Raw genomic sequence first — 57,576 nt, forward strand, 5'->3', positions numbered from 1 at the left:
GGCTCCATTTTTTTTTTTTCTTAGTGTGTACCAGGCAATGGCTTTTTTATTTTAAAATATATTTTTTATTGATAGTATTACAGATATCTCCCATTTCCCCCCCCATTGCCCCCCTCCTCCCAGCCCTAATCCTCCCCCGCCAGGTCTTCACTATCCTATTGCCCGTGTCCATTGTCTATGCATATCTATATATATAGAAGCCTAAGCGACTGGTCAACCCAATAACTGGTCGACTGGCCGCTATGATGATGCACTGACCACCAGGGGGCAGATGCCCAACACAGGAGCTACCCCCTGGTGGTCAGTGGGCTCCCACAGCCAACTTCCCACAGCTGGCCAACCTCCCATGGTCCCCCCCCCCCCCCCCCCCCCCCCCCGCCTGCCAGCCCTAATTGGCCCCGATTGCTGGCCAGGCCAAGGAAACCCCACCTGTGTACAAATTTGTGCACTGGGCTTCTAGTAAATATATAAGTTCTTCGCTTTATTGTTGGACGTTGGGTGTGATTTAACACCAGTGGTCTTGATCTGGCATCTAGAAGGGTTCAGGAATCTGGAGAGGGGGCTGTACATAGATTAAATAAGAGTCCAGAGAAGAAACATAATTTTGAAAGGCATATTGGGGGAGGCAGAGGAGCCTGGCTAAAGAAACCAGGTTCTCCTTGTCTCAGGACCCCTGCTTTTTATTAACACAAATTGTCCTAAGGCAAGGTGGAGATATACACTTCAAAGGGTAGGATTTCATACAGAAACATTGTCAGATTGGGGAATAGCCTACGGCTGTTCAGGTGTTTGGCCAGGAGGCGACAATAACATGTAGTTTAAGATGCCCTGAGCTGTCTTGCAGCAAACAATCATCCTTTTCAGGTTTAGGGAAATGCCCTCCGCCATTCCCAACAGGCGATAACATATGTGACTCAGCCCTTGTTGAGTCCCCAAGTTCCATCAACCTTTCGATGAAACTCTTGCAGTTATGACATGCTGGAACTGGCTTCTGGCAGTTTATCTCTTCTCGGTTCCCCAAGGGGTATGTCAGTCTGTTCCATGCCTCCCTGCTTCGGGTCTTATGGTTCATTAGATTCCACAAATAAGTGAGATCATGTGATATTATATTTCTCAGATTGGCTTATTTCACTTAGCATAATAGTCTCCAGGTCCATCCATGCTGTCCCAAAGGATAAGAGATCCCTCTTTTTTACTGCTGCACAGTATTCCATGGTGTAAATGTTCCACAGCTTTGTTATCCACTCATCTGCTGATGGGCACTTAGGCTGTTTCCAAATCTTAGCTATGGTAAACTGTGCTGCTATGAACATAGGGGTGCATACATTCTTTCTGATTGTGTTTTGGGGCTTTTAGCTCCATTTTAAAGTGGCTCCATTTATATTATTGTTCACACTGTCACACCATTCAGGTGAGGGAACTTTTCTATGAAAAGCAAAAAACAAAAAAACAAAAAACAAACAAACTCAAACCCCAATTCTCTTACTCGAACCCCTGGACAGGGTTCCACTTCAGGAGGCAGGCTGGGTGCCACCTGTGTGCTGCCTCCAAAACCTCAGGGCCACGGCATTGACGGCGTCAGTGCACTCAAGTGAGGAGAGTGAGAATGGGAACACAAATGTCGGGCAATTCTAGAAGACAGAGCACTGCCCAGAATACGGGGCGGGGGGGAGGGGGGCAGGGTTAGGGGATGCTGCAGGAGAGGTGGCTGGAGGGAAGGGCAGGGACCGCTAGCAGGGTCGCCTAAGACCATCGGAAAACACAGATATTTACATTACTATTCATAACAGTAGCAAAATTACAGTTATGAAGTAGCAACGAAAATAATTTTATGGTTGGGGGTCACCACAGCATGAGGAACTGTATTAAAGGGTCGCAGCATTAGAAAGGTTGAGAACCACTGAGCTAGAGGAAGAGGCTGCAGGTGGATCCCAAGGTGGGAGTGAGGGGAGCAGAGGGCTCCTCTGAGGTGACCCCACCCTGCCCCCCCGCACAGCCCAGCACTTCCCCTGCAGAAAGCAATGGGAATTCCCCTTAAGAGGGTGGGAACACGGTTTGTGAATTGAGGAAGATGTCTGAATGAAAGAGCCCAGTGCAGGCACCTCTATTCTGACACTGACCTCGGTGACCACTCCCTCACCGCAAAGTGAGGGCTCCATCCTCAGGCCCTGCCCCCACACAGAATTCCTCCCCGGAGGGCGGGAGAGCTGGAAGGAAAGCCAGTGCAGAGGAAACCCACCTCCAACGCTCAGATCAGAGAAGAAAGTGACATGGCCACAGGAGCTCTGCGTGGAGGCTGGGGGTCCCCGGACACAGGGAGGTGACGCAGCCCGGAAAGAGGAGCCCGGACAGTGACCTGACCTGGAGGAGCCGAGAGGGGCGGGAATGAGTGAAGAACTGAGAAGCCATCAGTGAGCCCACCGACCGGCAGACCCCTCCAATTAGCATCATCGGGGATGTGCGGGACAGAATTTCATCTAAAAACAGGAAAACATTGTGACAGCACGAAAGAGTTCTTGGAAAGAGAGATACAACTGCTGAAAAGTAAACAACAACAATGGAGGGTGAAAGTGGAAGAATACTCAAGAATGTACAGCAAAAAGGTGAAGGGCTGGAAAACCTGAGAAAAGATCGGATGGAGAGAGGACCTAAATCTGTCTACAGGAACTGTCGGAAAAGACCAGAGAAAATAACTTGTAAATTAAAAAAATTCAAAAACAACATTAAAACGAGTAAATGATAAAATTAAATTAATAGTAATTATTATTATATTTTTAAAAAAATATATTTTATTGATTTTTTACAGAGAGGAAGGGAGAGGGATAGACAGTTAGAAACATCGATGAGAGAGAAACATCGATCAGCTGCCTCCTGCACACCTCCTACTGGGAATGTGCCTGCAACCAAGGTACATGCCCTTGACCAGAATCGAACCTGGGACCTTTCAGTCCGCAGGCCGACGCTCTATCCACTGAGCCAAACCAGTTTTGGCAGTAATTATTTTTTTAATTTTATTAAGTTCATTGGGGTGACACTGGCTACCTCACCTCACAACAGGCTTCACCTCAGCAGGGCTCCTATTGTGCAGGAAAGGAAACTGAGGCACAGATGGAACAGGGCCACGTGACTTGCATCAAAGCTGAGTTTCCTTTGCCTCGTGCCTGGGTTCTCTCCACTGCACACCCAGCCCTTCCGTGTTAAATGAGGTTCTGAGCTCGCCTCACTCAACTTTCTGTCCCTTGAGTCTGATGACCGATCGGAAATGCCCTATGTCTTCAAGTACTGGACACCCCCCCCACCCACCCCGTTTGCATTCGCTCAGAGCTGAGGGGGCTGCAGAGCTGAGAGAAACAAGAAGAGAGAATCTGCTCTTTGTGAGGGGGTTCGGGTCCAGCCAGGGTCCTCCCTCAGCTCCTCCAACAGGGCAGAGGCCTTGGGGCGCCTGAGAGTTCTCCTGGAACCCTGTGGTTCTAACATGGAGGCCCCCAAATATCTCACTGTCTCCGGGAGCTGGGAAAGGTGGGTGGGTGCCGTGAGCAATGAGCCTTGGGCGTTGGAGAGAGACTGTCATCTGCATGAAGCAATGGCCGTCAGGTTGCATTCAGTAACGGTGCCTGCAGTATGCAAGCAAGTGTACTAGGGAACTGAGGGTAGAACTGCCTGTAGGCTCACACAGATGGAGGACAGAGTAGGAGCCAGGTCTGCAAGTGAGGAGAACATAACATAAAATACTATCTTCCCTTTCATCTTTGCTAAGGAACATAAAAGACCCAAGTCAAAACTGAACCCCCAGCAGTGCACTGAGCAAGCCGTCTCTGCAGCAGCATGGGCCTCCGGTGCCCAGGAAGTAACACATGAATAATGAAGCACCTGAAAGGCTAAGACATTTGTGTAGTTATGGAACCTGCTGAGGAAGGAACGCTGTAATGAAAGCCACAGGGAAAGTGTAAAACAGAGCATTCTGGGTAATCCTCTAATCATCATACTTTTTAACGAGAGAAAAGCCCTCTCAGGCATGTCCTTTTATTCCCCTAGAAACTCAGGGCTGAATTCCTGAAGACCCAAATTATTAAAACCAATGAACATTCTTGAGAGTATCTTTACTCATTCGGAAAGACAAATGAAGGATAAATATTCCAGAAAAATAATCAAGTCCTATAGTTTTCTGTAAGGGATGTTTTTCTGTCCTGAGCTCATAGCACTTTCTGATCTAGAAGCCAATATTACTACACTCTCCAAGGCAGACGTGACTTCCATCCCCGTGTTCTGTGGGCACTGCCAGTGGCCTCAGACCTCTCCCTGTTCCTCTAGGGTTGTCCTGCCTCCATCTGCTCTTGGCTGTCATTCCCATGCCCCCAGCTCAACCGCGTTACTCCATTCACAGCTCCAGTTAATGCTTAAGTATCTGCCATCTATTGCCACGGACAGGAGTGAGCTTCTGGTCATGTTCATTCTTGACATCCCACCTCCCCGTGAAAACAATTTTAACTGACAAGAAATATAATAGCAAATGTACATCCTCTTTTTTTTCCTGAGTCACCCCAACACCTCCCTCATCTTTTCCCCCAGTTAGTTATAGATTACTGCAAAACAAACCCCCAAATCAGTTTATAAACAATATTCACTTTATTATGCTCTGAATTCTACAGCCAGGAATGTAAGCAGAGCCCCACGAAGATGGCTTGTCTGCTCCTTGGGGTCTGAGATCCCAGCTCAGGGGACTCAGATACAGAGCGGTGTCGCCAGAAGGCTTCTTTACTCGCTCATTCTGTGCCTGTACTGGTGACCTGAAGGCTGGGCTCAGCCAGGCCTGGAGCCCCTGCATGTGGCTTCTCTGGAGAAGGGGCTTCCTCCTAGCATGGCCGCCTCAGGGAGGGTGTACTTCTTACCTGAGGGCCCAGGACTCCACCCGTGTCTAGTAAAGGAGATAGAAACTGCGTGGCCGTCTATGGCCCGATATCAGAAAGCTCACAGCGTCCCCTCCACCACATTTTTTGGTCAAAGCAGCCAAAAGCCTGTTGAATGCAAAGGAAGGGACAAAGACTGCTGGATGGGAGTGATACCACCGTGATCAGTTACTTATTAACAATAGGGAAGGAGCACAGAGGGAAGCCAGGCATTAAGGGCATATCATTTGGGCAGCTTCACCAGGAAGTTGCAACTTCTCACTCCGCAGGGAAACACTGGCCTATTCCCTGTAAAACACTGGGGGAAAGGATCAAACAGAGGGAGGACAGATGCATGCCCAGTAAAGTTAGGGTGACATGGGGCAGGTACTTACCTGTCAGTCATACCTGGGAAGAGAAATCATTGGCCAGGATGGCCGTGGCCACTGCAAGCCTGTGAACATTTGGGAATACATAGTCTCTACACCAAGGAGTTCTGTCTCTTGTTGCTCCTTGCTCTTGGTCCCGTGTGACTCTCTTGTTTCGCTCCTGCCCAGGTTTCCTCCACAGCCATGTGGCCCTGTGGACCCCACATGCGATGGACTAATGGACGGCAGCGGAGAACACAAGCTAAGCTGGCCTGGTGCTGGACGGGACCCAGCTCCCATGTGGAAAGAAAACTCTGGACACTGGCTCCGAAGCCCCCGTTGCACTTCCTTGATGGCAGAAACACGGGAATGGGACTTCGGAAACTCAGAAATGTAATTCCACAAAAATAAAGCTTTCTACCACATCTCATCCTTCCATGTGAGTCTCAGAAAACTCCTTTTTTCTGGATTTTGCAAGAAATCTACCCCCAATAGCAACCGGGGGAGATGAGGAATTCTTCCATTCTATGACCAGGAGCTACAAAAAATTTGTAGCAATTTTTTTTTTAGTCTAAGAACGATGGGCATTTAGACACTGGCAACAGGCTCACACCTGACAGCGCCACAGCCGGGGCGGGCGGAGCGAAGACTGAGGCAGGGAGGAGGCGCTGCGGGGGCACCACCAGGGCCTGGGGTTGCTGGTAGCTGCTGGGGTGAGGGTAAGGGTGAGAAGGGTTGGCCACAGTGACTCCAGAGTGCCAGATCTAGGTGGTCACAGCCAGGGGCTCACGGAGAGCAGGCACGCCGCACCCCTCCAGTGCGGGGCACCACCAGGAGGTCAGCATATGAAGAAGCCTTGGCGAGGTGCTCAGGTCCCCCCAGACAGGGCGGGTCAGCCTTCCATCCACAGGTGTGTGGACAGCAGCCTCACTGGCCACGTAGCAATGTTTCGACTGCACACACCTCAAAGGTGCTCTGCCTTTGACTCCCCCACGCCTGGGGACCGCAGTTCTTCTCCTCTCCTCACCACCTGTTCCACAGCATCATCTCCCACCTGGACGACCTTGACATCCTTACCGCTCTCCCCACACACGCTGATGCTCTGCTCAGCATAACTGTCTCTACCCTGCACCTGGGGAATTAAGAAAACCCAGGTTTACTTCTCACCAGCTGCCAATGCTTCAGAGGTTAAGGTAAGAGTCCATGGCTTGACCCTAAAGGCCCCATGTGGTCCATTCCCTGACGACCTACCTTGTCACCCAGCCCTGGGCTGCTTCACCTTTCCGAATGCCTCGAGGCCTTTGCACATGCTGGTTCCTCTGCCTTGAATGCTCTTCCTTGCAAGCCCCTCTCACCTGCACCCAGAAACCCTGTACTTGTAATGCAGCTCTCAGCCCAGCACCACTGTCATAGAGAAGACTTCTCCACTCCCAGAGTGAACCTGAGCCCTGGGATGCGTTCTTACAATGCCCTGTGCTCTGCCTTCCTCTCTCCTCCCTTAACTCACGCCCTTGCAACGTGACCTTGCTAACGGCCCCACAAGAGGCGGAGTGTGCACAGTGGACTCTTCCGTGGGATTTGCTTTGGCCAATGGGGTGTCACAAAACATAGCACAGGAGGCAGTGTGAAAGGCGCGTGTGCACTGGGCTTGCTCTCTTGCTGTGACTGGACCCCCAGGACCACCCAGCCTGCTGCAGGCCACCGGAGGTCGCATGGAGAAGAGCTAAGGCTCTTCGTGTCCTGGCGGGAGGTCGTCCTGACCAGCCAGCTGCCACCCGGCCCTCTGACTCATCACAGACCCCAGAGAGAGCTGAGCAGACAACAAGCCAGCTGGCAGGAGGCGGGAACCAGCTGTGCGGGATCAGAGGTTTGCGGTTGGGAGCCGCCACAGGCAGGGGGAGCGAGTGGAGATTCAGGTACTTCGGGACTTCATGCCATCCACAGCCTCACCGGACTGCAAGCTTCCTGAAGGCAGGTGCCCCCAGCTCGCCCTCCGGTCGCTGGTGCTTACAGCAGCCCCCAGCGCCATGCAGACCCTCATACTGACTTACTGTTGAGCAAATTAAGTGAATAAGTCACGAGTCTCCACCGTAGAGACATCCCTGTCTGGGTTGCTGACTGTTAAAAACAAGGCTCTGCATTGGTTTTTCTCACGCTGTCTCTCCGGGTTCTCCTGAGGTCACTTTCCGAGGCGTGTGGATATTCCTTCCTAAGCCAGCCCGCCCTCCCAGCAGCTCTGCTCTGGCTCCTGCCCCGCCTGTCCCGTGTCTGTCCGTGTTTTAAGCAGCATTGTGGTGCCAGGCTGTGGGAGAATAGAAATTCCCATGTGGCCCTCCCTCAGGGAACACACACGTCCTAGAAAGTCCAGAAGGCCTCCCCCGGGAAGGCCGGAGCTGAGTCTTGCAGCCCCTCCCCACACTCCCAGGCTGTGTCAGCCGTTGGTAGGACAAGTGAGCATCCTAACACTGGAGGCGGGCAAGTGATTTGCATGACTTGGTACCAGCCCGCACGGCAGCGGACAAGGGCACTCTCTGGGGTGATGGCAACATCACAGATCTCAACTGTGCTGGTGATGACGCAAGTGCACATCGTTTGTGAAAACGTAGAGCAGGTGCGAGTCATTGCACAGAACGTCTCAGCAAAGGGACCTGCAGAGCCACGTGCGGTCCTGCTCTTCCCGCTCCCTCTCTGCCAGCCGAGCTCCTCGGTCCTCCAGGGTGGGAGCGTGGAGGGATGAGGGAAGGCGGTGACACCTGCCGACTCTCGGTAGCTCACGTGGGTGCTGTAGAACTACCCCAGCCGGTCTGTTCTGTCCGCCATGCTCCCAGGGGCAGGAGTATCCCCCAGCCCATGGTGTCCCCAAACTCCAGAGGCCCCTGGAGCATCCCTCAGCATGGGCAGCACGGGCCCAGGGCCCAGGTTGTCTCAAAGGTGTCTGTCTCTCCAGATGCTGCAGCCTCCTTCTCGATGGCCCCGCCCTGGAGCTCTCTGTGAACTTGTACTTGGTCTGGGAACTCCTCAGGTTGCAGCTCCCGGCCCTGGAGGTGCACCAACGCGGCACCCCATTACAGATGTCCGTGTGGGGTCCGGCTTCTTGTGTCCCATTGTTGTGGGGCTACACCCAGCACCCAGGGTCCATTCCTGTGAAAATAGCAGCCATGTCTTCCTTTGGTAATGGGTTTTCCCCAAACCAGTCCAGGTGGTTCTAGAAAAGACGACTCCACAGAGAAATTCAGAGAGCAGCAGGAGCTGGTCCGAGGGGCGGGGGCTCGCCTTGCGGTTACCCAAGGGAGAACATTCTGGGACTGAACCGTGTCCCTCCAAAATGGATTTGTTGAAGCCTTAAGCCCCTGTGTGACTGCATTGGGGGATGGGAACTTCAAGAAGGCAATTAAGGTTGAGTGAGGCCTGGGGGTGGAGCCCTGTTAGGGTAGGGTTGGCACTCCATAACACTCCGCCATGGAGGACACAGGAGGAGGTGAGCGTCCGCAAGCCAGGGCTAGGACGCACTCCAAAGCCCACCATGCTGACACCCAGAACCGTGAGGAATGACTGTGTGTTTAAGCCGCTCAGCTGCGGGGTTTGTTAGGGCAGCCGAGCTGACTGAGACAGGACTGGACCGACCAGTGCAAAGGCCCTGAGGTGTGAGGCCCTGTGAGGTGAGCACCATGGGCAGGAGCTGTGATGAGAAAGGCCGTGGCCAGGTGACCCTCATAGGAGGTCATGACTTTGGCTTTTGTTCCCAAAGGAGGAGGCTGTGGGGAGGCTCCGATGAGAGCGGGACACTCTCACCTACATTTACAGGGACCAGCTGGTCTTGGAGCGGGGCAGGAAGGCCTGCAGGTGACTGCACAGCGCTGGAAGGGCTGGGGGTGGAATCGAGTTCTGTCCTAAGAGTGGAGACCTGTCCTCAGGGGATGGGGTGTGAGGTGTGAGGGAAGGAGAGACACAGGCTGACACAGCTCTCATCCTGAACAACTGGAGGGATGGGGGTGTCACACTCTGACCCGGGAAAACTGGGGGGGAGCAGCTTCCTTTTTTTAACACTCAGTTCTCATCACCTGGTTGCAGGCTCTCTTGACATACTAATGAAGGTGACGGGTCCCTGCCTCCAGGAGTTTCGTTCCTATGAGAGCCTTAATGATTAGAGTCTAATCCTTACGTCTAGCCAGCTATACACTAGAACGGATGTGCTTAGTTTCTAAGTCCTAGATCCCATTTATATACACAGGAATAAAAATACACTTGAAAAAAAAGTATACCACTTAGACCAAATTAGGTTGTGCTTTTCAAAACTACACATTTTTCTCACTAAGAGTTGAAAAAGCTTCACAAACTTTTAATTGACAGAAAGTCATTTATTCTCTAATAATTTGAATATATTTTATTGATTTCAGAGAGAAGAAGGGAGAGTCAGAAACATCAATGACGAGAGAGAATCATCAATCGGCTGCCTCCTGCACACCTCCCACTGGGGATAGAGCCCAAAACCCAGGCACGTGCCCTGACCAGGAATCAAACCATGACCTCCCGTGTTCATGGATCGATGCTCAACCACTGAGCCACGCTGGCCGGGCATCCTGTAATCATTTATATGAACTTACATGAAGGACGAATACCTCATACATGGGGAGGGTATGACTAAGAGAGCAAGTGTGAAAGATTAATAAACAAAGCACTGGGTGTCGCGAGGAATCAGAAAAAAAAAAAGTGGGAAAGGAAAAGAAAAGAAAAGGTGAGGTACAAATGAGGAGAACGTGACAACTCTGGCAGATGGTCAAGGGAGGCGCGAGCCTCCCTCTGCTCTGCTGCTCCTCGCGCCCGCCCCGGAGGAAGGGCAGTCTGCCGGAGGGGGAAGGTCCATCTTAGCGCCGTGGATTAGGAGTCAAAATGGAAAGACACATGGGACTCTTGGGGAGTGGGAGAGAAAATGTGACAATTGCTTGCTGTGGCACTGGGTTTTACCCAGTGACTTTACACTGACTTGAAGTTTGGTGCAGTTTAACACAACCCGTGACAAAGGATTGTGTGGACGAACGCACACTGATCAGTCCACACACCTTTGTGCGCGGTGCCTGAGCACCATTAAACACTCCCGAGGCAGGCACTGCGACAGCTACTGTGAGAGCAGCTACAAGACTTACAGACTCAGAAGAAAATTAATATCCAGGTCGTGATTTCCCCACAGGGAGTAGCGGATCTTAATAAAACCAATGCAAAGATGGCCACAACTGTTACAAATAATAACTAGGATTGATCTGTCACTGCTTGGCACCTCTAATTGATCACATCGTTCACTTGAGGGAAATAGCCCGATTCTACCTAATTCCATCATTCTTCTGGAGGAGTAACCAGCAACCTTGTCAGTACTTTGATTTGTAATATACAATCTTTTGTGAAGCAAATCACTTTCATGTCACTTTCCTGTATATAGTTAGAGCACAGTGTGTATGTTCATGCTACATCAATGCCTGCTATTTACCTCCACTGACCTTCAAGGAGGTGAGTCTGCTGATATATATTCATTGTGACACTTTTTGGGAAATTATCGAAAAGTTCTCGTAGCTCAAATACAACATTAGGGGATAAAGATGCTCCTTTAATGCTATTCTGCCTGGAAAGGCATTTTACATTTTATTGCCTTTTTAAAAGTTTGCATTAAATATATTACAATGCTAGCAAATGATATTTGAACTGCATTTATAATTCTATTCAACAAACAAAAGTCTTAAACACAGAAAACTTGAGTAGTACCCCATACTTGCTGTGCTAGCTTGTCCCCCATATATAGACATATATATATATATATATTGCATACACACACATTGCCACAATGGTAGCTATAAGTCTGGAGTGCATTCTGTTCAAAGGATTGCTCTGCTTTGCAAACTTTAGTTCATTTAAACCCCACAGCAACCCTGCAAGGTGGCATTTTAACTCTCATTTTATAGGTGAGGAAGCTGACATTTTGATAAACTAAGTAAAGTGACAACTTTTCTATAACTAATAAGTATTGGCCCTGGGATTTGAAACCAAAAGCCCACTGGACTTCAGAGCCCACGTGCTGGGGGCTAATTCCAGCATGTCATAAATGCAAGAAGTTTCATCAAAAGGTTGTTGGAACCTTGAGGCTTCAGCAGGGCTGAAGATACATATTATTGCCTACTGGAATGGCCAAAAGCATTTTCCCAAACCTGAAAAAGATGCATAAATGATTGCTTGCTGCCAGACAGCTGAGGGCATTTTGATCTACATGTTATTGCCTCCTGCTGGCCAAACTGTTGGAACAGCCGAAGGCCTTTCCTCCAACCTGACAATGCCTACTGTATACCAAACTTACCTTTGATATGTATATCTACTTTGCTATAGGGAAAAATGTGGGAATAAAAAGAGCCCTGGATCTGGAGATAGAGAGATCTTGCTCTCTTAGTCATACTACAGCTGAGCTTCCTCTGGCTCCCCCATGGATTACAAATTTATATTATATTTCTAGTCTCTTTATTCATTTACTCGCAGCCTTTCTCCAGATTCCTGAACCCTTCTAGATGCTGGATATCACCCCGGCACCCACGCCTTCCCCACTGTGCACCCGCCTTTCCCACTGTGCACCCCCAGGCCCTGCTCCCCAGTGGGAGTCTTGCTGGTGGGATACGAGGGCAGCGGGGAGGCAGCTGCGCCTGGAAGGCAGGGGACAAAGTTGAACTTCACCCACTTTGCACTCACACTGTGTCTGTGTAGCCATTCACACGTGTTTCCCTGACAGACAGCCAAAGTCATGCCCTTCTAGGAAATGGCAGCTCCGTGGAAACAAGGCAAAGATCGAGGAGGGAAGTTCTGGTAAAACGCATTCATGCCCAAACTCTTACTGACTTTCTGCTCTGAATGCAAAAAGTTTACATGGATATACAGACCTTACATGGTTTTTGCAATTATTTGCAACGTAGTTTTGCAAAATATATTTTTCTACATTGCATTTACTAAGAGTAGAATTTTGACAATTTTCATGCCAACTTTTACTTTTCTCTTGGTCAAAATGAGGACATTTATAGATTAGACAAATAAATAGAATGTTGATAAATACAGTTATAAATTAGATATTTATAATTGTAAAATATAACCCAAATTTCCAAAATGAGAAGCTGCTTTAATATGTTGTCATGACTGTACAATGAAGTGCTACTTAGAGAATGGTGTATCAATAATATGCTTATATTGTCTATAAAACAAAATCAGTAAAAAGATATATTGTATAGTTTCATTTTTGTGAGAAATAATAGTATATTTTTAATTTAAGAGAAAGGTCCTTCCAGCAGTTATATCTCTGGTTGGTGACATTACAGAAGATTTTTATTTTTCTTCTGTGTGCTTTTCTCTTTTCTTTACTTAAAAAACAAGTTCGTGTAATCAAACTTGCTTTCAGATTAGGTTTAATAAAAAATAAATATTGAACATAAATGCAAATCTCAATTCTTTTTCTCAAATTCAGTTAAAGAAAGTAGAAAGGAGGTAGTGTGTCTACAAAGAAAAATCCCATCACAGGAATACGCACAGGGCAACGGTAATAAGAGCTTGTTGAATGCCAATACTCACGCTGGGGCACCAGGAATTCAGTCGTTCCAGTCTATGGGAAAAGGTAATACTATTTTTGAAAAGTTTCATGTCATTAAGGTCATCTGTTTTTATAAAATTATATAGGTGGAAATTATGTTCCTTTATACATATAAAGCATAGTGGAGAGAGCTTTGAAAGCCTTTAAAATCAATCAAGAAGACCTGGGTTCAAATACTGGCTCAGTCCTTTTATAGGTCTGTGAACTTGGACAAACCACTTACTATCCCTTTCCAAACTGTAACATGAGGAAAATAAGGCCAATGCATGATTGAACCCACTGGCTCACACAGACACAGTAGCTATTACTATTTTTGTTATGATTACTTTTGGACTTCATCACTTAGCTGTGGAAACAACAATGCCCACATTAGATCATAAGGACGGTGGGCAGACATTGCATGGTGCAGTAGACAGCCACTAAGTGGAACCTGCCCTTTTCCCGTTACATGGAAATGGATTCTCTTAGTCATTGGTAAATGTCTGGTGAAGGAGAGCTGCACGTTAGCTCAGCAATAGAGGTAAGGAGGTGAGACTTAGTTCCTTCCTTCATGGAGCTCAGAGTCAGGTGGCGGAGACAAGTGAGTAACCAGACAGTTATCATTCTATGCCAACTGCTAGGAGTTTTGGATACACAGAATATAGGCACGCCTGGGCACATCACACGACTTCAGATGCACAGCATTTACCTTGTACTCTGTGGGTACAGAGCCTCCTCAGGGCACCATCCTGTGCCCCGGCCAGAGCCAGACTTGGGGAGGATTGAGGTGGAGTCAGAGCAGGTCTCCAGTGGGTGCGATAATCTACTTGAGTCTTAAAGAATGAGGAGTCCAATGAGTGCAGATAGCAGGGAAGGATATGCCATGGACAGGAAAGAGCCTGGATCAGTGCAACCTGGGAGATGTGGTCTGCCCTCTGCAGCGGCCTCAGAGAGGTCAGTGTGACAGCAGGAAGGGGGCTGGGGAGAGAACGCATGGAAACTAGTTAGGACTAAAAGGCCCACCATCCAGTGGCAAATGGTTTGGATGGGTTTTAATAAAATAGAACCGATAAAACTACATGATGGAGACAACCGAGATGGCGGCATAGGTAAACACCTGTACTTGCTGCCTCTCACAACCACATCAAAACTCCAACTAAAAGACAAAACAAATATCATCCAGAACCACAGGAAAGCTGGTTGAGTGGAAATTCTACAACTAGAAGGAAAGAAAAAAGCGCATCGAGACTGGTATGAGGTGCAGAGGTGCGGAAGTGTGGAGGTAGAGAGGCGTGAGCAAAATGGGCTGGCAACTGGGTGCGCTGTTTTGTTTTGTTTTTTTCAATTGGGAGGGAGATACAAGCTCCCACTTGCTCTGAACTCTAGTTCTGGGTGAGACTCTGGGGACCCAGACTCATATGGGGAGAAACTGGATTGTCTGGCAGTGGGCTGAAACGTGAGGGTGGCTTTCCCTCAGAGGTGCTTGCAGCAATCATTGTTCCTGCATGGGGCCATGGGACACAGAGACCCGGGGACCTCTCCAAGGGCAGGGCTGACTGGCAGCCATTGCTGTTTGCTCCGCCCTGGTGATTCCCTGAGACCTCGCCCCTCCAATTTACAACCCCACCCAAGCTGTGTTCATCAGCTTTTGCATATGAATGGCCTGTCATTTTGCAACCTAAAACCTAACAAACTGAAGCTGGGTCAGAGAGCTCCAAAGCCTCCAAAAGAAGGCCTAAGGCCCTACAGCAGCAGCCTGCATTGCTTCACAGCTGGGCCTCATCTGGGCATCTCCAAACCCCAAACAAAGAGGAGGAATCTGCAGATCTCTCTGTAGCTCCTGCTGGGTGGCCTCAGGCAATGGCTGACTTTGCATCTCCTTGGAGATCCAAGAGCCAGTGTACCCAGTGGTCAGTGTGAGCCCATCCAGATTACAACTCTTCACATCCATAAGCAACACACTCAAGGGGCAGACTCAGTGAGCACCAAATCACCACTGAAGCAAGTCCTGCCCCATAAGGGTGTCTCCAGCACAGTTCTCCCATTGTAGACACAGCGGGTCCTCACAGCCAATTGGCCTGGAGGTCAATTCCTCCCAGTGGTACCAACAGCAATAAAGGTTTAACTACAACAGGACTGTGTACACAGCCCACAAATGGGTGTACCAAGAGTGTCCACCTCAGGTAATTAGGGAGGCTGAGCCACTGGGCCCTATAGGACTCCTAGCACACAGGCGACTCTATTAACACAGGGAAGCAGCCAAAATGTGGAGACAAATAAACATGTCACAAATGAAAGAAATGGAGGAAAGCAAACTACTGGATATAAAGTTCAAACCACAGTTATAAGGTTACTCAAGAATCTTCTAGAAACCTTGGAGAAATTTAGTGAGACCCTCAATGATATGTAAAAGGACCAATCAGAAATTAAGTATACACCGACTGAAATAAAGAATAATATACAGAGATGCAACAGCAGACTAGAGGATCCCAAGAATCAAGTCAAAGATTTGAAATACAAAGAAGCAAAAAACACCCAACTGGAAAAGCAAAAAGAAAAAAGAATCCAAAAATATGAAGATAGTGTAAGGAGCCTCTGGGACAACCTCAAGCATACCAACATCCGAATTATGGGGGTGCCAGAAGAAGAGAGAGAGCAAGATATTGAAAACCTATTTGAAGACATAATGACAGAAAACTTCTCCTACCTGGTGAAAGAAATAGACTTACAAGTCCAGGAAGTGCAGAGAACCCCAAATAAAAGGAATCCAAAGAGGACCACACCAAGACACATCATAATTAAAATTCCAATGGCAAAAGACAAAGAGAGAATCTTAAAAGCAGCAAGAGAAAAACAGTTACCTACAAGGGAGTATCCATATGACTATCAGCTGATTTCTCAACAGAAACTATGCAGTCTAGAAGGGAGTGGCAAGAAATATTTAAAGTGATGAATAGCAAGAACCTACAACCAAGATTACTCTATCCAGCAAAGCTAACATTTAGAATTGAAGGGCAGATAAAAAGCTTCACAGGTAAGAAAAAGCTAAAGGAGTTCATCGTCACCAAACCAGTATTATATGAAATGCTGAAAGGTATTCTTTAAGAAGAGGAGGAAGAAGAAAAAGGTAAAGATAAAAATTATGAACAACAAAGTGACAACAAATACATATCTATCAACAAGTGAATCTAAAAATCAAGTGAATAAAAAATCTGATGAACAGAATAAACTTGTGAATATAATAGAATCAGGGGCATAGAAAGGAAGTGGACTGACAATTCTCAGGGGGAAGGGAGTGTGGGGGGTGCGGGAAGATATTGGACAAAAATCTTACACCTATGGACGAGGACAGTGCAGGGAGGGATAAGGGCATGGGGTGGGGTGGGAACTGGGTGGAAGGGAGCTATGGGTGGGGGGAGAGAAACAACTGTAATAATCTGAACAATAAAGATTTATTTTTAAAAAGTACATGACAAAAAAAAGGAACCATATTTATTTATTTTTTATTTAGTCACTAGAGGCCTGGTGCATGAAATTCGTGCATGGGGGGGCGGGGAAGGGTCCCCTCAGCCCAGCCTGCACCCTTTCCAATCCTGGACATCCTCTCACAATCCTGGACCGCTGGCTCCTAACCGCTCACCTGCCTGCCTGCCTGATCACCCCTAACTGCTCCCCCCTGCCAGCCTGATCATCCCTAACTGCCTCTGCCTGCTGGCCTGATTGCCCCCAACTGCCTCCGCACCCCGCCCCTGCCAGCCTGGTTGCCCCCAAATTCCCCCCACCCCCACCCCACTGACCTGGTCACCCCACGCAGCCTGCTGCTCAGTAATTTGGTTGCCCCTCACTAACCCCCTGCTGGCCTGGTCGCCCCATGCAGCCTGTTCTGTCGTCCATTCAGTTACGACAGTTGCTTAGGCTTTTATATAGATAGATTTATATTTTAGAAAAGAAGATGGTTAAGTACAGTTTATTTTTTAATCAATTGTCTAGTATTTACCAGACAGGATGTAGTATTACTTAGTGTCATTGGTAGAAAAATAATTAAATGTTCTCACTTTGGGGCAGTTTTTAAAAAATATATATTTTTATTGGTTTCAGAGAGGAAGGGAGAGTGAGAGAGAAATAGAAATATCAATGATGAGAGGGAATCATTGATCAGCTGCCTCCTGCACACCCCACACTGGAGATTGAGCCCACAACCCGGGCATGTGCCCTTGAACAGAATGGAACCTGGGACCCTTCAGTCCACAGACCAACACTCTATCCACTGAGCCAAACTGGTGGGGGGGGGGGGCAATTTAATTGGAAACTTAACGTGACCTTAAATGAAACTATTCATCACTGCTGTCTTCTACTCTATTTTTTTTGTGTGGCTAAAGAGTAAACAATGCTCACAAATATCACTTTAAAACATGCTGTTTTAATCCCTAATATTCAAAAGCAGATGAATTAATAAACTAATGTTATATATGTCCCAAAATTCATTGCAGGACTTTCCATATGCTTGGAAAGATTTTTTTAAGTCCCCAAAGCAAAGGACACGTCAATTTTTTTTTTTTCATCCTCTCCTGAGGATATTTCTTCCCATTGTTTTCTGAGAGAGTGGAAGGGAGGGAAGGAGGGAGAGAGAGAGAAACATCAAAGTGTCTTCAGCTGATGGGATGATGCTCCAATCCACTGAGCCACACCTCCGGGCTCAACTATCTCTTCCAGAGCCAGTCCATTGAAGGGTGAAATGAAAGGACACGGCGGTGGAGCATCTGATGGTGTCCTCTGGCCACTTCAAAGGCTCTGAGCGCTGTGCTGGCTTCAAAGGACACAGAAGGCCCGGGAGATGCTCCCCTGCGTCCCCTCCGTTGCCCGACAAGGACAGGGATTCCCTCCAAAGGAGGCTCCTGGGACAGACTCACTTCACTCACTCACGAGGCAGCGTGTTTGGGTGCGGTCCCTGCTGGCTGCGGGCCGCTCTGGATGTGGGGGTGCGGCCCCCGGTCAGGTCGGGGCCGCGGTGTCTGGAACAGGCTCCCCCTGGAGGGCCAGCAGGTGCCCAGCACCTGCCCCGCAGCTGGAGGCCCAGGTGCTGGAGAGTCAGAAGGGGATTGGCCAGTGTTGAGGCCCCGCCCCTTGCCCTTTGACCTCTCCTCCCGCGCTGCACTGGCACGTGCACCTCTCTCCGTTGACGTTTCCATGGAGACATCAGAGCTCCTGGATGAAGCTGGCTCAGTGCGTGCGAGAGCCCAGAGGAGTAGGAAGCGAAGGAGAAGCTCTCCCCGTTTCTGCTCTGACCTCGGCTCGCTGGGCGCACAGCTGGCTCTCGATGGGCAACTTGCTTTCTAGGTTTCGTCCTCTAATCCGCCGCTGCCGCCGGGCCTTGCCTGGTGCCCGCCGCCCGGCGGCTTTCCCGGTGCGCAGGGAGGACGCCCCGCCTGGCCGCGCCCACCCCGCGGCCCCTGCACCTGCCCTGGGCCCTGGGCACCGGCTCCGCCCCCGGGGCCCTGCACCTGCAGCATCTGGCTGCCACCCAGCGGGGAGAAGGCCGTGTCCTCCCCCCCAGACCAGGCGCTCCCCTCTGGGGGTCCTCCCCTTGGTGAGGTGGAAGGACCCCCCAAGGAAGCCCCGGCCGTGTTTCCGTGACCCCAGGACCGTCTACATCCCTCCTCCAAGGGGCAGACCTGCTCTCCCCGGGCAGGAAGTCCAGGCTGTGACGCCCAGACCAGCCGGTACCATCCCGCTTCCACAGGACCTGGAGGTGAAGGTCCAAGAAGGGTCCCCAGAAGGGCGGGCACAGAACCCAGACCAGCAGGTACCGAGGAAGGGACAGGGTGACCAGGACAGCCCCTACAGCGCTGGGGACCCCCCGCTCACAGCTAGGACCCCGGAGACCACGGGCGTCCTCCCTTCCGGCAAGAGCAGCCCTGGGCCTCTGGCCCTCAGGGCCGAGCGCCCACAGGGCAGCTGCAGCGGGAGCGCCCCGCTGTCTCCCGGGCGCGGCTCCTGCGGAGGCCCGGTGGTCGCCAGCTCAGGCAGCCCTGCGGGCGACGCCCCGCCTGCTCTGCAGCCCAACCCAAGCCCAGGCTGCTTCCTGCGGCCACAGAGGCCCGCAGAGGGAGTGCTGCGGGGAGACCACCCGCCCAGCGGCCCCGCGTCACTACCTTTGTGCGAGGAGATGGAGGCTCCAAAGCCATCAAGGAGCGATCCTCCCCCGGCCTCTGCCGCCAGGAAGCCCTGCAAGAGACCCCTGTCCCTGCCTCTCCAGCTCCCGCTGCCCCCGCTGCGGTGGGACCGAGGGGAGCTGCCCCCGCCTCCCAAGTTGCCCTGCCTTGCAGCTGAGTCAATCCTGGGCGCTGACACAGAGGCCGGGGCTGCCTGCGGTGCCACTCAGGCTGCCCCTGCGTCCTCCCCTCCTGGCTCAGCGATGGCAGACCCCCTGCCCCTGGCCACTCACACCGGGCAGGTCGCCGCTCCCATCACAGCCGGGGGGAATGAAGGTTTCACCTCTCAGCCGACCTCGGATGATGAGGACATTGAAATGGACACCACTCCCCCTTGCTATGCTTGCACCATCATAACTTACCCTGACTCCAGCCTGACATTCCCGCCAGTTTACCAAATCCAGTACAGTGTGGAGCACAGGGCCCCTGCGGTCCCCCCACCCGCCCACCTGCCCTGAAGGCCTGCTGCCCACCTCAGGCCGTCCCACTGGCCCCAACCACCCTCAGCCCACCTGAGGGACGCCTCCTGGTCCCAGAAGGGGCCCTCTCTCCCCAGCGCTCCTGTTAGCGCAGAACTACACACTGTGGCGTTGGCGTTGCCACGGAGATGCTAGACACGGGGAGCAGCAGTTCAGTTTGCGGTACCCCGGCAGGCCCACCTGTGGTTATGGGTCCTGCGGCTCCGTGGACGGTGGGAGCCCTGGGGTCAGTATGTCCACCCCAGGCCCACTCATCCCCAGCATCCAGAGCACCCACGTTAGAGATGGACCGAGGAAGGCGCGCAGCACTGCTTCTGCATCTCCCTTTGGCCATAAGACCAGGGACCATCTGGCCGCAGCCTGGCTGCTGAGGAGGAGGAGCAGGCATCACCCAGTGCGCGCATACCCTGCTGGTTCCACCTGAACTCCGACCCCCGGAGCCCACCTGTGATTACACAGGCGGTGTGGTGACGGGGAGGGTACCCCAGTCCCAGGTGGAGGCGCTAGTGTTGACACTGGCCATCGGTGCCCCTGCGGCCCGCCTGGACATGGAAAACCTCCTGCACTTGCAGCAGCCGCCACCGTGGAGAATGAAGGTATGTCCCGAGGCACGTCTGTCTCCACCTTTCCTCAGACCACAGGGGCTTTCCTGGCTGCGCGGCCTCCATTATCCATGCAGGTCCCACTTGTGGTTGCACTTTCTTTCCAAGCCCCGGGACCACCTGTGCAGAATGCGGGTGATGCTATGGGCGGGTCCAACACCCCCCCACCCCTGACGGGAGGGCCTGCTATTCCCACTTTCCATCAGTACAACTGCGGCCCGCCTGGCCCACACACAGGTGGGCGCTCACAGGGAAATGTCTCACCTGTGACGAGAGGCCACCGTGTCACCACATGCCCTCAGATCACTAGCAGCCCCGCTATCCAGTGATGGGACAGCACCCACTGCCATGGCTGGATAGGCTTACGGGCCCCCTTCACACTGAGTCCTTGGGCACCCCCGGACCCAACAGTAGTGCTCTGGGGGATGGCACCAGACACTTTTACAGAGAAATGTCTACTCTCAGTCAAACACCTGCCTCCATCCCCCAAGGTGGGGGCCCCTCTCACTTTGGAGGAGCCAGGATGTGTGTGGAGGCGCCTGCTCAGAGCAACGGTGCCCGTGCTCGGGCAGCTGGGGCATCTGCCCAGGGATTCATAAGAGCCACCCACCAATTCTGTCTCAAATCTCAGAAATTAGGACACCTTCCTCCGCAGACTGTGTAACCATGGACTTTGCTCTGCTGGGAAGAGGCTTAGCCCCTTCAGGTGAACTTAACCTGCTGGTCCTACATCAGGTCAGGGGGCCACACCGCAGGGGTCTGTGTGTTTGGGGCAGGCGGCGTTTGAGGGTGAGGGACAAATGAGCCCAGTTGAGAACTACCTGCAACTTAAATCTCTTCAATAGCCCACCAGAAGTTCAAACCCCTTGTTCTGGCATGTGAATCCTCAAGATCTGCTCGCCCTACCCACTCCTCTCCCCTCCTTGCCTTGCATTTTCAGTATCAGCACATGGAACTTCCTGCTGTGTTCCCAAATAGCCATTCTGTGCTCATGCTCTTCTCTCCTAGATTCCTCTGGCCCTGACTTCCTTCCCCACCTTCAATTTGATATTCCATTCCCATCATTTAAGACTTTTCTCAGATATCTTGTCATTCAAAAGTCTTCATTGTCTCTTATCCCATCTGGATTAGGTGCAACTCTTTTATGTCCTTGGAATACCTCAAGCACATCTCTGCTGTCATACTTATCAGATTGTATTATAATTCACAGTTGTTACGTCTTGGGTTCTCTCTAGAACATGAGGTCTTTGATGATGGATGCTGTTTTATTCACCTTTGAATCTTTTGCAACAGATTTATTTTCTATCTCACACTAGGCACTTCATTAAATAGTTGATGCATGTGTGAACAAATGAATAAATGAAAGCGGCATTCATTGGAATCAAGTTTTGATGGGATCCAGAGATAATACAAAATATAAGCTTCCCAGCTGAAGCAATAGATTTATGGTATCTTCCCACAGCTTTTTCTTTTTAAAATATATTTTTTATTGATTTCATAGAGGATGGGAGAGGGTAAGAGAGATAGAAAGATCAATGATTGATCGGCTGCCTCCTGCTCGCCCCCCACCCAGAATCAAACCTGCATCCCGAAGATGTGCCCTGACCGAGAATCGAACGGTTACATCCTGGTTCATCTACTGAGACACACTGGCTGGGCCCATATCTTTTTCTTAGTCCCTGCATGTGAGCAGTAGCACGCATGGACGAGATCTGATTTAAGAAACAATCCCATCATAAGTGTATACGGAAAGGAGGAACTGGTGGTTCCATACGGGGATTAAACCAGAATCTTTGGTCTTATAGGCAGCATGCTCTATAACCGAAGAAATAAAACAATTCTGTAGGAAATTTTATCACAAGTCCTATCACAGATAGAATGATATAAGGTGATATCTGTGTCTCAGATGTCAACTCTGAATGTCTGGTCCTTTTACCAAAAGTAGGAAACAGAGCCAAGAGTCAGCCCCATATCAATAATAAGTGTGTGGACAGGAAACCTTGGGGGCATACGCGATGGTGGTGTGACTGTCAGAAAACCCGCATCACCTCTGTGCCATTGCTTCCTTCCTGTGAGAGCCTGGCTCCCAGTTATTGGAGAAGAGGGAAGTTGATGAGCACAGGGGAGTTCACAGGGCCTCTAAGGCACGTTCAGAGCTATTCTACGACAGGTTCCTTTCCTCAAACCACGGAGTCACTTCCAGGGCTTTTTTGGTTCTGTATTTGCTAGATCATCGGTGATAGCCAGTCTGCAGCAACAAAGTAAAGAAATCTCACTGTTTCCCTCGCATCGTCCCACAGGTAGTTTCCTGCCTTTCAGTGAGGTTACTTAACAGCAAACACTACAGAAACGTCCTGCAGATCATCTGCCTGCATTGCCTTCAGTCTGAACCCTGACTCTTCAATCACAGCGGACTCATTTGGAATCACACAGATTAAAAGGTCATGACATTAATCACAGAGTTACCTAATCCCTGAGCCTTTTCCTCCTTTTTAGAAGGGGTGGCTTGTCATGGGGTGGGTGGGGAGAGCAACAAGAACTCTTCATGGTTTATGAAGCTTGATCAATTTCTTATATGGTTTTCTGACATGATTACTAAATATTTGATACCAGGGTGCTAGCTACATAAGGTCCAGTGACATAGGTTATGAGAGATGGTTCATGGTTTCAGGTAGGGGTGCAATGAAGTCAGCACAGCGCACTGTTGGGTTAGAGGACTATTCATTCTGTGGAACAGGTGAGCGGGCATGCACTTCACTATAAGCCACAATCTTTATGGAAAGCCCTGTTTTATTTTTCTTAACAATCAAACCTGGTAGGTCTTGTGATCACATAAAATGGGGTGAGGGGGATGAAAGAGATAGTTCAAGGATGTGCTGGTGATTATGTTTTTATGAATAAGAATCTGAGCAGATGGAAATTAAGCCACATCATTTAATGACAGGGAGGAGAGGTCTGAAGGAAGTCTGCATTATCACCTGCACACCTTTCAATCTGGAACCCTGGGCGGGCTAAGACGGACTCTTTGTTGCTTTAGATGTGTGTGATGGCTAAAGAAAGAAGCTTGTTGATCTCTGCACTTGATGTGGTTGCTCTGTTACTGCAGACAGTCAGGGAGCATGGGGGAGTCTCCTCCACTGGCCAAGATGGCGGGTGGAGATTCTTACACTGAGCATGAAAGATGAATAGAAAGATGAATGGAGCGGGCCCCAGGGCACCAAAAGCTAGAAAGATAACTGGAGAGAAAAAATCCCTCCCCTCTGTATCTCTATAAGACCACAGCCTTGAGCAGGAAGGGGGAATGGTCTTTGAGACAGAAGTCCACCCTTCTCACAGCACCTGGCACCTGAATAAACCTCTTTCCTTTTGCACCAACATCTGTCTCAGGAGTTTGATTTTCCTTGGGGCAGGCAGCTGAACCTGCATTTTGGTTTCAGTTCGATAGGCCTCTTTTTATAGTGTCTCATACTAAAACCCAGAACCTAAATCTAGGCATAGTTGTTCTATGAATTGGTTCAAAGATGTGTTCATTTTTCCTACAATTGTACATATTTTAATGTAATGGATTGACTTTAATATAACATTAAGCTTTTGCATGGGAATTCATGAAACTAACTCATTACTCTTTCCTTTTTTGGGAGCACTAAATCAAGAAAATTGGAGAAAGAAATAGCCAACATGTTATAGCCCCAAACAATCACCTGTCAACATTGATAAAGATCTTGGAAAAGTAAACGTGAATCAGAAGAAACTTAAATTCCAGAGCTGGGATACAACGCCTTTGGAAACACATTCATTCATAACATTGGTTGGAAAACAGGTAAAATGTCTGCATTTTGTTGGGACTTTAATAGGTTTATTGGACCTAGAGTATATCTGGATTACTTTTATATGTTTTTCCTTTGAATAATGTACTACGAACTAGATAGAAACTTGATGCAAAAGAAACCAAATAGAACATAGAAAATTGGAAGTTTAGACATTTTGAAAATGTGTACAAAAAATAAAATGACTAAAGTTGTAACATCGTGTTCTCCAATAATATAACAATAATGATGCCTCCACTAGAAGATGTGATAAATATAATGTAATATATAGTTAATGTAATCTAATGATTCCATCACTAGTTAATCACTTACTCAATCAGGATTTTCTTTTCTTGGGCATTATACTTTGATCTTGTCTGCCCAACCTCATATTATATTCAGTAATTGGATATAAAAAAAGCAATGGACTATAATTAAATTTTAAGAAAAGAGAGTACTAGTTCTTGAATATAAAAGTTGAAAATTACTGTATATATATGATCCTTAGGAAGCACTCTCCAAGTGTTTTGCCTTGAGACTATCTTTTAAAAAAAACATGCAAAATATAATACCATAAAAAATCTAATAAGTGATAAATAAAATAGTTTTTAAAAATGAACAGCTTTGCTTTTCTAATATGTTTTAAATGAAATTGTATGTATATCAATAAGTTAGGTAAAAACAAATATACTCATGGGGAAAAGATTAGAAAAACATATTCAAAATTATAATAGTAGCTATGTTGAGGTGGTTTATTATTAGTGAATATTTCTCTATTTTCCATATTGGGTAACACAATTATTTGAATGTGGCAATTTAGGTTTAAATCCCATTAGGGTAGGACTTTTTCTACATCACTGCCTGATACATATCAAGTACCCAATAAATATGTGTTGAATGAAACATGAAGACATCTATTACATTATAATATATTCATTAGGTTCATTAAAGCATATTGTCCCAATCTTGACATTTCCGGTCCCGGCTTTGAAGGCTGTTACCAGGCAGCGAGGCGTGTCCTCCGTGCAGTTCTCAGCAGAGGGAGGCCAGCACCTGGCCTGCAGAGGCTCACCTCTGAGCTCACCGCTGCCTTAGGCAGTGCAGTGAGGCCTCGAGCAGGTTACTCTCTGTGGCTCAATCTCCTCATCCGAACAATAGGTATAACGATGTCTCCTTCCTAGGACTGTGTGAGGATCAGATGTTTCACACATGAAGTCTCTTAGTGTAATGCATGCCACACTGTAAGTGATAAGTAAGTTGACCATTACTGGTACTGTTAGTGTGTTGTTGTTGTTGTTGTTGTTGTTATTATTTTTATTATTAGGGAAGTTTATATCTCTTGTTGTCTGGCCAGTATGTTGTTTTCAGCCTTTAATGCCCACAGTGGTTTCTGCCTCAAGCAACAAAAACCATTTAAGCCTGATTGAGAGAGATTAAAATCTTGCATTAGGCTCTCAAGAGAATCAGTAATCTCCAGATGACTCTTGAAATACAGATAATATCTGCCTTGGAACTCAAATTAGGAGAATTTAAGAATCTGAAAGTTGTCTCTCAGGGTTCAAACACGAGAGGGCTAAAACCCCTTCAGAATGGGTTTCCGCCTGCCTTGCCGCAGCCTCGGGCAGCGGTTCTGAGGGCAGCGGTTCTGAGCTCAATGAAGCCTGGGGTGACGTGTGGAGGAATAAGGGGATGAGGGCAGGAGCAAAAGCCTGATAAGGAGTAGAAATGAGCTGAAAGTGAGAGGGTGGGGGGCACTCCCTCGAGAAGACTTTTCTTCTCTCCACTCTGGTCCTCCTCCTCCCTCTGTCCCTCACTGTCATCACAGGCCTTCGGGAAGCAGAGCTCCGGGGGAACCAAACGGCAGGGCAGGGCGCTGGCTGGCTGTCTTCTGCTGTGATGGCCCCACAGCATCTAAGGTCCTCGGTCACTTACATTTGTGGCAGGAAGGTACATTAAGTATGCCAGTATTGTGCAGTCACAATTTCAGCTCCCAAATTGGCAACTTATTTTTAAAAATTTATCAAATAAGTGATTTTCTTAATGTACCTTTAAGAAAAGAGAATTTAGTTGAAATCTGTAATTCTGACTTTTAGAAATTTAGATGCAATTTTATTGCCTGCGTGTGTTTTCAGTGGAAATTAATTTCACTAATGACTACGGTCTCAGTGCAGGAGTTTCAGAAATGGTATTCAAAGCAAACAAGAAAACCTTTCCCTGGAGAAAATGAGCTTCATCATCTGATGGACCAGAACACTGTTCAGAAGGACAAAACTCCACTTGAGATAAGTCATGAGTTCCACTGGTTACTACTTCATTGTATAAATCATTGAGATTCTTTTTAGCATATAATTTTATCAATTTGTTATCAAATGTTATAATTTATACACTTATATTTTGTTTACTTTATTAATATCTGCCTTTCTCATTTGACTAAGCTTAGTAGCACCCAAATTTAATTTTTCACTTACTGGTAACAGAATGCTACACTACAGATGATCAATAAATGTTGATGAAAAAAATGAATGAATGAAATTTTTTCCGTATCCCAGTAGGAAAAAAGGGGGGCAGGATTTTTATCAAAATACTAGAGAATGAAAGAAATAAAAAATATGAGAAAAATTCTCAGCTTGAAATTTTTCAAAATAAATATCTATATAATAAAAGCCTAAGCAACTGTTATGGCAGAATGACCAGAATGACTGGTTGCTATGATGCACATTGACCACCAGGGGCTCACGGCTGGTGAGCACAGCAGCAGTGGCGGGAGAGGCTCTAAGGAGCAGCGAGCTGAGTAGTAAGGAGCAGTGAGCAGGCAGGCAGTAAGGAGCGAGGGGTCGTGGACTGTGAGGGGGCACAGGCCAGGCTGAGGGACCCCCCCTCCAGTGCACAAATGTTGTGCACTGGGCCTCTAGTAATAAATAATGAGTGTGGGGTGAAATAAACACTTTCAAACATTTCTGGAGAGGGTATAAATGGTAGACTTTCTGGGAATCAGCTTGCTTGTTTTTTTTATCAAGAACTTTAAATATTTCATTCTCAGTACCCACCATTTTAATTTCTAGCAATTTAGTCCAAAACAAAGACATGCTGAAAAATGTGGAAAGATTTATTTACATTAATATTAAGTTGAAACAAAAGGAAATGATTAGATAGAGTATGGACTATTATATATCTTGTAAAATTAATGTTTTTGAATGATTTAGATAAAATAGTTCAACATTAGAAATTAATGCTTCTTAATTTTTTAAAGATATGAATAGTTTAAAAAACAATATGAAATAGTATACATGATATTATAATTTCAACTTTATAAAATTAATTAGAGACTGAGAGTACAGAGTTGAGTCAAATGGACCAGGTTTCAATAGTGACTATGCCATTTAGTTGTGAATTAAAGACATGACATTGGCTCTGCATGGTTTGGTTCAGTGGATAGAGTGTCGACTGAAGGGTCTCCTATAATGAAACTATTCTTTTGTGATCCAAAATAGATATTGATAATAAAAAATGTCTCCTTAAAAGACTAAGTTTTTTAATGTGGGTGAGCACATTCATATTTATAGCTTATAATTTATTTTTTAAGTATACCAAGTATTATTAAAGAAAACACATTTATCAAGTTTTGTTTGTCAAGGAAATAAAAGTCAGTTCATTAAGCACATAACATTCTCACTTCTGAGAGTTTAGCTCTCTCACAATATCACTAATTTAGAACAAAGATGAAAATCAAGAAAAACCCTGACAACAACATAAGCCCTGAACCAGCAAAATAAATGGCAGAGGATCTGCTCGCCCTCACACAGGCTCAGCTGAAATCACAGCACACACTCCTTCCCGTTGCCTACATTTCTCACATTTGCTTGCTCTCTGGCCTTTCCCAAGACGGACCTCTGCCTTGAACACACTCATCTCCTCTGCCTTTTCACCCGTGAGCTTTTAAGCTGCTCATCCTTTGGGGCTCAGCTTAGACATCTTCTCTGAGAGGCTGTGCTGATCACCCAAGGCAGGAGCCACTGACTGCCACCCGCTGCTTCACACCCGCTGTCCCTCGGATCACAGCCCTGACTGCACATTAGTCTCTCAGAGGCTGTCTGCTCTCCCCTTAATTATACTCCCAAACCAGCTGAGCTACTTCATTTCCAAGCACATGTGAGGAGCACCTATTATAGGTGAGAGTAAAAGCCGTTATCGACAGATGCACAGACTAAAGTGGAAATGAACAAGCTCGAGAGGAGACAACATAAGGAACTGAAAAGTCTTGGTATCTTTTAGGTAGAAGCAAAGTTCTTAAAAGTTTCACTATTGACAGAGTGCAAGACAATGTCCAAAAACAGTAACTCAGGGAGAGGCATGTCAAGTCAAAAAGAATGAAACTATATTTGAAATACCAGCAAAATGGTTGAAATAACATTTGATCGATATTACATTTGATAATTGCTCTAGGAAATTATAATCACTGAGTGTCACCTGGTAATCCACAGTGGTCGTTTCTGCTCTGGGTGTGCCTCACCTGTTTCCTTCCTCGTTGCAGGATGATAAATGGTAGTAAATGCAGTTGTGTATACATGCAATTGATAAAATATTTTTAAAACATGCAGTATATAGAATTAAACAGTTTGAAGAATTCTTCAGATAGGATTGATTGAACTGGTAAATTACTTTACTGTCTTTGCCGACTTTTGCGCAGCCTTTGTGTGTAATAAAGCCGACGTTGTTACATTGATAGATGCAAATCTACTGCTTTGATGTGGACCAATGCTCAAGGTTTAAGGAAGCAGTTAAAGGAAAAGGGAAGATAAGAGCTTACCCGTTCCATTTGAGGTAATCATTACAAATAGCTTAAACACCAACTTCATTCCTTTTTAATCACATGAAGTATTGATGTGAAATACCGAAACAAGCTTTGGAACAAATACAAGCGCTCACAAGTAGAATGGTAACTGGTGGTCGTTTCCAAAGAGAACAAACCCTTGGCTGGGAAGCAGAAAGGGACGCTTGCATGTGTTTGCTGGGCACCTCACTCCCAGCTGGAGCAAACCCTTCTGAGTGCACCCGTTTGCCCATTGTATCTGCCACGCGTCACAATGACACGGCAGTGATGTGAATCAGGACATTTAAAATGTCCTTGTCTCGGTGCGAAATTTTAAAAATTTAATAAGTGATCATTTGGAGGGCATTACTTTTGAATGATTAAAGTGGAAATCCCTAATATTTACATTTCATTGAACAGTTAATTGAATATTTTGCCTCATTTTAAAAATGTCATTCTTTTTTAACAGGTTGGAATAGAAGAAATTTTGGATTACAAAGCAATCATTGATTGAGTCGGGAATGTTAGTCGCTTTGGTAAGCAAGCTATTTGTAGAAATGTCCTTCCAGATTTGGACGCATATGAATTGTTACAATATTACAAAAATCAGTTGTTCCAAAAGAAGAAAGGAGCGACCTCTCACTGTTCACACTTGATGATTGATACATTGCACACAAAAGAACCACTTATCCATCATTTTTGTCTATAATTCCACATATTAGCAATGCATGTCCCATCTCCTACTAGGCAAGATATAAAGGCCTGTTCTACAGAGGTTCCTCCTGAAAGGCAGAAGTCAGAGATATTAAGAACATTCTTTGCTGAATACACCCAGATATTTTCATCTCTTCTGGATGGAATTAGTTTCCTTCAGCCAGACCAACAGTGGCCAAGAGCCCTATTGCAGTGACTGTTGCCTTCGACAGATGACCTTGAGGTGCTCCCGGGGTCCAGTCACCCATTCTTCCCCTCTGGGCCCTCTTCCCTCTGGTGTGATGGAGCCAGGGCTTCACCCCTGCCAGCTTCTGAGCAGGTGGAGTGGTGAGATGCACGTCTCAGGGTCCTGTCCATTTTTCCTCCAGATGGCCCGTCGTCCTGGCTCTGCTCCTGTCTGTCTAACTGCCTATCACACACCCCCTCACAGATCTTGGCAATTAATTCTTTCAGAGAAAAGGGGTGCAGATCTCTTCCATAGCTGCTTCATACTGAGGAGGGACAAAGTTTGCCTTCAGAGCCGAGATCCTTTCTCTCTGTCAGAGGGACGATGAGGCCTGGACACGAAGGAGGTGGCAATAGTGTCTAGAGGTGGTATCCCTGATTATGAGTAGGGCTTGTAACCTAGTGGAGACAAACTGTTACAAATTTTAGTAATATTGGGTAAAAGCCAGCGATAAATTCAGGATCCAGTTCAATTCATAGATGAAAAATAAAACTTTGAGTCTAATATTCACAACTGTGTAGTATAGAGTCTACTGAAACACAATTTTCCCCCTAAAATTATCCTCATTTTTATTACGGAGCCACATTAAGACCAATTTATTTACTGTATTAAGTCTAGTTTCAATTTGGCCTGATTGTTTGCAAGAACACAGAAAGAACAGCAGTTAATCGTATAGGCTTTTAAAAAATATGCTTTGGGCCCAGCCGGCATGGCTCAGTGATTGAGTGTCGAACTATGAACCAGGAGGTCACAGTTCAATTCCCGAAAAGGGCACATGCCCAGGTTGCGAGTTTGATCCCCAGTAGGGGGTATGCAGAAGGCAGCCAATCAATGATTCTCTCTCATTGATGTTTCTAGCTCTCTCTCCTTCTCCTTTCCTCTCTGAAATCAATTTAAAGTGGATATTTGAAAATATGCTTTGCTGGAATTTCATGATTGAGCTTTCATTAGTCCCTAAGGGCAAAGAAGTTGAGTCATATAGCTGCCCTCAGGTATGTCTGCAATACCAGTAGACTTGGGAGAACTCCTCATGTTCTTGAGGTTTCCAAAAATGTCTTGAGATTCCTTACTTGCTTTCCTTACCTGGAAAGACTTCGAAGCTCTTATTGGCTTCAAAGAGAGTCTTCATTCCTTAAAGCTTTATACTTCTATTTGTTCCAAAAGCTTTCAGACATGACATTTTAGTGAAAGTCTTGGTTAATAAAACTATAATAGAAAACTAGACTTATTGAAATTCATGCTAAGAAACATTTTGTCATGACTCACTAATTAAGAATTGCCAAATTCTGGAGGGGTCAGGTAGGGAGAAAAATACATAATTTACCAAAAAACAAGTTTCCTTATGTCTGAATAACAGAAAGATTAAAAATCAGCAATACTTTCCACAAAAGTTACAAAAACTATATAATTATTATTAGTTCATTCAGTCCCATAATCAATTTTTTTGTTTCTCCTGATTTTTCCTGACCACTACTATAAAACAGATAATTCTATAGAGTACTAATAATTTTCATCCAGTTTGAAGGGGATGATCTGAAAATGTCAGAGTCTTTCCCATGGATCCCTCAGAACATGTAACATTTTTCCAAATGCATTATAACAAAACAATGACTGTCTCTAAATGACAAGAAGAAATTTAAAATAAGATGTTTATGGATTTGATTAGAATGCAAATGACAAGGAATCTTGTTCTTTCTGCAAAACAGAATATTCCAGAATAACAATTACAGTTATAGATAAAAGCATATCAGAATCTATTTCAATAATATGCACATATAAATAAAATATAGTTATTATTTCTTTATTTGACAAAGCTTCCCATGCACCTTAAGCAGAAAATTTTCCTTCATAAGGAGAGAAAACAAATCCTTGGCCTATTGCAATGACCTAAAGCCAATTCTAGGTCAAGAAAAAGTTTCTTAAAATTCAAACCCTGGGAAGGTTGTCAAACTTATTTTACAAAATATCATATTATCATTATTATTTTTATGAAACAATATTAGACTATTCATTTAAAGTGACAAAGGGGTGGGGAGCCAAGATGGCGGCGGAGGTGAACAGCTGATCTGTTGCCTCACATGGCAGTTTCGGAAATACAACTAAAAGATGGACTGGTGAGCACGGCGACTCCTGCTCGCGTCTCCCCAGGCTGGCGGCTGCTGCTCTCAGTCAGCACCTCAGCTGGGGCCATGAGTTCCTGGGCGGCCGCGGAAGCTGCTGTGGTGGCGGCCGCAGACTTGGCGCAGTGGCTCTCGGTGAAGAAAGAGACCATCTTTCTGCAGGAGGGGCCCATCCGCATCACCGACCTGGCCGAGCTGCCCAGTGAGATCCTTGGGGCCCCGGAGGCCGCCGACGCCGACTTGGAGGATTTTTAGGAATTCCCGTCTTACATTCAAGTCCTTTAGCCATTTTGAGAGAGGAAAACCAAAAGGCGGCAAAGTTAAACAAATGAACTGCGCCGCGCACAGCAATTTCAAAAATACAACTGGAGGACAGAGCGTCTGCCACCCAGAACCACAGGAGAGCTGGCTGAATGGTGGATTTACAGCTAAGAGGGAAGAGGAAAGAGCGAACTCAGAGGGGATAAGATGCGGAGGCGCATGGGTCGGGCTGGTGGCGGGGGAAGGGTCGTGCAGCTTTTTTTCCAACCCTAGGGGAGATTAGCTCCCCATCACCCTGAAATCCAGCTTCTGGGGACGCGCAAGAGTAACTTCCTTGCGGAGGTGCGCCCAGCAATCAGTGTTTGCTGTGCTGGAGTGCGGAACGAGGGGGCTTAGAAATGTGGAAAGCAGAAAAAGCAGACTTGCAGCCATTGCGGTTCGCCACGCCATGGCCTGGTGGTGCCCTGAGACCCCGCCCTGCCCTGAGACCCGCCCCGCCCTGGGACCCGCCCCACACGTCTTGCAGACCCACCTGGGCTCCAAGCAGTGGCTTTTGCATGTGGGTGGCCTGCCCTGTGGCAGCTTGACCAGATAAACTGCGGTTCTAGTCGGACTGCTCCAGGGCCGCTCAGACAGGAGGAGGAAACTGCAGTTTTTGCTGTAATTCCTGCTGAGTGGCCTCAGGCAGTAGCTGACCTACACTCCATTGGAGACCCAGAAACGAGGGCATCTAGTGGTCGGTGTGAGATGACACCAGATTTCAACCACTCGCATAAGGGACACATTCAAGAGGCAGACTCAGTGAGCGCCAAAGCCTTGCTGCACCAAGACCCGGCCCATAAACGTATCTCCTGCACAGCAACTCTTCCTTTATAGACACAGAGGGTCCTCACGGCCAATTGGCCTGGAGGACAATTCCTCCCAGTGACACCAACAACAATCAAGACTTAACTATACAAAGGAGGACCAAGATGGAGGCATAGGGCAGAAGCCTGATTGTTGCCTACCACAACAATTTTGAGACTACGACGGGAGAGCAGAGCAGACACCATCCAGAACCACCGGAGGGCTGGCTGAGCAGATGCTCTACAACTAGAATAAAAGAGAGGGGTACGCAGGATGATGCGGATGCCGGTGACCCAAAGACCACACTTTAAGAACTACGGCTCAGGCGACCCAATGGCGGCCTGGAACGTGCTCGGCGCAGTTCCCCCGGCGATCTCCGGCTGAGGGGACGGCTCCACTCGCTGCCGAGCACGGACAGACGAGCCCCTGGGAGACATGGGGTGGGAGACTCCGCGCTTGCTGACCTCCGAGTCCTTCAAGAATCTCAATGCCCCGGAAGCGGCCAGGTGTGCACGCTCGGCGACCGGCCACCACTGCAGACCCAAGGGCCGACGCAGCGACACCGGACCAGCCCGCCGCCGTGCACCAGGCACACCGGAGCTTCACTGAGCCCGCCGCCCAACGAGTTCTGCGGCAGCCGCCCTGGAGCTCTGAGAAAATGGCCGAAGGAAATGCTGAGAGGGAATTGACCAACAGGAATTGGGATCAAGAAGACGAAACCACGCTGGGACCTGGGTCCGGGGGAGGCTGTGCGCCCCTGGGTCCGGGTGAGGCTGGGAACTGGGTCAGGGTGAGGCTGGGTCCCGGGTCCGGACGAGGCCACATGCCCCTGGATCCGGGTAAGGCCGCACGCTCCTGGGTCTGGGTGAGGCTGGGTCCAGGGTCTGGGTGGGGCCGCCCCCCTGGGTCTGGGTGAGGCTATACGCCCCTAGGTCCGGGTGAAGCTGGATCCTGGGTCCGGGTGGGGCCGTGCGCCCCTGGACCCGGGTGAGGCCACGCGACCCTGGGTCTGGGAGAGGCCACGCGCCCCTGGGTCCGGGTGAGGCCACACGCCCCTGGGTCCCGGTGAAGCTGGATCCCGGGTCCGGGTGAGGCCATAAGCCCCTGGGTCCGGGAGAGGCTGGGTCCCGGGTCTGGGCGAGGCTGCGCGCCCCTGGGCTCGGGTGTGGTCACACGCCCCTGGGACTAGGTGAGGCCTCACGCCCCTGGGTCTGGGTAAGGCTGGGTCCCGGGTCCGGGTGAGGCCGCGCCCCTGGGTCTGGGTGAGGCTGGGGCCCGGGCCCGGGTGAGGTCGCGCCCCTGGGTCCAGGTGACGCCACGCCCCTGGGTCCGGGAGAGGCCACGTGCCCCTGGGTCCGGGTGAAGCTGTATCCCGGGTCCGGGTGAGGCCGTGCGCCCCCGGGTCCGGGTGAGGCCATGCGCCCCTGGATCCGGTGAGGCCACGCGCCCCTGGGTCCGGGTAAAGCCGGATCCCGGGTCCGGGTGAGGCCATGCGCCCCTGGGTCCGGGTGAAGCTAAATCCTGGGTCCGGGCGAGGCCGTGTGCCCCTGGATCCGGGTGAAGCCAGATCCCGGGTCCGGGTGAGGCCGTGCGCCCCTGGATCCGGGTGAGGCCACACGCCCCTGGGTCCAGGTGAGGCCATGCGACCCTGGGTCTGTGAGAGGCCACGCGCCCCTGGGTCCGGGTGAGGCCACGCGCCCCTGGGTCCGGGTGAAGCTAGATCCCGGGTCTGGATGAGGCCGTGTGCCCCTGGACCCGGGTGAGGCTGGGTCCCGGGCCCAGGTGAGGCCACGCGCCCTTGGGTCCAGGTGAAGCTGGATCCCGGGTCCGGGTGAGGCCGTGTGCCCCTGGATCCGGGTGAGGCTGGGTCCCGGGTCCGGGTGAGGCCGCGCACACCTAGGTCCGGGTGAGGCCACGCGCCCCTGGGTCCGGGTGAAGCTTGATCCTGGGTCCGGGTGAGGCCGTGTGCCCCTGGATCCGGGTGAGGCCACACGCCCCTGGGTCCGGGTGAGGCCACACGCCTCTGGGTCCGGGTGAAGCCAAATCCCGGGTCCGGGTGAGGCCGTGTGCCCCTGGATCCGGGTGAGGCTGGGTCTTGGGCCTGGGTGAGGCCGCGCGCCCCTGGGTCTGGGAGAGGCCATGCGCCCCTGAGTCTAGGAGAGGCCATGCGCCCCTGGGTCTGGGTGAAGCTGAATCCTGGGTCCGGGCGAGGCCATGTGCCCCTGGATTCGGGTGAAGCTGGATCCCGGGTCCGGGTGAGGCCGTGTGCCCCTGGATCCGGGTGAGGCTGGGTCCCGGGTCTGGGTGAGGCTGCGCGCACCTGGGTCCAGGTGAGGCCACGCGCCCCCTGGGTCTGGGTGAGGCCACGTGCCCCTGAGTCCGGGTGAAGCCGTGCCCCTGGGTCCGGCCGAGACCAAACCAGAGGGAGTCGGACCTGCATTACCACCATTTGTCCACCATCCAGAGCTGAGGGGTCAGTGCCGACATGTACACATAAGGAACTGGTGGACATTGATATTGGGTCTCAAAAGAACTGTTGGTCCAGAAAGAAACTCACTACAGACTGACTCATTTGCCTGTCAGCATAACTATTATTGCTCGTCTCACATTCAGTTCTTACAAGTATATCTCTAGTGACACATGATCTCGCTCATCTAGGGGAAATGATGAACAACATAGACTGATGAACAAGAACAGAACCAGAAACAAGGAGGCATCGATCGGACTATCGGGCCTCAGAGGGAGGATAGGGGAGGATGGGGGGAGGGGGGAGAGATCAACCAAAGGACTTGTGTGCATGCATATGAGCCTAATCAATGGTTAAGTTCAACAGGGGGTTGGGGCATCCGTGGGGAGGGGTCTGGGATGGGAATGGGGGGATGAGGACAAATATGTGACACCTTAATCAATAAAGAAATTAAAAAAAATAAAATAAAATAAAGTGACAAAGGGGTATAAACACAAATATATGCTCGCAAAACTTCAGTTCCCATAATTAAGAAGATGGCTTTTTTTAAGTAATCAAGTACCTGATTAATATTCATAATATATAACCATTTCAATAATTTATAGAACTTTTGCTTCCTGGGCAAAGCAAGAAAAACTTTTCCTCTTTTAATAGACTAGAAAAGGACTAAACAAATTCTGCATTAGCTTACTTTAGATTAATTTGTCTAATTACATTTATTATTCAAACTACTTATAATTTCATTTTAAGATTTCTCTTCACAACCCTTCTATAACTTTCATAAGCCTTCTTACCCATTCAGAATAACCAGCTTTAGGAGTTACTATTTTCTCTTCAAAACGCATCTCCATGCCTCATGCCTTCTATTGCAACCACCATTCTCTGGAGCATTATCCCAATCCGTTGAGATTTTGCTTCCTGGCAATTGTCGACAGTTTGGGTCAAATAAACTCAAAAAAATTCTTAAAAAAAAAAAAAAAAGATTTAGTGACTCCATATATTAATTTGGAGAAAATCAACACCTTCATAACACTAAATCTTCCTACTCATGAAAATGGTATTCCTCATTATTTGAAAGTTTTATCTAATTCTCTCAAGAAGTTTTATAATTTTAAATGTAGATGTTTTGTACACATTAATTGTTTGATTTTTTGTTGCTATTTTAAGTTATATTGTCTTAAAATTACTTTCTATTGTGTGATATATTATATGGAAATAGAATAAATTTTTGTATATAGGTCTTGTGTGCGGTGACTTTACTGAATTCACTTATTAATTCTAATAATCTGTAATTTTTTCTTTTTTTAAAACAGATCATGATTATATTTAACACACAACATCAGTACACCAAAAAAGTAAAACACCACTGAAAAATAATAACAAAAGACAAAGTATTTCATTTGCAATGCATGAGAAATGGTTAACATTTTCAGTCATAAACAAACTCTTAGAAACCAGTAACAGAGACTGCAAGGAAACTGGAAAAAAATAAACTGAAATAATACAAATGACGATTAAGCGTTAAGCATATTGATGATTGCACTGAGCAGTGACGAAGAATAATTTCTCTGCAATATGACACGGAACGGAATAAGGACACTGACACCTATTGTTCTTCAGTGTTGAACAGTGTTGTACAGTTTGAAGTCTCATAAAACATTGATGAGTATCAACAGTTAGGGGGAAAGCTGGTTTTGAATCAAAATATAAATTTGAATATCCTTAGCCCACGCAATTAAATTCATTGAAATTATTTCAACAAATTAGTTGAACAAATTCAAAAGGAGTGATATAAAAGCATATAAAAGTGATATAAAAGAAAAATATGTAGCCAGTATAAGCACCTTAAAACACCACTTGCCTTTCAATTTATCAGCACAACCCCAAAGGGTGTGCACAGAATCTATTGGTAGTAGTTGATAGCGTAGGGAGTATAGTCACTAAGACTGATAAGTACATATAGGCCTGGTGAGTACCTGAAATTGAGGGAACACTTTGCAGCACACCTGAAACTAACCCAAAACAATATTGAACCAATCCTATATAATAAAAGCCTAATATGCAAATGAGCTGGTAGGTGGGGGGCAGGGCTGGCAAGTGGGCAGAGGGAGGGGACGGCGATTGGGGTGGCGGCAGGGCAATGGGGGGCGGGGCCGGCTGCTTGCCTACCGGCGCTGTCCCCCATTGGCCTGCGGGTCACCTCCCACAGAGGGAGGCCAGACTGTTGGACATCCCCCAAGGGCTCTTGGTCTGCGAGAAGGCACAGGTCAGGCTGAGGGACCCCCTCAAGTGCATGAATTTTCATGCACTGGGCCTCTAGTTGAAAAATAAAATGAGACATAACATGAGGGACAGGGGGAATATTCAAATTAAAAGAAAAAAAAAGGTACATAAAGTAATGCTATATACTTAACAAATTCCTATGTTGTCTAAAATCTTAAAAAAATACTATTTTTAATGAATACATTTTAAATCTACCCCACGATAAGTAAAATCAGAACTATGTGGGAGCCGTGGAGGAAGGCCTCGCAATGGCGCGTCCCAGGCTTCTGGGTGTTACCGTGGCCAGCACCCCGTCTCCTGGGATGCAGTCCAGCAGCCGCAATGGAGACAGTCAGCATGCTGCTCACGGTCCTCTCCATGCCGCCCTTCAGGTCGCCTGGGAACAGGAGCTTCCTCACTCCTGTGTTCCACGTCGGCAGGGAGTGTCCGTGGCAACGCACAAAGGAGGCCTCTCCACGCCTTCCTGACGACGGTCCTTGGGTTTGCAAGAGGGTGGCAGGAGCCGTGGCAGGTGTTCCTGTTCAGTCATCACAATCACATCGCCAACAGGTTGTAATTTTTTCAGTATTTTACATGCACAATCATGTTATTTGCAAATTGTGATGTTATCATTTATTCCTATCAAGTCTTTTTTTCTTTATCTGACTTTGTTGCATTGGTATACTCTTTAGGATCATCCATGCTGCACAAAAGTAAGATTTCTTTCTTTTTTATGGCCACATAGTATTCCATTGTGTTAATGTACTACAGTGTCTTTATCCACTCTTCTATTGATGGGCACCTGGGCTGCTTCCAGATCTTGGCTACTGTAAATAACACTGCAATGAACATAGGGGTGCACATATTCTTTTGAATTAGTGTTTCAGGATTCTTAGGATCTATGCTCAGAAGTGGGGTCGCTGGATCAAAAGGCAGTTCCATTTTTAACTTTTTGAGGAAACTCCATACTGTGTTCCACAGTGGCTGCAGGAGTCTGGAGGATGGAAATAGAGGTTGCTTGGGGCGATGGCTCAAGATGCAGTGAGCAGGTGATGTTTCATTGAATTGTACACTTGAATGCTGCATGGTTTTGCAAACCAATGTCATCCCCAAAAATTCAATTAATAAAGAAAAAAGAGGGAGAAACCAAGATGGCAGCATAGGTAAACACTTAAACTGATGCCTCGCACAATAATTTCAAAACTGCAACTAAAAGACAAAACGTCTATCACCCAGAACCACGGGAAAGCTGGCTGAGTGGAAGTTCTACAACTAGAAGGAAAGAGAAAAGAGCATTGAGACGTGCACAAGTGCTGAAAAGCTGAGGTACGGAGGCGCGCGAACCGGGCTGGCGGCAGGGGTTGCTTTTTTCAACCCGAAGGGAGACAAGCTCCCAATTACTCTGAAATCCAGTTTCTGGGGAGACGCTTGGGGACCCAAACTCCTACGGGGAGAAGCTGGACTCTCTGCCATCAGGTCGGAAAGTGAGGGTGGCTTGCTTGCAGAGCTGCGCGCAGGATTCATTGTTTACTGCGCTGGGGCGCGAGATGCGGGGACGTGGAAACTCGGAGACGCAGAGACGGCTGACTGGCAGCCATCGCTGTTTGCCACGCCCTAGCCTAGTGACTCCCTGAGACCCCGCCCCGCACAATCTACAAACCCACCCAAGCTCCGCACAGCGGTTTTTGCATATGAATGGCCTCCCCTATCACAGCTTAACTGAACAAACTGCAGCTCTGGTCAGACAGCTCCAAAACCTCCAAACCCCACGCAAAGAGGAGAAAACTGTAGTTCTCGCTGTAGCTCCTGCTGGGTGGCCTCAGACAGTAGGCCACCTTTTGTGCTGGCCGCAGACTCTCAGTATTGTGAGCAGAGGACATACACTTGCCATGTTTACCCCCTCTACCTTTGCACCCCCGCCTGTCAGCATCATTTGTTGATAAGAATACACTTTCCACATTGCATTGCCTTGGCACCGCTGTGGGAAATCAGCTCGTAAACTATGTATGGCTCTATTTCTGGACTCTGTTCACTTCCTCTGATCTTTATTAATCCTTTTGCTAATACCATATTGTCTTTTTTTTTTTTTTTAAATATATTTTATTGATTTTTTACAGAGAGGAAGGAAGAGGGATAGAGAGTTAGAAACATCGATGAGAGAGAAACATCGATCAGCTGCCTCCTGCACACCCCCACTGGGGACGTGCCTGCAACCAAGGTACATGCCCTTGACCGGAATCGAACCCGGGACCCCTGAGTCCGCAGGCCAACGCTCTATCCACTGAGCCAAACCGGTCTTGGCTAATACCATATTGTCTTGATGAGTATCTCCTTACAGTAAGTCTTGAAAACAGGTAATGTAAATCTTGCAACTTTGTCTTTTTAAAAGTTGTTTTGGATATTCTAAGTCCTTTGTTTATAGAAAGTTTTTTCTGTCAAAAAGCCTGCTGAGCTCTTCATGTGATTGCACTGAATCTGTAGCATCTATAGTCTGCATCAGTTTAGGGAGAATTCAGATTGGTCATGCTGAGTGTTCCAGTTCATGAACACAGTATCTCTCTCCACTTAGGAAGGTGAGTTGGAGGGTTTGAGGGTTTGGGTTTTTATCCATTTGTGTGGAAGGGATGGTGTTGACTTACAGTTTAAGAGAATAACCCTGTCTGGCGTTGCAGACCGACGCCAGCAGGGCAGGGATGGAAGCTGGAGCACACGGGAGTGTGTTTCCGCTATCCTAGCGGGAAATGATGGTCACAGGGTGGTAATGTTACTCTGAAACGCCCAGATTCTGCCTTTAATACGAGGGAGAGCCAACCACCTGAGTGCCAGTTCCTTTCCCACAACCTTGCAAATAAGAGCAATCTGTCAAGGTTTTGAATTCGTACCGATGTAATCTTAACCCTTTGCACTCGCTTGCTTTTTTCTCGATTCCTTTATTCTAATGCTAACCGTGTCGAGTCACACTCGACATCCGAGTGCAAAAGGTTAAAACTTGTTTCATATTTTTAAATATATATATATTTTTTTATCGATTTCAGAAAGGAAGGGAGAGGGACAGAGAGAAAGATCAATGATGAGAAAGAATCATTGACCGGCTGCCTCCTGCACACCCCACACTGGAGATCGAGCCAGAAACCAGGGCATGTGCCCTGACTGGGAATCGAACTGTGACCTTGTTCATAGGTCAAAGCTCAACTACTGAGCCGGGCCAGGCGGGCTCCAGTGATCGTTATAGCCCCTTTTCGTGATATACATTGCACTGTTGTCCTACAGTTTTTATATTTTTGCCTCACTCATGATTTTTCTTTTCTTTTTCCTTTTTCTTTTTCCCCCATGAAGACATTTGATTTTTATGTCATCAGATGTAGCCACTTTTTCTTTTATGAGTCCTGGACATTGTCATGGCTGGGCATTTCCGCCTACCATTGTAAAAGAAGTGTTCTGTGTAGTTTTCTAGAATATGATGCTATATTTTTCATTTAGATCTTGAATGCTCACATTGTATGTTATCCTGCTCTGGTGTGAGAGATGGACCTAACTCTCTTTTCCCAGATGACCATCTAGTTATCCCTGTGATATCTGCGTCCCGCCTTTCCTCACTCATTTGAGATGTCATCTCTGTTCAGATAGGAAATTTACTTTCCTAACATTCCTCACACTGCACACTTTGTTCCAGTCCATGCATGGTGTCTCAAGTGGCAAGATTTCATTTTGTTATGGCTGAATACTATTCTATTGTGTGTTTATAGGTATGGATAAAGAATATGTCACATATTTTTAAATTGATTTTAGAGAGAGGAAGGGGAAGAGAAACATCGATGTGAGAAACGTTGATCATTTGCCTCCAGTGCGTGCCGATGGAACCTGCCACCTGGGTGTGTGCCGTGACCAGGAATCAAACGCGCCACCTTTCTTTGGTGTGTGGGACAACGCTCCAACCACCTGTCTGCACCGGCCGGGGCTCTCACATCTTCTTGCTCCATATCTTTCAATAGACACCGAGGTGCTTCTCCATCGTGGCTATTATAAACAATGCTGCGATGAACATAGAGGTCCACATAGCTTTTCAAATTCGTGCTTTCATTTTCTTCAGATAAATACCCAGAAGTGGTATTTATTTTTAATTTTATGAGGAACCTGTGTAGAGATATTTTTGATTATCACAACTGGATGCTACTGTCATCTAATCAATGGAAGACAGGGATATTGATAAACATCCTAAAATACACAGGACAGTCTGGCACAAAAATAGTGCTATCTGGTCCACAGGCCAGTACCCCATGGAAGAAATCCTGCTCTAGGGCACTGCTCCTGAAATGTAAATCTGGTGGCGTGGCCTGGCTGTGGCTCGGTGGTTGGAGCAGCATCCTGCACACCAAAAGGTTGCTGGTTGGATTCCTGGTCAGGGCACATACCTAGGTTGTGGGTTTGATCCGGGTTGAGGCCGGTACTGGAGGCAACTGAAGCAACCAATTGATGTTTCTCTCTCACATCGATGTTTCTCTTCCTCATTTTAAAGGACCTTGGAGCATTAATAAAATGTGCCGGAAACCGAACATTGTCACTAGTAGTTAAATGTGAAAAGGGAATCCGGAAGGCTGGTCAACTTTAATTGCTCTGAATGGTCAGAAGAATTCACTCATTGTTTAGTTGAGACATTGGTAGTTAAAGCAACCTCCACCTGTTAGTCATATGTAAATGTTTGCTGATTGGCTATTATTGGAGTTTCCTGCCTAAAGGATATGGGTGCTTCCCATAGTCTCAATAGAAGGGATGGCAAGGCCAGAGCAGTGGTAGTCCTCCCCCTAGAGGTGGACTCCCACCTGGCCCCCCATTTCCCAAATTAACTCTTTTCCAGTCTCTCTTCATTTGTGTGCGGCCTTCTCCAGAACACGGAATCCTGAACAGGAACCCCAAACCACATGGGACGTGGAAGGGGCTTCCACAAAAATGTAAAAGTATTTTAGGCAAATGTCAACAAATTCCACAAAGCAGAGATATTATTGTTCATAAAACAAAATTGCAAATATGAGAAAAATTAAAATCCCTCTATCTTAAATCAATAAGGCATGTATATCTTTTTCAAAAAACCTATTTTATCAAAAAGTAAATCAATATTGTACAATATCCAGAAATTGTTTTAAATGAAAAACATTTATTTAGAACTTTTAGGCTATCAGATAAGGCAGTGCTTAGAGGAAAAATTTCAGTTTCACATACTTATTTTAAAAACCTGGCAAATACTAAAGCAAGAAAGTAGATGGTAACAAAAACAAATATTTTATTCAATTACTAGCTCATCATTAATCTTCTTGAGAAACAAAAGTATTTGATTTTTAAAAATTAAACATGCACTTTGATTTTATTGTAATTCTTGTTGCCCCAACTGTTCATTACAGAAGGCTTACAACACGTGTCCTCACTGGGTTCCTTGGTCTATGGATGGGTGTGATAGTAGCCCATTCTTGCACCGCTGTAGCCCATTCTCGCACTGCTGTAGCCCATTCTTGCACTGTTGTAGCCCATTCTTGCACTGCTGTAGCCCATTCTTACACTGTTGTAGCCCATTCTTGCACTGCTATAGCCCATTCTTGCACTGTTGTAGCCCTTAGGCATAAGTCACAGGTTGTACTTTATGACATAGCCTTTAACTCTCTACTGCAAGGCCTTGGAGTTGGCCAAGGACTAGCCTTCTCTAATTCCTGGGATGGGCACAATCCTAAGGGCAGCCCCTGGCGTCAGTGCATGCTCCTCAGCCTAGTGTCAGCCTGCTGGAGTTCTTCACTTTCTTATGAACTCAGCTTTAAAAATGATGTTGTTTCTTCTCTGTAAAATGAGGATGATGATGATGATAATAACAATTCTATAAAGCTAATATATGTAAAGCATTTGAAATAGTATCTGTCAAATAATTAGCACCATATAAGTGCTAGATGTTATTCTTTTATCCAGTATTCTATGTACTTATTGCAGGAAGGTTTTAAGATATTTTGAATCCAGTATATTATTGGATGTGGAGCATCCTATATAATAAAAGCCTAATATGCTAAGTGTCCGGTCAACAGGTCAGCCATTCAACCAAAGCGTAATATGCTAATGATATGCTAAGGCTACTCAACTGCTCACTATGATGTGCACTAACCACCAGGGGGCAGATGCTCCAACTGGTAGGTGAGCTTGCTGCTGGGGTCCTGCCAATGAGGAGTGAGCGAGATGAGATGGGCCAGACACACCCTGGAGCCCTTCCGCGTCCCTCCCTGGCCCTGATCATGCACTGGTGGGGTCCCTCAGCCTGGCATGCGCCCTCTCGCAATTCAGGCTGAGGGACTCCCTGCCCCTCATCCCCCAAGTGCATGAATTTCGTGCATTGGGCCTCTAGTGCTTATATATTTTATAACACCTATTGTAAGTTTAAACATTTGTTTGGGTAGGCAGTTTACCACTGTATTGTAAATGTAACTATACCTCCCTAAAGTCACATAAAGAACATTTATATATTTTAGAAAAAATGTGTACATTTGTAAGTATATAAATTTTGTGTAAGGTATGACTCTGCAGTTTTAAGTCTAAAATCAGCAAAGGGATCTGGGTTACCACCAGTCTTTCCTTACTATAAAACATAGCACAAAATTGCTTAATTTTCAATTTTATGAGCAATTTTATTTTTATTAAGAACACTAGAGGCCCAGTGCACAAAAATTTGTGCACTTGGGTGGGTCCCTCAGCCAGGCCTGCACCCTCTTGCAGTCTGGGGGCCTTCAGGGGATGTCTGACTGACAGCGAAGGCCTGCTCCCTGAGGGGAGCGGACCAAGGCTGCAGTCTGGCCTCCCTCTGCGGGAGGTGACCCCAGGGGGCCAATCGGGGGATGGCACTGCTCCCCCCCCCCACTCCGATCGCTATCCCTTCTGCCTGCCTGCTGGCACCCGCCTTGGCTGGCCTGGCACTGCCTGATCGCCAGCCCCTCCCCCCCCCGACTGGTAGGTCCTCCTTTCAGTCAATTTGCATATTACCCTTTTATTATATAGGATGATTGTGCATGTATATGTACATGAAAATAATTCAAATATTTGGATACTTTATATTTTTGTGTGACTTCATATGCTAGGTAAAATAAATTGTAAATTCAATGCAGTATTATACTTGCTAATAATTACCAATATAGGACGGGGCAAAAGTAGGTTTACAGTTGTGAGTATACAAAACAGAGTTTATTATTTGTTAATTATTGTATTCTTTTCCATATGAGTAACTATAAACCCCTACTTTTGCTCCACCCTGTATTTTGACTTTGAGATAATTTTTATCAGAATTTCTGGGATACTTCATATTAAGATTCTAGAAAAAATAAAGGATGACAATCCACTAAATAAAAGCAATTTGGGGGTAAGAAATGGAAGCTGTCTAGAAAGTAAACAAATCACAGTATACGTTTAAGTTATAAAGTATTTTTAGTTTAACAATTTTTTCCTGTTTTTTTTTTTTTTTTTTTATTGTTGTTAATCCTTACCTGAGGATCTCTTTCCACTGGTTTTAGAGAGAGTGGAAGGGAGGGAGAGGGAGAGAGAGACATCAATGTGAGAGACACATTGACTGGTTGCCTTCCTCATGCATTCTGACTGGGGCCAAGGATTGAACCTGCATCCCAGGTATGTGCCCTTGACCAGGAATCAAACTCGCCACCCTCGGTGCTTTAACCACTTAGCAAACCAGCCAGGGCTAAGCAATTCTTAAAATTCCCTTAAAAAAAAAAAAAAAAGCATGTCCACCATATTTTAAATATGTACCTTAAATATCTAAAATATATTTTTCTCCCCCCGCCCCTCCCCCCAAAAAATCCTGAGGGATGAATTTCTGAGGTCTCCATTCATATGTAGGAACTTGAATTTAATGGCAAGGCACTACGAATAACAGGGAACAATGAACTATTCAATAAGTATTCTGGACCAATGCTCACTATAGATAAAATAAAATTAAATCCCTATCTCAGAGCACACACAAAGTAAATCTCACATGCATTAAAGACCAAATGTGGAAGAGAAGTGTAAAATCTTAAAAAGAACACAGAAGAATATTCTTGTATATAGAGAGAATTCTCACATAAAACAAAAATACCCATAAATCATAAAGGGAAAACTTCATGATATTAAAATTAAACCTGGCAAATACTAAAGCACATTCCAACCAAGTGAGAAGACAAGCTGCAGACTGAGCGGAGATGTCTGCAGTGCCTGCTCCTGACACACAGTTAGGGTCCAGGATGTGCACAGATTTACAGACCAGTAAGGAAAAGTCAAACGACCCAGGAGAAAACTGAAATGGATGTGAATGGGTGATCCACAGTGAAATGACCTGAATATCCAAAAGCTTATGGACAGATGCTCAACTCCAGTGATAACCAGAGAATTGCCCCCACCCCCAAAAAAGGTCCCAGTGAGGTGGATAGTGTGTGTGGGTGGCAAGGTGCTTGGAATGGACTATAGGAAAGGTGTGGTTTGCCTTATTTCCTCCGAGTAGAGCAATTGCGATAGAAATATATGGCCTTGCAGCCTATATAATGGCACCGTTGAGGACCTGGCGCTTGTTGCGTAGGAATGTACTATCCTTCACGTAATTTTTAAAGACCTTTCCCTGGCCAAAAATGAATAATGCTCACTATGTAATAGTTGGGAAATATAGAACAGTGTGAAAAAGAAAATAAATCCTGCCATACAGAGATACCTACAAGCAAGATTCTGGTGTGTTGCCCTGGCTGGCGTTGCTCAGTGGTTAGAGCGTCGTTCCAGGCACCAGAGGGTCTTGGGTTTGATTTCCAGTCGAGGACACATACCTGTGTTGCAGGTTTGCTCCCCAGGCCTGGTTGGGCACATGCGGGAGGCAACCAATCTATGTGTCTATCTCACATTGATATTTCTCTCTCTCTCTCTCTCTCTCTCTCTCTCTCTTCTTCCTCCTCCTCCTCCTCCTACTCCTCCTCCTCCCTCCTTCTCCTCCTCCTCCCTTTCTTCCACTCTAGCTAAAAAAGCAATGGAAAAATATCCTCGGGTCAGGCTTAAAACAATAAATTTTAAAAAGATTCTGTTTCTTTTTTTCTAAGCATACAAAAATATAAATACATATAAAAATGTGATTATGTTATATAACAGGTAAGAATTTAATATCCTTTTTTTACTTTTTCCACTGGATAAAACTGTGTTGAATTGCTTAACTTTCCCCTTTTTTGTTCTTCATAAGGATTTATGCTTTTATGCCCCCCCCAAAAAAACCTTTCATTGAATGGATATATAAGAATATAAGATAAAGAATATTATTTACTATTTTATGGCTTTTAAAATTTTATTTTGGCTCTAGCCAGTTTGGCTCCGGTAACAGAGCATTGGCCCACAGACTGAAGGGTTGAGGTTCAATGCCGGTCAAGGGCACATACTTCGGTTGCAGGCTCGATCCCCGCCCAGGGTCAGGGTGCATGCGGGAGGCAACCAATCAATGTGTCTCTCTCAATTGATGTTTCTCTCTCTCTTTCTTTCCCCTTCCATACTACTCTCTCTGGAAATCAATGGAGAAAATATTCTCAAGTGAGGAGTAACAAAGAAAAAACACAAAAAAGTTGTATTTTGTATAAATAAAAGTTTGTTTAAAACTTTAAAAGCCATAAAATTATAAATACACATCACATTTTTGACAATCAATGCCTCTCAGCATGCGGTTCAACTGGTACATGTCTCTATGTTTTCAGAACTCCTCAAAGGCTGACGAAGTAGACACTACACAAGGATATACACTCCGACATGTCACGCCACATCGCGAGGGTCCGTCTGAAAGTGGCAGTCTGTCTGTCACACATGGATAACTGAAGGTCTGCCTGTGAAGTCCACCTGCTGGACTCCCACAAGCTGTAAAACAGAGTTGATGGGTTTGTGATCCAATCTATTCCTGTCACGGTGTATAAAATGGATGTAGTGACCTAGAAGACAATAAGAGTAAAGGCAGAGGTTGGCATACATTATTACCTATTGGATTTATTGCTTACTAGAATCAAGAACGCTTGTCAACTTTTAATTAGTCCACAGGAAAAAATTAATCACCCAGAGTACATTATATTCAATGTGTAGTGCCATAATAATTTTAAATTAAGGTAATAAAGCATGACAAGGATATGTTTAAATAAGAGTGATACTTAATGTTTGAGATCCAAGGGGCATGATTCTTAAATTATGACCTCCTATTAGGTTATAATTAAATAAAATACCCTGTCAAACAGGCAGAAAATGGAACTGACATAGATTGCAAGCTGGAAAATCACATCTGTTTCTTAAATGTAATAATGGAATAAATTACTCGCTTAAAAAATTCACTCCCAAATACTGATTTAATAGGCTGTCTGCACATTGGCCGGTGTAACTCGGTTGGTTGGGCGTTATCCTGTGCACTGAAAGATTGGCCATACTATTCCCGGTCAGGGCACAGACCAGGGTTTCAGGCTCGGTAATGGGAGTACAGGGTAGCCATTGATATTTCACTCTCACATCTATATTTCTCTCTCTATTCCTCTCTCTCTAAAAATAAAAAAGGTATTTTTCTTTTCACTTTGCAAGTAAGTATCTTTTTATTTTTTTGTTATTTTTATTTATTAAAAAATTTTAATGTTGACATTATTGTAGGTGTTCCCCTCCTTTGTACATCTCCACCCACCCCCAATAAAAAATATTTAAAAAAAAGGCTATATGCATTATAACTGTAGACCAAAAGGAGCTGAAAATAAGGACATTAAGACAATCAGTTAGGATACACTTAGATGTCCACAATTCTTTTACTGCTCAAATATAAGTAAGTCATAATTTATAGTCCAGTTCTGTTTACTTATATTCTTGGGCTCAAGATGAGAATTTTAACTTAAAACAGTAGATTAAGGAAACATTATTAGAGGCATGTTTTCTGCATTGTACTTATCTGCTGTCTCTAGTCATCACTATAGATTTAATATCATAAACTGGCTTATTATCAAATAATACAAATAAGGCAAATGAACTACTGGCTTAACCATGATATAGATGTATATAAATACACACACCCGGCTTTTTCCTTAGAGGAGCTCTATTTCCTCCAGGAGGTGGTATCAAAATCTCCTAGTAAGTGGGTTCCCAACTTGGACACAAATGACACTCTCGCTGCGCTCTCCATCCCTACACAACTGGACGTGTGGTCCGGTGCCACCGAGACGTGGAGGTGAGGGGCTCAGAAAAACACCGTCCAATCTGAGGATGGAAACCAGTCCATCGGAAAGGTGGCTAATGTTGTTCCGGGCGAATTACAGGACTCCTTCATAAAACATGGCTGCTTCTCGTGGGTCTAACTGGTGTACACTCGAGAGGGAAAGGGAGCTTAAGTAACAGAGTTTAGCTTGTTGTAGTGTTCCACACGCAACAGGCCCAAAAGTCATAATGTTTGGTCAAAATCCTCTCTAAGTTCCTTCTAGCTATCTGGAATGGATTAAAGTAAATGTAAATTATATAACTCTTAGAAGCTACATACTAACGTGGACCATTTTAAAGAGGAAGAAGAACCCAAAAACAGTTTACAGCTGCCTTTTGGCACTGTCAGTGAGTGTTTGTCCCTGACTGCAGTCCTGGGAGGTGGCAGAGATTCAGCACTCAACCACTGAGCAGAGAGGGGCCAAAGGAGTTTCAGGTGCTCCGAACTGGTCAATAAAGCCATGGAAAGCATGTGGCTTTTATGATTGTTATTGAATGAGCTGTCCCTGGGGCCGACGTGCTTTCTGAACTGCGCAAATCTCCTTGATTCATCTATTGACTCCAAAAAAGTGCTTGATGACTTTCTCCTATTTGGAATGTTCACTTCCATTGAACTTCTTTTTGTTTATTTGTTTCAATCCTCACTCAAGGATATGTTTTTATTTTTTTTTAAATGCTTTTATTGACTTTCAGAGAGAGGAAGGGAGAGGGAGAGAGATAGGAACAGTAATGATGAGAGAGAATTATCAATTGGCTGCCTCGTGCACACCCCCACTGGGGACAGAGCTCAAAACCTGGGCGTGTGCCCTGACCTGGAATTGAACCACGACCCCCAGGTTCATGGGTCCACGCTCAACCACTGAGCCACATCGGTGAGACCAAGGATATTTTTTATTGATTTGAGAGAGAGAGACAGAGAGAGAAATATCAATGTGAAAGGGAAACATCCATCAGTTGCCTCCCATACACGCACCGACCAGGGATAGAACCCGCAACTAGGTATGTGGCCTGACCAGATATCTAACCCGCAACCCTTTGGTGTACAGGATGACGCTCCAATCAACGGAGCCACCTGGCCAGAGCATCCATTGAATTTTTTTCAAGTGTTATAGCCACATACAGTCCACCAAACCACCGCTGACTTCCTGTCGCAAATACCTGAAAACCCTCGGGTCTGGAATGATGGGCACATTACATCCAATGGACAGACATCAAAATACACACAAGCCTTTGAAAACACCAGGGGCCCCCTGAGAAAGCACAGCATCCTGACTGCCACAATGTCAAGCTGCCCATTATCACGTGGTCGCTATTTTACGAAGCAGGTAGCCCTGGACTTCCAAAGCACATGAAGTGTCCTCAGGGCCTGGGCTTTGATGCTTACCTGGACCTAAAACGAGGGTCCCACCTTGCTGAACTGGATCTCCTTGAAAATCAAAAAGCGGGCCGGTCACCGCCCGCCACAGGCTCCAAATGCTTCCTGAGAGTATGTTTGACTTTATATGGGGGCTCGGTCCTGAAATATTAGAAAGTGTCTTTAGATGCTATCATTTTATATTCGATTAGATATTAAAAAGGTAACGTTACTCCTCTTCTTGTGTGTCATCTTAACTTTCGACTTGTCTATTTTTCCTTCAAAGAACCGTTTCTGAGCCTTCCACTACTGATGCTTCAGACGAGATCATTCCTTGTCCTGTGCAATATAGGGTGCTGCTATTTTATAAGAATCTAATATTGCCCTCTACACCCACTAGATGACATGGCACCTACTACCCACCAAGTTGTGATGACTAAAAATTCTCCAGAATGTCAAATGTCCCTGGGGGCAAAAGTGTCCCTGGTTGAGGATATCTTTTAAAAAAATTTTTATTTGTTGACTTTAGAGAGGAAGGGAGGGAGGAAGGGAAAGAAGGGAGGGAGAGCGAGAGCGAGAGCGAGAGGGAGAGGGAGAGAGAGAGAGAGAGAGAGAGATTGTTCCACTTACTCATGCATTCATTGGTTGATTCTTGTATGTGCCCTGACCAGAGATCGAACCTGCAACTTTGGCATATGGGGACGATGCTCTCACCAGCTGAGCTACCCAGCCTGGGAGAATTGCCTGATTTCTTAATATTCCCAGAAACTTGTTATTTTCCTCCATCTCGTGAACTCCTCTATTTCTTTCATGTTTATATTAGAATGCAGTCATCTTACCAAGAAACAAACACAGGTGCATTCACTTGGAGACATGGGGAAAATACTAAATTTTACTGTTTTATAGGATTCTTCACCTACAATAAATATTCAGAAATCCAAACTATCTCCTCCTGTCCAAGAAGAGGTCATTTGATAATTCTGAAATGTTAAAACTTCAACTGAAGGAGATTTCACAGCCTAGAATTTAACAGTCTCTGCTGAGAAGCACACTCCTTGGGAGGCAACCAATGGATGTGTCTCTGTCACATCAATGTTTCTCTCCCTCTCCCTCTCCCTTCCACTCTCTCTAAAATCAATGGGGAAAAAATGTCCTCACTTCTCAGGTGAGGATTAAAATAATAACAATAAAATAAATTTATAGCTGTATAGTATTATTTAGTGTGTTGATCTCAAAGAGGACTATTTTGAGACTGAGATTTATACTGTTTCAGGAAGGAACTTTTAAAAATTATTTTATAAGAACCTAATATTTTCTGTTTGGGAATACAGTACTTTAACACAGGTCAAAGAGGCTTAAAATATGTGACTATCCCCTCTCTTATAATCACAAGGATATATTTTGTCTAGAATTCAAATCCTTATCTTTGTTGCGGCAATGCATGGTGAGGTGCTACTGAAGTGAAACTCACAGTTTACATCTAAAGTGCTAAGTGAGACAGAGACCGTTCACACACTGAGACTCCGTTGCAGAACCGGAAATCAGCCTATCAAAGAGTAAGTCCACACTGGCACTGCTGAAATTTCCTACACTAAAGAGAGAAAAAGCGCGAACTCAGTGTTTATGCCAGCTCACCAACAGCTTTAGTAAAGTTTAAGTTGCTTTCTTTAAAAACATTAGAAATGGGTCATGTTAACTCGCTCATAAATAGCTCCCCAATCCATCCCCTCCTGCCAGCCACCCCTAGGACTTGAGGCCTGTCATTTCTTTCCCGCCCTTCATTACAACCTCCTTACTAATTTCACTGCCTCTGGTGATGGGTTCCAATTCCTCCTCCACCCTGGATTGTGACTGTGTCATAACTTGTCCACTTTAAGTACTTGTACGAGCCCCACCCGCACACTGCCTCCAGAACAGACCCAAACTCCTTGGCATGTCACCCCATACTCGGCATGAATTGGCCACAACCTGTCCCTTGGCTCACCCCAATTCCCAAACTGCTTTATAGACTCTGGCCAGATGCAGGGACCTGGACTTCCCCAAGAGTGAGCTTAGCCTGGCCGGTGTGGCTCAGGGGATTGAGCTTCCTCCCATGCACCAAGAGACACTGGGTCCATTCCTGCAAACTGACTGGGTACTGTCATGAAAGCTATACCTGGGTTGGGGGCTTGATCCCTGTAGGGGGCGTGCAGGAGGCAGCCAATCAATGTTTCTATATCTCACTCCCTCTCTCTTTCTCTCAAAAAAAAAAAAAAAATCAATAAAAACCTATTTAAAAAGTGAGCTTAGACGCCACCTCCTCTGAGAAGCCTTCCCAGATACACTCTCCCCTCGCTTTTCTGGTGCAGGTATCCCCAGTACATGCTTTCCTCTCTTACAAACCCTTCACCTGGATCGGAATGAGCTGTTTGCTTCTGGCTCTCAGAGTAGAGGATGTGCTGGGAGGGCAGGGCTGTGTCTGTCTTCTATCACCACCTCCCGGAGCGCTCAGCACAGTGGTTGTCACTAGCGAGAGCTCAATAATGTTTGTGGAGATGAATGATCTGAGTTCGAGTTCTCTTACTGGCATCTCAGAGCCAAGTTCTTCCCACCTAAACCGCAGATTAGCAGCTTACCTGGAGCTGACTAAGCTCTATTAATTATAAAGAATTGTGCTAAGGGCAGGGAATGTGGACCACGTAATGGTGAATAAAACATCAAACTCTTCAACTAACTACACTCCCAGCCACTTTACGTGCAATAACTAAGTATACAAGGAAGTACAAGGTGCTGTTAAAATACAGCGAGGGGAGCATTTACTCCTGCTCGAAGAGCTATTAAGAGCCCCTTTGAGTTGGGCTTCAAATGAAACCAAGATTTCATCAATGAAAGGACATAAACCATTCAAAGTCATGAAGATAAGGTATCTATATATATAAAACCCTAACATGCAAATAGACCGAATGGCGGAACAACTGAACCACCGAACAACCAGTCGCTATGATATGCACTGACCACCAGGGGGCACGTGCGAAACATGGTGGACATTGGCGTGGCGGGATGGTGGAGCAGGTGAGCGGGGACACCAGACCAAGATGGGGCACCGGTTGCTGTCATCAGGGTGAGCCTCTGGTGGTTACGGAAAATTCTTTGCTCCCACGTGCCGTGGTCCCACCAGGTGCTCACATCTGCTGTCAGCACCGACCCTGCTCGCACCCGCTGCTGGCACCCGCTGCTGGCACCCACTGCTGGCACCCACTGCCAGCACACAGTGCCGGCCTCAATTGCTCGGCACCATCAGCAGGTGTGTGTGGCAGCTGCTGGCCCCAATTGCCTCTGAAGGGCTTCTCCACCTCCCCCTGCTCCTGAGGGGTGATCGGGGCATCCACCACTCACACCTGCTGACGGCGCCTGCTCAGCTTGCACCCGCTGCTGGCACCAACCCCAATTGCTCCGCGCCATTGGCGGGTGTGAGCAGAGCCAGCACTGTCAGCGCGTGGGAGTGGTGGTGGCAGGAGTGGGGCTGCCAGCAGACAGGGGACGGGGGCCGCGGCGAGAGGAGCTGGGGGCGCGGAGGATGGGCTGAGACTCACCCCTGTGCCCACCACAGCCTCGCAGCTCACAGTTCCTTTCAAGGTGCATGAATTCGTGCACTGGGCCCCTAGTAAAAGTATATTAGCTTAAGCAATAATTTTATTTTAATCACAAAAGTAAAATGTACTCATTTTAAAAACACATAAAAGACATTTTTTCTCACTTCCATTAGTTGGGGTTAGCACTGCAATATCTTTTTAAAAAATATATATTTTATTGATTTTTTGCAGAGAGGAAGGGAGAGGGAATAGAGAGCTAGAAATGTCGATGAGAGAGAAACATCAATCAGCTGCCTCTTGCACACCCCCTACTGGGGATGTGCCCGTAACCAAGGTACATGCCCTTAACCGGAATCGAACCTGGGACCCTCCAGTCCGCAGGCTGACGCTCTATCCACTGAGCCAAACCGGTTTCGGCTGCAACATCTTTTAAAATCTTTTTCATCACACACACACACACACACACCCATACCCACACTACAGCTCTTTATGTTTAGTACTTCGTAGCTTTCCATGTCATTGCACCCCCAGAAAGGAATCTTTTAGGGTCTGGTGTATCTGGACTGCTTACAGGAATCATAAAAAACAGTCTGAATTATTAACTTACCATTTGTTCCCCTAAGCATATAGATTCAAATGTAAAAATACATCATCAGTGTTTTCTATTTGAGACATGTCATGTGTAAGTTACCTGAGGATGTAACTTCTTCACCTCTTTTCATTCCCAATCTTTTGTAAATTTCTCTCTCAGGATCAACGTAGATTTCATGACAATACCCAGTCAGTTTGCAGAAAGGCTACGAAAAGAGAATATGTGGGATCTTTATAAGAAAAAAATGAGAGAAAAATAATTATAGTCTAACTTAATTTCAATAAATATAACCTACACTTAGTGGTTCAAATCATATTCTTGCTATGTCTGTTAGTTTTAAAAAATATATTTTATTGATTTTTTACAGAGAGGAAGAGAGAGGGATAGAGAGTTAGAAACATCGATGAGAGAGAAACATCAATCAGCTGCCTCTTGCACACCCCCTACTGGGGATGTGCCCGCAACCGAGGTACATGCCCTTAACCGGAATCGAACCTGGGACCCTTGAGTCCGCAGGCCGACGCTCTATCCACTGAGCCAAACCGGTTTTGGCATATGTCTGTTAGTTTTAATCTGTTAATTTTTCAACTTGTTATACATTTACCTCAATATGATGGTAGGATGACTGTCCAATCACTATAAGGGTGACATCTGCCTCCTTTAGGAGAAAAAAACACACATGTAAATACTATTAGAAATTATGTTTCCTACAACTTCCCCTTATCCATTCCATTCCAAAGCCATCTATAGGCTTCTGGAAGAATGGAATAAATGGGAAAAGTGTGTGAGTCAAAGCAAAGAAATGTATGGTAAAATGTTTTATTCTGATGATCTTTTGCTAAGTAAGAACTTTAATATAGTCAATAATTCTCTACACTCCCGCCAAAAGTGTACTTTAAAAAAGAATAGTCCTGCACAGTTATCTGGGTGGTGTCCTAAGCACCAAAAGGCTAGGGGGCATGCAGGAGGCAGCCTATTGATGTTTCACTCTCACATGAGGTTTCTCTCTCCCTCTTCCTTCCCCTCTCTCTAAAACAAATCAATAAAAATATTTTAGCAAAGAATAAAAATGATTAAAGTAGTATTATTCAATCAGTTTTATTTTTTCACATCCCAATGGTAAGGTCTGGGGAACACAGATCTGAGTTTTACAAAGGCTGCCCAATGGCTTCACTCGAAAGCTCACCTGGGGACAAATCTCCATGTATGCGCCTGACGAAAAACACATGTGTTTGGTTGTCACAGGTATGTGGAATGTGTACGCCATTACAAATACAATTTTTCACCTTTAAGATATATTAGTATTTTCCTATAATAAGCAACTATCTGGAGTGTTTTCATTACAAAATTAAGGAAAGAAATCTCCATAATTGCCAGCATTTGTGTTTTTGGTCATTGTCATTCAACATTTGTGAATAGGCAGGTTACTAGGTAACATCAAAAGTATTACTGCGGTTAGTATGTTTATAAGCTGCAGTAACCAATATATGAAAACAGGAATAGATCTCTAATGTGTTCCTCCCTTTTAGGAGGTGCTGGAGAGGTGCGGGAAGGTGATAACCTGGGTCTAAGGCAGCTCCTCACCGACCCCCACTGCACTGCTTATAAATGTGGGTGACTTGCACAGGGTCCCCTGAGGCAGGCACGCTGCTGTTCACGCTCAGGAAACTTACTTGTAAGAAACTCTTGGGGATTTTGGCTAGATCTTCCACGTACTCCTTGCAGGTGTAACACAGGAAATGCTGAAACCCCAACCGGCAAAAAGAACACGTTAGCGACGGACACCCTCCGGGTTCAGCAAAGACCAAGTGCTTCGTTTCGCACGACGCTAACCCAGCACCCCAGTTGGGTGGAAAAGGGTACCGCGGCGCCCGATGCGCTTTAAAGCTGGGCCGCACCCCGTCCCCGCGAGGCCTCCTCGCTGCGGAGAAAAGGGCCTCGGCTAGCGCGTTCCGAGCGCCCCTAGTGGGCGGCCACGGGAAGAGCCGGGCGGAATCCGCCTTCAACCCGACCCTCCAGGGCCCCGAAGTGTCTCCCAGCTGCGGGCGAGGTCCCTGCCCCGGTCGCCCCGCCGCCCGCGCTCACCCGCACGAAGACCACGATGGCCCGGCGCTCCCGGAACAGCGCGCCGAACGGCACCCGCCTTCCGCTCGAGTCCAGCACGGGAAGCTCGGCCACGGCGTCGGCCAGTGGTTGCCCGCGCGCGGGGCCGCTCGGGACCAGGGCAGCAGCGGCGGGGCAGCTCGGAACCGGGACTGTGGCGGTGCGGCCGCTGACCTGCCGCGTGATCGGGGCCAGGGCCGGGGCGGCCATCGCGTCCTGACTTCGCGGACCCGAGTGGGTGGGACACACAGGCGCCGAGGTGGGCGCCAGGGTCACGGGGAGGCGGGGCTCAGCGGAGGGCGGGGGTGGGCGGGGCTTTGGGAGGCGGGGCTCGGCGGAAGGGGGTCTTGGGGAGGCGGGGCGCGGAGGAGGCGGAGCGCGCGGGAGGCGGGGCTTGGGGGAGGCAGGGCTTGTGGAGGCGGGGCTTGTGGAGGCGGAGCGTGCGGGAGGCGGGGCTTGGGGAGGCGGAGCGTGCGGGAGGCGGGGCTTGTGGGAGGCGGGGCTTGTGGGAGGCAGGGCTTGTGGAGGCGGAGCTTGGAGGCGGGGCTTGTGGAGGCGGGGCTTGTGGAGGCGGGGCTTGTGGAGGCGGGGCTTGTGGAGGCGGGGCTTGTGGAGGCGGGGCTTGTGGAGGCGGGGCTTGTGGAGGCGGGGCTTGTGGAGGCGGGGCTTGTGGAGGCGGGGCTTGTGGAGGCGGGGCTTGTGGAGGCGGGGTTTGGGGGAGGCAGGGCTTGGGGAGGCAGGGCTTGGGGGAGGCAGGGCTTGTGGAGGCGGGGCTTGTGGAGGCGGGGCTTGTGGAGGCGCAGGGCGCGGGGGAAGCGGGCTGCGCAGAGTGCGGGTCACTGGATTGAGCTTCTCTCGTCCAGCGGCTCCGAAGTGAGGATGTGCGGCTCTCCGTTTCCACCCGGCTCCGCAGGTCTGGATGTCTGTGCGTTGCTGACAGAAACACTCCTGGTCGGAAGAGTGAGGTGGGTCCGAGGCGAGAAAAGTGTTATTTGGGAAGAAAGCAGTCTCTTGGGCTGACCGGAGTTCTCACTCAGGAGAACCAGGTGCCGCGGATTTTC

At 47.0% G+C, this 57,576-nt stretch overlaps 1 protein-coding gene and 1 long non-coding RNA gene across 5 annotated transcripts; one reads left to right on the forward strand and one right to left on the reverse strand.

Annotated features, from left to right (window-relative positions):
* Positions 1-29,263: 29,263 nt before the first annotated feature.
* Positions 29,264-50,232, forward strand: LOC129151634 (uncharacterized). Of its 3 annotated transcripts, none has more exons than XR_008558283.1 (5): positions 29,264-29,287; positions 38,040-38,217; positions 38,629-38,696; positions 38,884-38,973; positions 49,941-50,232. It is a non-coding gene; the product is annotated as an uncharacterized LOC129151634 (long non-coding RNA). The 3 variants fall into 3 exon arrangements; XR_008558281.1 differs by lacking the exon at positions 49,941-50,232 and adding an exon at positions 47,379-47,448; XR_008558284.1 differs by lacking the exon at positions 38,629-38,696.
* On the reverse strand, positions 46,773-56,806 carry PRXL2C (peroxiredoxin like 2C). Of its 2 annotated transcripts, XM_054727157.1 has the most exons (6): positions 56,498-56,806; positions 56,086-56,154; positions 55,017-55,070; positions 54,512-54,617; positions 50,279-50,410; positions 46,773-47,606 (listed from the first exon to the last, which is right to left on the reverse strand). In XM_054727157.1, exons 1-6 carry the CDS (start codon positions 56,723-56,725, stop codon positions 47,479-47,481), a joined length of 717 nt encoding a protein of 238 aa, XP_054583132.1. In that variant the 5' UTR covers positions 56,726-56,806; the 3' UTR covers positions 46,773-47,478. The 2 variants fall into 2 exon arrangements, with proteins under 2 accessions (XP_054583132.1, XP_054583133.1); XM_054727158.1 differs by lacking the exon at positions 50,279-50,410.
* Between the last annotated feature and the right edge of the window lie 770 nt (positions 56,807-57,576).

Source organism: Eptesicus fuscus, chromosome 15 (genome assembly GCF_027574615.1).
Source record: "Eptesicus fuscus isolate TK198812 chromosome 15, DD_ASM_mEF_20220401, whole genome shotgun sequence".
Classification (NCBI taxonomy): Eukaryota; Metazoa; Chordata; class Mammalia; order Chiroptera; family Vespertilionidae; genus Eptesicus; species Eptesicus fuscus.

Coding starts and splice junctions, on each gene's coding strand:
- PRXL2C (XM_054727157.1), bottom strand. CDS start 56,725: ATGGCCGCCCCGGCCCTGGCCCCGATCACGCGGCAGGTCAGCGGCCGC. Junction 54,618..55,016: donor CATCCTACCATCATATTGAG/GTAAATGTATAA, acceptor CTCTTTTCGTAG/CCTTTCTGCAAACTGACTGG. Junction 47,607..50,278: donor GACCCTCGTTTTAGGTCCAG/GTAAGCATCAAA, acceptor ATTGTCTTCTAG/GTCACTACATCCATTTTATA.